Source organism: Hordeum vulgare, chromosome 1H, assembly GCF_904849725.1.
Source record: "Hordeum vulgare subsp. vulgare chromosome 1H, MorexV3_pseudomolecules_assembly, whole genome shotgun sequence".
Classification (NCBI taxonomy): Eukaryota; Viridiplantae; Streptophyta; class Magnoliopsida; order Poales; family Poaceae; genus Hordeum; species Hordeum vulgare.
The window spans coordinates 75361196-75433284 of record NC_058518.1 but is presented as its reverse complement, the minus strand read 5'-3'; positions in this window follow the sequence as shown (position 1 = coordinate 75433284).

Here is a 72089-nt window from a genome sequence, read left to right as displayed (position 1 = left end):
TTTTCTGCCACAGATTTAGAGCAAGATGTCGTCTCAGGAATCTATGGGGGGAGAACAACCTCCCTCAAGTTTATCGAGAGGTAAGTGCTGGTCTGAAGAGGATGGAGGTCATGGAGGCTAAGGAAAGGCTACCTAAGGAAACCAAGGGCAAAACTAAAGAGAAGAATCAGGCAGGGGACGAAGTGCAATCTATGCTCAGCAAGGAAGAAGTTGAAGAAGTGTATTTCCTCCAACCGTACCTCCACCTACTGTCTCCATCCTTGATTGAAGTCTTGAGGTTTTGTGAAACAACTCGTGCTCGCAATACTTATCTCATTCGTGAAGTTGTTTTGCTGGAGAAACATATCACATATCTCCAAGGTATAAATCAAAGATTGATGGCCCTCTTGGAATCAAAGATTGCAACAACTCCACCACCATCACCTCCAAAGGAAGACAACTGAGCATGGGTATGGGCAATCGCCTTGGCTTATGCCAAGCTTGGGGGAGTTGCCCCGGTATTGTATCACCATCACATCTTTTACCTTTACCTTTGTTTTAGTTTGTTCCTTTTCAGTTTTCTCTTTCTCTAGTAGAATAAAGGTCTTAGTGTTTCAGGCTTGAGTTTTGTTTTGTGTCACCCCCAATGTATTCGAGCTCGTGAGCCATATAATAAAGAGTGTCTTAGTTAAGGGCTTTGCCTCATGCCATGATCAAGAGAATGAGAAAAGAACAAAGGCATGACAGATCATGCAATGATCTTATGGGAAGTGATGGCTTCACATATAAAAAGAATGATGATTGAAACTTGTTGAGGGTAGACAGACGTAGACCTTGGTCATTGTTGTAATTAATAGGAAGTGATAAAGGAGAGGTTCACATATAAATATATCATCTTTGACACCATCTATGATTGTGTACACTCACTAAACTATTGCATGCTTAGAAGTAGATGTTGGACAAGGAAGACAACATAATGAATTGTGTTTGCTTGGTTCCGAACAATGTTATATGACTAGAGATCCCTTAGCATGTGATGATTGCTTCCATCTCATATTAGCCAAAACTCCCGCACCAAGTAGAGATACTACTTGTGCATCCATAAACCTTCAACCCAGTTTTTCCATGAGTGTCCACCATAGCTACCTATGGATTGAATAATATCCCTCAAGTAAGTTGTCATCGGTGCAAGCAATAAAAATTGCTCTCTAATATGTATGATCTATTAGTGTGTGGAAAATAAGCTTTGTACGAACCTGTGATGAGGAAGACATAAAAGCGACAGACTTCATAATAAAGTTCTTTATCACAGGAGGCAGTATAAAGTGACGTTCCTCCGCACTAAGAGGACACGCATCCAAACCTCAAAAGCACATGACAACCTCTGCTTCCCTCTGCGAAGGGCCTATATTGTACCTTTACTTTTTTCCCTTCAAAGAGTCATGGTGATCTTCACCAATTCCTTGTTTCGCCTTTATCTTGGCTAACGTCATATGCTAGGGAAAGATCTATATTCATATGTTAACTTGGAGGTAAGTATTCATGAATTATTATTGTTGACATTAACCTTGAGGTAAGCAGTTGGGAGGCGAAACTATAAGCCCCTATCTTTCTCTGTGTCCAGCTGAAACTTTGATCTCATGAGTACCATGTGAGTTGTAGCAATTGTAGAGAACGAAAGGATGATTGAGTATGTGGATTTGCTTTACAAGCTCTTATTTGACTCTCTGTGACGTTGTGTGTCACATACCTGACACCTTAAGCAAGTTAGTCTTGTGCTCATGTCTTGTTTGCATTGCATCTAAGAAATTTTCAACAAGAACAAAGAAAGAGGTGAAGGAAAAACTCAAACCCTAGCCACTTCTTTAAATAAAGGAAATCTCAAACTAGTTAAAATCAACGAACCCAAAATGGCCTCAAGAAAAGTTCAAACTTTCTGATAAATCATGAAAGTAAATGAGCAATGAAGAAAACCATTTTCTTGACACTTTAAGCATTTTAAATAAATGCAAAAGCTACTGGTTTCAAGTTTTAAATTTGAAATCAGAAACTTCAAACTTTCAAAAATGTTGAAAACTTTAGGAATGGTTGGAAATATTCCAACAAATATTCTAGGGTGCTTAACATAGTTTTTACAATTTATTTGGGAGCTGAAATAAATAGCAAGTCATTGAAATAGTCAAAACAGAAACAAATAAAAAAAAAGTGGAAAACCCTTACCTGTCGCTCACCTCAGCCCGGCCTAGCAACTCCTGTCGTCTTCCTCCCCGCCAGTGGGCAGCAGGAGGTGGCCGCCGCGTACTCCGGCGCGGCCACGCACCTGTGCGCCTGCCTGGCCGCCGCTTCACGCTGGCAAGCTCGGGGATAAGCTCCCCGAGCCCGTGCCTATCCATTCCCAGCACCAGTTCCCCCCTCCTCTCGGATCTCTCCTCCCTCCTTCTGCCGCCATTGGAGCCCGAGCAGAGCTCGAGCTCGCCGTCGATTTAGCCGACCCTTTTTCCTCCTGAGCCACGCAGTAGGTCCGCCGCATCTCCCTGAAGCTTCCTAGCCCCGAGCCCAACGCCGAGATGAAGTGAAACGACGAGCAGCTGTCGTCTTCTTCCTCGGGTCACCGAAGATCGTCGCCGGCGTTCTCGCTCTCCAGGCCATCCCTGAGCAAACTAGCGCCACCACTGCACTCCTCGTGAGCTTGCGCGTCTTTCCCCTAAGATCTCCCCGTCGATCCCCTCCTCTAGGCCTAGTTCCACCGGAGCCCGACAAGACCCGCCGCTGCAGCTCGTCCTTCTGAGGGCACCAGCAGCTTCATGCCGTCGCGTAGATGCTGTAGGAGCTAAGAACCGCGCGTAGTTCCCTCTGTATCAAAGACCTCGATGACGCCCAAACCTTGGCTGCCGCCAAGCTCGTCGTCGGCGTCATCTCTGGCCAGATCAGCCCCGACTAAGTGCAGAAATGGAACCGCGGGAGAAGTGTCGTTCTTTTGGTGCTCTGTGCGCAGCGTTTGGGCCTCTGTGCGCCGTTTCCGAGCCCCCCCGACGTTCTGGTGCTCGCCGGAGGCTCCCCGCCGGCGAGGATGACCTCGCCGCCGGTGGATCTCAGCTGGCCTGAGCCACTGACGTGTGGGGCCAGCCTCTGGACAGTTTAGAAATAATAAAAATAAATCAGATGAGTTAATAAGTCACTGACATGTGGGTCCAGTAAGATTAATCAGCTAATTAAGTTTAATCTTAATCTAAAACTGACCAGAGACACTGACCAGTGGGTCCCACTGGTCAGGTTTGACTTTCAACGGCCAGTTGGACCTGCTGATGTCATGCTGATGCAGTAAAAGTATTTCCAGTATAAAAATAATTCCAGAAATGTTTAAAACTTCAAAAATTCATAGAAATTAATCTATAACTCCAATGAAAATAATTTATATATGAAAAAGTATCAGAAAAATTCAAGGAATCTGAATATGTATTTTCAATCATGTTTGAAAAAGTTACAGAACCCAAACATGTAGATTAATGAATACGTCAATTCTTATAAATACTTTATAAATGGAATATGAAAAGTATTTAAATTTCTTTTTGTTTGACATGATCAAACATTGTTCTAATAACAAACCAGCAACTTAACATGACATCCCATGCATGTTAACATCAAGTTGATCTGAGCATCAGGTCGAATCAATTAAATCGGTATCCGAGAATACCTCGTTTGAATTGATATTTGAATGTGATTCAAATCAACTTCAAACCTAATACATGTTGATTATAATAGTTTATCACCTTGCATTCTCATGCCATGCTCATGCATCATCTTGTTTGCATATGATTGTTATTGATTGTTGCCATTCATTTCGGTAGGCTCCGCACCCCCGGATTCCACCGAATATCCGTCTGACGGATATTGTCCCTCCTCTGAGCAACAAGGCAAGCAACCGTTTTGATCATCCTGATAAATCCCATGTTCTTGCTCCTGCACTTGTTTATTGCGTTAGGATCAAATGCTTCAACTGCTTTTGCCACGTTAGTTGAACCCACTTCCTTTGCATGACCTAACCTTGTCACAGTAAATAGCAGAACCTTGCAACCTAGCATACCTGGTAGTTGCTTGAGCTATGTTGTGCCTTATCCTGCTATGCATGCTATGCTTAGAGTTGTGTAAGGTCTGTCATCTGGGAGATGAACAGAATTGTGAGAACGTGTTCGGTAAGCAAAGGTACTGGTGAAAGGCTGTGTAGGAGTACATGGCAGGTTGTTTCATTGGAACCGTCCTTAGGAACTGAGTTCCGTGTATGTAATCCAAGACTAGATACTACCACATGCTGGGCCCTGAAATATGACCCCGCTCGACCTATTAATCGCTTAGTACTCGGTCCAGGAGTTGCAAGTAGTTTCTAGTGTTTGTAGTAATGCTGGAGGCCGTGCATGGTGCTGACCTGACAGGAGGGCCGTGATGCGGTAGGCAGTGGCATGGTGTACCAAGTGGCACCCGGATGGTGGGCTTGGGAACCCTGCGCACATCGTTTGAGGCCGTGGCGGAAACCTCCTACTCTCAGATAGGCGATAAACCTGGACTAGGTACTAGTGTGGTTAAAAGTCGTGGCCGACTCCCTCGCTGGGCTTCCGCTTGAAGATTGCCGAGGTGCATGACGTGCACATGGCGATAAGTGGCGAGAGTTTGTGTGACTAAGTACACCCCTGCAGGGTTATGATTTATTCGAATAGCCCCGTCCGCGGATATGGACTAGTTGGAGACATATGTTGTTCATGGATAACTTCAATGGCTACTCATAAAATTGTCAAGATAAGCGTGAGTGTCGTGGACGGCATTTCCGTATGGAGACAGAATGATTCCACGATGGTGTATTGTTGTGGTGTTAGTGGACTCGTGTGCGAGAAATCAAGTTGTCAAAATTATTTAAAAATGCAAGTTGTCTAGCCACGAGTCAAATGCTCGCTTTCCGCATGAAACCCCACAATACCTTCTTGATACTTTGCATGAGTAGATAGTTATCCTAAAGTCTTGCTGAGTACCTTCGTACTCATGTTTGCTTAATAAATGTTGCAGAGGTTGCTAATGACCCTAATGGAGGGTTCTTCGTAGACATCGACGACGACGAGTAGCTGGTGTCCCAGCTACGATCTGGCCCTACGTTGGGTCTGTAGTATAGTCAGGCCATGTGCCCTTTTAGTTGCACCTGTCTGTACTCAGACAGTTTAAACTCTTCCGCTGGCTTGTAACTGAATGACTGCTATTATGGGTCGTGAGACCCTTAATGTGTAATACTATGTGTGTGGCTCTTCCGAGCCTCTTAAATAAAGCTTGTATGTTTATGGTTATGTTGTGATGCCATCGATGTATCTATACATATCGGTATGCCATGCGTACGTGTGTCGTACTTGATATGTATGGGGTTCGATTACCTAGTCGTGAATTTTAGTAGCACTCCTTACAAGGAAATGCCCCTTTGTGATCCAACGAGCCTTGGTAGTTCGCTACTGCTCCGGACACATTGGTTGACCGGCATGTGCCCTTCTTAGCTGCCGTGTCTGTCCCCTTTGGGGAAATGTCACGCGATGTAATGGAGTCCCTGTAGCTTGCTACGACTCGTCTACACTCGCTGGTGACCGACACCTGCTTTGTTGGGTCATGTATGCCGGTCCTTGTGCGGTACTGCCACTTTGGTTTGTGACTAGACTTGTCGATCCGGGTTCTTTGACATTGGAATGCTAGCGACACTATTGCATACGTGAGTCAAAAGATGCAAACGATCCCTGCTAAGGTAAGGTTGCAGTCGTGGAGTTAACCGTGCGTGAGACCGCAAAGAGATGCGATGTGTTACAGGCTGGATTCCTATGACTTAGGATCGGGGTCTCGACAGCGTTGGTATCAGAGCCTGACTAACTGTAGGATTACTAAGCCAAACTGGTCTAAGTTGAGTCTAGAATTGCTCTAGTTATATATAAGAGAATTGTTTGTGGAAGGGAACGTAAGACTCTTGTTCTCTTCTCAAGTTATTCTATTCTGCTCATCCTCGTCTTTTCTGCGGGAATTAAGGACTAGGTTACTCATCTTCTTCTAGGCTCGTGTTTCTGATCGGTAGATTATAGGACTACGGGTCAAGAGATATTGGGTTTCTTTCATTCCTAGGAAAAAGGAAGTAAGTTTGATGATCAGAGAGTTGAACTTGATAGTTGAGTGGTTACGCTATTCCATTTTGGGTTGTCTCAAAATTTGTTTTGAGCATTTACAGCCGTTATGCTGCCCAATGTTTCATTCAGAGCTCTAATGCTTTTGCATTACTCCCTATTTAGAGATGCCTGGCCGTCCTTCTTGTCAGGTGGTACGTCTGACCAGGTGCATTGATGTGCCGGGTCATACGGCCATGCTGGTCAGGATGATGTCGGTGTGCGGTTACCGCTGGTACCCCGAGTACACAGTGGAGGAACAATACCGAGACTTCAACCAGAGCCAGTACATCTGCACTGTTAGGGTATTTCCAGACTACCCTGGAGCTGAGGAGCCAATCCATTGGTCCTATGGGTTGGGAGTCACTGTTGACATGGCGGTACAAGATGCTGCCTATTCAATGTTGACCATTATGAGAGCGAGACATGCACTGCTGCAGAATTCAGAGTTCTGCTATGTTCCGGCCTCTCAGCCTGGTGAAGAGGGATACCTCAGTGGAGTCTATTTTGATTCTTCTATGGAGGATCCACTACTGCAGTCCACTGTTGAGATGCTAGAGAACAGAGACAGGGATGCTCGTGCTCTCCGCATGGAGCTTTATGCTACCCGTGCCCGTCTGTGGACGGCTTTGACGCAGCTGGCACCGGTAGTCCAGACAGGGTACGGAGATATGGAGATGCTGAACCCTGTTAGGACCCATCTTCCGGCCCACGTTGACTGGCCAGCTATAGGAGGAGTCACACCTCTTCGGGGACCCCTCTTACCACCAGTCAGGGGACCAAGGCCACATCCGTGTCCTTATGGATCCCAGGGATCTCAGGCTAGAGTGTTTCCTGATCCGCAGGTTGAGCTTCCAGGTCATGGAGGTAATCTCTATGAGATGTTCTATGCGGATGCCTGAGCTGTGAGCGGAAGGATAGTATGGTAGTAGCCGTACGTTCACAGTCCTGCGTGACTTGTGAAGTATGCATGTGATGTGAAATGAATTCCGGAGGCCTAGATAAATAATGTATAGGAAGCTTGTAAGCCTCTGATGAGTAGTTTCATAATTTCAGTAGTTTGCTCTTTGGTTAAGGTTGTACTGAACTATGTAAGGGTGTGTATGAACCATGGTGTATATATAGCAGTTGCTTGTTACCATGCTGTTCGGATATTCATTTCCGCATTCCGTGTGTTCAGTACATTCTTAATCCATAGCTGGTATTGATATGATATTGGTCTAAGCTGTGAGTTTGTTTGTCAGGATGGTGTTCACCAGGTTGAACCGTGCCCTTGGTCATGAGCAAGGCGAGGGTAGTCAAGCGTCGCAGGAAGACCTGCCTCACCCGCCCTCTCTGGCGGAAGTGATGCTTGAGGCAGAGAGAAACAAAAGGGAGACCAACCGACTGTTAGAGCGTATTGAGCAGAATATTGCTCGTCAGCCTAGGAATGCTGCAATGTCCCTCAATGACTTTGTGAAGCTGAATCCTCCAAAGTTTCATCATTCCGTCAATCCCCTCGACGCTGATGACTGGCTGTGCAGCATCTCACACAAGATTCGCTCTGCGAATGTGTCTGAGGCCGACAAGGTGACCTTTGCGGCGTATTTCCTGGAAGGACCCACCAATCTGTGGTGGGAGAATTTTGAAGCAATGCGTCCCGCTGAACCAGTAGCCACATGGGCAGACTTCAGTGCAGCTTTTCGTCTGCACCATATTCCAGAGGGCCTAATGGACAGAAAGAGAGAGGAGTTCTGTGCCTTCACTTAGGGCAAGTTGACCGTGGATGCCTATAGCCGCGAGTTCGGTAACCTCGCCCGCTATGCAACAGAGGAGGTGTCTACTGACGCCAAGAAGCAAGCAAGATTCCGTAAGGGTCTGAGCCCTGAGCTCCGTCGTGATCTGCGCCTCCATGAGTGTGCAAGTTTTCAAGACCTGGTCAACAAGGCGATCAGTGCCGAGACTGGTCATACTGACTTTGAAGCCACAAAGAAGCACTCCCGTGACTTTGGCTCGTCTTCTGGTTCCGCGTTTCCCAAACACAGGCTGTCGGTTCCGAACAGTTCTCTGCCGCCAAGATACACTCCGAGGCCATCCTACGTGGCGCCTCAGACGAATCAGGCCAACCCTCCAGCAAAAACCTATGGTGGTCCAGCTAGCAATGCTGCACCACGTGCCAACCAAGTGATATGCTACAAGTGTGGAGAACCAGGGCACTATTCCCGTGAGTGTCCTCAAAATGTGGGTGCCAAGCAACCCAGAAAGTCCGTCGGGCAAGCCAAGTCGGGCAAAGCTTACTATGTGAAGCCAACTCCTGCACGTGGCCGTGTGAACTATGTGTCAGCAGAAGAAGCTGCAGAGGATCCCGACGTCATGCTGGGTACGCTTCTTGTTAATCATCACCCAGCGTCCGTTCTCTTTGACACTGGGTCTTCTCATTCCTTCATTTCAGAAAGTTATGCACAGTTGCATAACATGTCTTTTTGTGATACGCCAATTCCATTGGTTGTCCAAACTCCTGGTAGTAAATGGAAAACCTCTAGGATAACCTATGACAATGAAATTCTAGTAGACACGCTAGTTTTTCTAGCCTCATTGATAGCATTGAAATCTTCGGATACTAATATCATCTTGGGCATGGACTGGATGTCAGCTCACTATGCCAAGATTGATACTCATTCTAGAAATGTCCAGCTTACCCATCCCTCGGGTGAGATAGTAAATGTCTCTACTCGAGTTGCCAAATGCCAACTCTATTCCTTGAATGCCAATCCTCTTCCGGAACTTTAAGACATTCCGGTAGTCCGTGACTTCCCGGATGTTTTTCCAGAGGAACTGCCAGGAATTCCACCTGACAGAGATGTAGAGTTCGTGATAGATCTTGTTCCGGGAACTGTCCCAATAGCCAGAAGACCTTATAAGATGGCACCCCTGGAGCTAGCCGAACTTAAGAAGCAATTAGATGAGGCCTTGAACAAAGGTTTCATTCGTCCTAGCTCTTCTCCTTGGGCTTGCCCCGTCCTCTTCGTCAAGAAGAAAGACGGAACGGATCGGATGGTTGTAGATTACCGACCAGTTAATCTGGTCACCATAAAGAACAAGTATCCGCTCCCCAGGATCAACGATCTGTACGATCAGCTCGCTGGATCCTCAGTCTTCTCCAAAATGGATTTGAGGTTGGGATACCATCAAATCAAGATCAAGAACGGGGACATTCCAAAAACGGCTTTTGTTACTCGTTATGGCCAATACGAGTACACCGTCATGTCCTTCGGTTTAACCAATGCCCCAGCCACCTTCTCTCGTTTGATGAATTCAATCTTCATGGAGTATTTGGATAAATTCGTCATGGTATACCTCGATGATATTCTCATCTACTCGAAGAATGAACAAGAACATGCCGAGCATCTAAGGCTCGTATTGATGAAACTTCGAGAGCATCGCCTTTATGCCAAGTTTTCAAAATGTGAATTCTGGTTACCAGAAGTGACCTATCTGGGTCACGTAATCTCTGGTAAGGGTATTGCTGTCAATCCTGAGAGAGTTCAAGCTATCCTTGATTGGACTCAACCTGAATCGGTTAAGCAAGTTAGGAGTTTTCTTGGTCTAGCGAGCTATTGTCGCCGCTTTGTCGAGAATTTCTCCAAGGTTGCAAAGCCTCTAACTGAACTCCTCAAGAAGGATAAAAAGTTCGAGTGGACACCACAGTGTGAGCATAGTTTTCAGGAACTGAAAAGACGCCTGACTACCGCACCTGTGTTGCTACCACCAGATTTTTCTAAGGACTTTGTTATCTATTGCGACGCCTCGCGACAAGGAGTAGGTTGCATTTTCATGCAAGATCGTCATGTGATCGCATACGCATCTCGTCAGTTGCGTCCACATGAGGATAATTATCCCACACATGACCTTGAGCTTGCAGCTGTGGTCCATGCACTAAAAACCTGGCGACATTACCTTCTGGGTAATCGTTGTGAAATATTCACTGATCACCAAAGTCTGAAATATATCTTCACCCAGCCGGATTTGAATCTCAGGCAAAGACGATGGGTTGAGTTGATCTCAGATTATGACTTAGGGATAACTTACACCCCGGGAAAGGCCAATGTTATGGCCGATGCACTAAGTCGTAAATCTTATTGTAACAATTTGATGCTACAACAAGGTCAACCACATCTCCATGAGGACTTTCGGAGGTTGAATCTTCATATTGTTCCTCAAGGATTCCTTTCTACCCTGGTGGCGAAGCCTACTCTTAAGGATCAAATTATAGCTGGCCAAAAGCGTGACAAGGGTATATCACGGATCAAGGAGAATATTTTTAGCGGAAACGCTAAAGAATTTTCCATGAACGATCAAGGTGTTGTGTTCTTCCAGAATCGTCTAGTGGTTCCTAAGAACCCACATCTAAGGCAGTTAATCCTTAAGGAGGCTCATGATTCTCCTCTCACCATTCATCCCGGTAGTACTAAGATGTATCAGGACCTACGCCAGAGGTTCTGGTGGACTAGGATGAAGAGAGAAATTGCTGAGTTCGTTGCTAACTGCGATGTTTGTCGTCGAGTTAAGGCAGAACATCAAAGGCCTGCTGGCACCCTTCAACCTCTAGCTATTCCTGAATGGAAATGGGATAAAGTTAGCATTGATTTCATTACCGGATTTCCCAAGACCAAGAAAGGAAATAATGCTATCTTTGTGGTCATTGACCGTCTTTCCAAAGTGGCTCATTTTCTTCCTGTTCGTGAGAGTATAACAGCTAGCCAGCTAGCAGAGTTATATATCTCCCGAATAGTGTCTCTTCATGGTGTTCCCCTGGAGATTAACTCGGACCGTGGGAGTATCTTTACTTCTCGCTTCTGGGAAAGTTTTCAGAATGCCATGGGGACCCACTTATCTTTTAGCACTGCTTTCCATCCCCAATCAAGTGGTCAAGTAGAAAGAGTGAATCAAATCCTAGAAGATTGCTCCGAGCTTGTGTTATATCGTTCGGTATGAATTGGGAGAAGTGCCTTCCATTCGCCGAATTCTCTTATAACAATAGCTATCAATCAAGCTTGGGCAAAGCTCCTTTTGAAGTTCTCTATGGACGAAGATGTCGAACACCTCTTAATTTGTCAGAAACCAGGGAGAGGCAACTCTTTGGCCCGGATATGATTCAGGATGCAGAAGAGCAGGTTCACATCATTCGTGAAAAGTTGAAAACAGCCCAGTCTCGTCAAAAGAGCCAATATCATCGTCATCATAAGGCTGTGACCTTTGAAGTTGATGAGAAGGCTTACCTTCGGGTTACACCTTTGAAGGGTACCCATCGATTCGGTATCAAGGGCAAGTTGGCTCCTCGTTACATTGGTCCTTTTCGCATTCTTGCCAAAGGAGGAGAAGTTGCCTACCAGTTGGAACTTCCTCCGCATCTTTCCAAGGTTCATGATGTCTTCCACGTCTCGCAACTCAGGCGTTGCTTTTCGGATCCTATCCGTGAAGTGGACCACGAAACGCTTGATCTCCAAGATAACCTTTCATACCGAGAATACCCCGTGCGTATTCTTGATCAAGTTGAGCGTACCACTCGACGTCGAAACCTCAAGTTTCTTAAAGTTCAATGGTCAAATCATTCTGGAAAGGAGGCAACTTGGGAAAGAGAGGATCGTCTCCGACTTGAGTATCCTGCGTTATTCCCGACGACTTCTAAATCTCGGGACGAGATTCCTTTGAGTGGGGGTGAGTTGTCACATCCCTGACACCTTAAGCAAGTTAGTCTTGTGCTCATGTCTTCTTTGCATTGCATCTAAGAAATTTTCAACAAGAACAAAGAAAGAGGTGAAGGAAAACCTCAAACCCTAGCTACTTCTTTAAATAAAGGAAATCTCAAACTAGTTAAAATCAATGAACCCAAAATGGCCTCAAGAAAAGTTCAAACTTTCTGATAAATCATGAAAGTAAATGAGCAATGAAGAAAACCATTTTCTTGACACTTTAAGCATTTTAAATAAATGCAAAAAGCTACTGGTTTCAAGTTTTAAATTTGAAATCAGAAACTTTCAACTTTCAAAAATGTTGAAAACTTTAGGAATGGTTGGAAATATTCCAACAAATATTCTAGGGTGCTTAACATAGTTTTTACAATTTATTTGGGAGCTGAAATAAATAGCAAGTTATTGAAATAGTCAAAACAGAAACAAATCAAAAAAAAAAATGGAAAACCCTTACCTGTCGCTCACCTCAGCCCGGTCCAGCAACTCCTGTCGTCTTCCTCCCCGCCAGTGGGCAGCAGGAGGTGGCCGCCGCGTACTCCGGCTCGGCCATGCACGTGTGCACCTGCCTGGCCGCCGCTTCGCGCTGGCAAGCTCGGGGATAAGCTCCCCGAGCCCGTGGCTATCCATTCCAGCGCCAGTTCCCCCCTCCTCTCGGATCTCTCCTCCCTCCTTCTGCCGCCATTGGAGCCCGAGCAGAGCTCGAGCTCGCCGTCGATTTAGCCGACCCTTTTTCCTCCTGAGCCACACAGTAGGTCCACCGCATCTCCCTGAAGCTTCCTAGCCCCGAGCCCGACGCCGAGATGCAGTGAAACGACGAGCAGCTGTCGTCTTCTTCCTCGGGTCACCGAAGATCGTCGCCGGCGTTCTCCCTCTCCAAGCCGTCCCCGAGCAAACTAGCGCCACCACTGCACTCCTCGTGAGCTTGCGCGTCTTTCCCCTAAGATCTCCCCGTCGATCCCCTCCTCTAGGCCTAGTTCCACCGGAGCCCGACAAGATCCGCTGTTGCATCTCGTCGCTGGTAGCCCTCCGGTGATCAGCTCGTCCTTCTGAGGGCACCAACAGCTTCAGGCCGTCGCGTAGATGCTGTAGGAGCTAAGAACCGTGCGTAGTTCCCTCTGTATCAAAGACCTCGATGACGCCCAAACCTTGGCTGCCGCGAAGCTCGTCGTCGGCGTCATCTCCGGCCAGATCAGCCCCGACTAAGTGCAGAAATGGAACTGCGGGAGAAGTGTCGTTCTTCTGGTGCTCTCCGCGCAGCGTTTGGGCCTCTGTGCGCCGTTTCCGAGCCCCCCCGACGTTCTGGTGCTCGCCGGAGGCTCCCCGCCGGCAAGGATGACCTCGCCGCCGGTGGATCTCAGCTGGCCTGAGCCACTGACGTGTGGGGCCAGCCTCTGGACAGTTTAGAAATAATAAAAATAAATCAGATAAGTTAATAAGTCACTGACATGTGGGTCGAGTAAGATTAATCAGCTAATTAAGTTTAATCTTAATCTAAAACTGACCAGAGACACTGACCAGTGGGTCCCACTGGTCAGGTTTGACTTTCAACGGCCAGTTGGACCTGCTGATGTCATGCTGATGCAGTAAAAGTATTTCCAGTATAAAAATAATTCCAGAAATGTTTAAAACTTAAAAAATTCATAGAAATTAATGTGTAACTCCAATGAAAATAATTTATATATGAAAAAGTATCAGAAAAATTCAAGGAATCTGAATATGCTATTTTCAATCATGTTTGAAAAAGTTACAGAACCCAAACATGTAGATTAATGAATAAGTCAATTCTTATAAATACTTTATAAATGGAATATGAAAAGTATTTAAATTTCTTTTTGTTTGACATGATCAAACATTGTTCTAATAACAAACCAGCAACTTAACATGACATCCCATGCATGTTAACATCAAGTTGATATGAGCATCAGGTCGAATCAATTAAATCGGTATCCGAGAATACCTCGTTTGAATTGATATTTGAATGTGATTCAAATCAACTTCAAACCTAATACATGTTGATTATAATAGTTTATCACCTTGCATTCTCATGCCATGCTCATGCATCATCTTGTTTGCATGTGATTGTTATTGATTGTTGCCATTCATTTCGGTAGGCTCCGCACCCTCGGATTCCACCGAATATCCGTCTGACGGATATTGTCCCTCCTCTGAGCAACAAGGCAAGCAACCGTTTTGATCATCCTGATAAATCCCATGTTCTTGCTCCTGCACTTGTTTATTGCATTAGGATCAAATGCTTCAACTGCTTTTGCCACGTTAGTTGAACCCACTTCCTTTGCATGACCTAACCTTGTCACAGTAAATAGCCGAACCTTCTAACCTAGCATACCTAGTAGTTGCTTGAGCTATGTTGTGCCTTATCCTTCTATGCATGCTATTCTTAGAGTTGTGTATGGTCTGTTATCTGGGAGATGAACAGAATTGTGAGAACGTGTTCGGTAAGCAAAGAGTTGTGTGTTGAACCTGATTTGGTAAAGGTACCGGTGAAAGGCTGTGTAGGAGTACATGGCGGGTTGTTTCATTGGAACCGTCCTTAGGAACTGAGTTCCGTGTATGTAATCCAAGACTAGATACTACCACATGCTGGGCCCTGAAATATGACCCCGCTCGGTCCAGGAGTTGCAAGTAGTTTCTGGTGTTTGTAGTAATGCTGGAGGTCGTGCATGGTGCTGACCTGAGAGGTGGGCCGTGATGCGGTAGGCAGTGGCACGGTGTACCAAGTGGCACCCGGATGGTGGGCTTGGGAACCCTGCGCAAATTGTTTGAGGCCGTGGCGGAAACCTCGGCCGGACTTCCGTACCGGTTACTCTTAGATAGGCGATAAACCTGGACTAGGTACTAGTGTGGTTAACGGTCGTGGCCGACTCCCTCGCTGAGCTTCCGCTTGAAGGTTGCCGAGGGGCATGACGTGCACATGGCGATAAGTGGCGAGAGCGTGTGTGACGAAGTACACCCCTGCATGGTTATGATCTATTCGAATAGCCGCGTCTGCGGATATGGACTACTTGGAGACATATGTTGTTCATATATAACTTCAATGGCTACTCATAAAATTGTCAAGATAAGCATGAGTGTCGTGGACGGCATTTCCGTATGGAGACGGAATGATTCCACGATGGTGTATTGTTGTGGTGTTAGTGGACTCGTGTGCGAGAAATCAAGTTGTCAAAATTATTTAAAAATGCAAGTTGTCTAGCCACGAGTCAAATGCTGGCTTTCCGCATGAAACCCCACAATACCTTCTTGATACTTTGCATGAATAGATAGTTATCCTAAAGTCTTGCTGAGTACCTTCGTACTCATGTTTGCTTAATAAATGTTGCAGATGTTGCTAATGACCCTAATGGAGGGTTCTTCATAGACATCGACGACGACGAGTAGCTGGTGTCCCAGCTACGATCTGGCCCTACGTTGGGTCTGTAGTATAGTTAGGCCATGTGCCCTTTTAGTTGCACCTGTCTGTACTCAGACAGTTTAAACTCTTCCGCTGGCTTGTAACTGAATGACTGCTATTATGGGTCGTGAGACCCTTAATGTGTAATACTATGTGTGTGGCTCTTCCGAGCCTCTTAAATAAAGCTTGTATGTTTATGGTTATGTTGTGATGCCATCGATGTATCTATACATATCGGTATGCTATGCGTACGTGTGTCGTACTTGATATGTATGGGGTTCGATTACCTAGTCGTGAATTTTAGTAGCACTCCTTACAAGGAAATGCCCCTTTGTGATCCAACGAGCCTAGGTAGTTCGCTACTGCTCCGGACACGATTGTTGACCGGCATGTGTCCTTCTTAGCTGCTGTGTCTGTCCCCTTTGGGGAAATGTCACGCAATGTAATGGAGTCCTTGTAGCTTGCTACGACTCGTGTACACTCGCTGGTGACCGACACCTGCTTTGTTGGGTCATGTATGCCTGTCCTTGTGCGGTACTGCCACTTTGGTTTGTGACTAGACTTGTCGATCCGGGTTCTTTGACATTGGAATGCTAGCGACACTATTGCATACGTGAGTCAAAAGACGCAAACGGTCCCGGCTAAGGTAAGGCTGCAGCCGTGGAGATAACCGTGCGTGAGACCGCAAAGAGATGCGATGTGTTACAGGCTGGATTCCTATGACTTAGGATCGGGGTCCCGACATTGTGATAAATTGCAATTGCTTCAATGACTAAAGGCTATCGGTTGTTACTTCTTGGTAAGGTTCTTGATCCCTGCTTTACTTCGTGAAGGAATTATCACTTTAGCATGAGAGATTATATGTTGGTATTGCTGTTCTAATCATGATCATGATGCCTGCATGTTCGTATCTTGTTTTGTTGACACCTCTCTCCCTAAACATGTGGACATATTTATTGAGCTAGGCTTTCGCTTGAGGACAAGCGAGATCTAAGCTTGGGGGAGTTGATACGTCCATTTTGCATCATGTTTTCATGTTGATATTTATTGCTTCTTGGGCTGTTATTTCACTTCACGGTACAATACTTATGCCTTTTCTCTGTTATTTTGCAAGGTTTACATGAAGAGGGAGAATGCAGGCAGCTGGAATTCTGGCCTGAAAGTGGAGCAAGTTTGAGATACCTATTCTGCGCAACTCCGAACGCCGTAAAAATCAACGATGATTTTTTTCTGGATTTATAAAAAATACTGGGCCGAAGAAGTGCCAGAGGAGCGCAACCAGGGGGCCACAAGCCTGGTAGGCGCGGCCACCCCCTGGTCGCGCCTAGGGGGCTTGTGGGCTCCCTGCTGGCCCACTGGCCCCCTCTTCTGCTATATGAAGGGTTTCGTCCGGAAAGAAATCAGGAGGAACCAATCTAGAGCTCCAGCAGGACGATACTGCCGAGGAAACTTCCCTCCCGGAGGGGGAAATCATCGCCATCATCATCACCAACACTCCTCTCATCGAAGAGGACTCATCACCATGAACATCTTCATCAGCACCATCTCATCTCCAAACCCTAGTTCATCATTTGTAACCAATCTCCGTCTCGTGACTCCGGTTGGTACTTGTAAGGTTGCTAGTAGTGTTAATTACTCTTTGTTGTTGATGCTAGTTGGATTACTTGGTGGAAGAGTTTATGTTCAGATCCTTGATGCTACTCATTACCTCTCTGGTCATGAATATGATTATGCTTTGTGAGTAGTTACTTTTGTTCCTGAGGACATGGGATAAGTCATGCTAATAGTAGTCATGTGAATTTGGTATTCGTTCGATATTTTGATGTGTTGTATGTTGTTTTTCCTCTAGTGGTGTTATGTGAACATCGACTACATAACACTTCACCATTATTTGGGCCTAGAGGAAGGCATTGGGAACTAGTAAGTAGATGATGGGTTGCTAGAGTGACAGAAGCTTAAACCCTAGTTTATGCGTTGCTTCGTAAGGGGCTTATTTGGATCCACTAGTTTAATGCTATGGTTAGACTTTGTCTTAATTCTTCTTTCATAGTTGCGGATGCTTGCAAGAGGGGTTAATCATAAGTGGGATGCTTGTCCAATTAAGGGCAGTACCCAAGTGCCAGTCCACCAACATATCAAACTATCAAAGTAACGAACGCGAATCATATGAGCATGATGAAAACTAGCATGAAAGAAATTCCCGTGTGTCCTCGGGAGCGTTTTTCCTCCTATAAGACTTTGTCCAGGCTTGTCCCTTGCTACAAAAGGGTTGGTCCACTTTGCTACACCGTTGCTACTTTTGTTACTTGTTGCTTGCTGCGAATTATCTCACCACACAACTACTTGTTAACGATAATTTCAGTGCTTGCAGATTTTACCTTGCTGAAAACCACTTGTCAGATCCTTCTGCTCCTCGTTGGGTTCGACACTCTTACTTATCGAAAGGACTACGATAGAGCCCCTATACTTGTGGGTCATCATGGAGTTAGCCCAAGGAGCCCATGGCGCCACATAAGAAAATACCAAAAAGAAAAGAAAAAGAAAAGGGAAAAAGGGAGGTGGGAAGGAAGAGGAGGTCTCCTCCTTTCCAAACCTAATTGGAGGAGGAGTCCTCCTCCTCCCTTGGCCGGTGCACCCTTGAGGCCTTGTGCCTCAACGCTAGCCCTCCCCCTCCCTCCTATATATATTGGTGGTTTAGGGCTGATTTGAGACAAAACTTTGCCACATGCAACTCAAACCTATACCACGTAGTTTTACCTCTAGATCGGATTTTTGCGGAGCTCGGATGGAGCCCTGCAGGAGTAGATCATCACCACCACCGGAGCGCCGTCACGCTACCAGAGAACTCATCTACTTCTCCGTCTTGCTCGCTGGATCAAGAAGGCCGAGATCATCGTTGAGCTGTACGTGTGCTGAAGGTGGAGGTGTCGTCCGTTCAGCACTAGATCAGAATGGATCGTGGGACGGATCGTGGGATGGTTCGTGGGACGGTTCGAGGGACGTGAAAATGTTCCACTACATCAACCACATTTCTTAACGCTTCCTGTTGTGCGATCTACAAGGGTACGTAGATCCAAATCTCCACTCGTAGATGGACATCACCATGATAGGTCTTCGTGTGCGTAGGAAATTTTTTGTTTCCCATGCAACATTCCCCAACACACATCACCACATGAACATCAAGGTGGCAGAACACACAAGATCACACAACAAAGCATAAGGAAAAGAAGCAAGATATGCAGGACGCATGAGATGCACATGAAATGATAAAGCCACAACCTCAACTTCATAACATTGACTCAACATAGTTGCCACACATGGAAAAGATTACAAAAGGGGAAAGAAATCATTTGGGCTGTTACAACTCTCCCACACTACAAGAGGATCTCGACCCGAGATCTAGGACTCCAAGAACTCTGGAAATTTAAAACGGAGGTGATCCTCGCACTCCCAAGTGACCTCTTTGTCGAAATGATGTGACCACTTCACTTTGAGAAACTTGATTGACTTATTGCGGGTCTTGCGCTCAGTCACTTCAATAACTGCAACTGGATGCTCATGGTAGGATAAGTCGGGCTGGAGGTCGATATCCTGGAGATCAACTGTTCGCTCGGGAGTCTTGAAGCATCTCCGGAGCTGAGAGACATGAAACACGTCATGCACATTTGAGAAGTTGGAAGGAAGCTCTAACTGATATGCAAGATCGCCTCTCTTGCCAACAGTTCTGAAAGCACCAACAAAACGAGGAGCAAGCTTCCCTTTGATGCCGAAGCGCTGAGTGCCCTTCATGGGAGACACTTTGAGATACACGAAATCATCGAGCTGAAAAGTTATGTCATGATGCTTGCTATCGTGGTAACTCTTTTGACGAGACTGCGCTGCTTTGAGATTACCCCGAATGACACAACACATTTCTTCTGCTTCGCCAATCATGTCATTCCCAAGAATCTGGCGCTCACTAATCTCTAACCAATTGAGAGGGGTACGACACTTCCTGCCATAAAGAATCTCAAATGGAGCCTTGCGTGAGCTTGCCTGATAGCTGTTGTTGTATGAGAATTCGGAAAATGGTAGGCAGTCTCCCCACTTCATGCCAAACGAAATTACACAGGCTCTTACCATATCCTCGAGGACCTGATTGACTCTCTCTCCACTTGCCAACTTGTCTGAGGATGGAAGGCTGTACTGAAACGAATCTTAGTACCCATCGCAGACTGAAATGAATCCCAGAACTTGGAAGTAAAGATGCTTCCACAATCCGAAGATATCAGCATTGGAACACCATGCGATGAGACTATCCTTGACGTACACAACTCTGCAAGCTAAGCTGCCGAGATAGACTCATTGACTGGAAGGAAATGAACGACTTTGCTCAAATTGTCGATAACGATGAAGATGGCATCGTTGCCTTTCTTGGTCTTTGGAAACCCAGTGTCGAAATTCATCTCAACATGATCGAATTTCCACTCGGGAATGGGCAAGGGATGCAAAAGACCTGCTGGACGTTGATGCTTTGCTTTCACTCTGTGACAAACATCACATTCGTTCACGAACTGAGCAATTTCATTCTTCGTGCGAGTCCACCAGAAGGTATGCTTCAGATCATGATACATTTTGGAACTTCCTGGATGTATCGAGAGAAGGGAATTATGGGCTTCTTCCATGATAACCTTCCTGAGATCCCCTTTCGGAACGACAAGGCGATCCTCGAAGAACAAGGTATGTGTGTCATCAACACGGAAGCACTTATACTTGGGAATCCTCTTTGCCAAGCCAATCTTAACTTTCTTCACCATTGCATCAAGAAGTTGAGCTTGTCGGACTTGGTCTTCCAAGGTAGGAGAAATCTAGAGATTAGCAAGAAATCCCTCAGGTACTAACTGAAGGTTGAGCTTCCTGAAAGATTCACAAAGATCAGGCTGGAGAGGCTTCATAATGAGACTGTTGCGGTAAGCCTTTCTGCTCAAAGCATCTGCAATGACATTAGCTTTTCCTGCAGTGTAGTCAATGCTCGGATTGTAATCTTGGAGCATTTCCACCCAACGAGTTTGCCGAATATTGAGATTAGGCTGGGTGAATATGTATTTGAGACTCTTGTGATCGGTGTAGACCTCAACCTGTCTGCCCAACAAGAGGTGTGTCCAAGTCATCAGAGCATGTACCACTGTCGCCAACTCAAGATCATGAGTGGGGTAATTCTTCTCACTTGGCTTCAAATGCCTCGAGGTATAAGCTACCACTTTCTTCTCTTGCATTAGAACTGCACCAAGACCTTGAAGAGAGGCATCATAGAACACTTGATAAGACTTGGAATCATATGGAGGAGTCAAGACTAGAGTAGAACTGAGCTTCTCTTTGAGTATGTCGAAGGCCAACTGACACTCTGGAGACCAGACAAACTTCACACTCTTCTAATAAAGGCTAGAGAGAGGCTTAGCAATCTTGGAGAAATTTTCAATGAATCTTCTGCAATAGCTTGCAAGCCCGAGAAAGCTTCGAAGCCGCTTCACATTCTGAGGAGGTTCCCACTCAACAATGGCCTGCACCTTTGATGGATCAACTTTGATGCCCTCGGCAGAGATGATATGCCCAAGGTACACAACTTCCTTCAACCATAACTCATATTTGGAAAACTTAGCATAGAACTTATGCTCTCTTAGCTTATCAAGCACAAGCCGGAGATGTCCTTCATGCTCTTCCTCAGTTTCACAAAAGACCAGAATGCCATCAAGATACGATAAGACAAATTCATTCTTGAATGGAGAGAAGATATAATTCATCATCCGACAGAAGGTCAGTGAAGCATTGGCGAGACTGAAAGACATCACCGTGTACTCATACGAGCCAAAGCTTGTCCTGAAGGAAATCTTGGGAATGTCCTCTTCACGAATGCGAATCTGATGATAGCCCATCCTGAGATCAAGCTTCGAGAAGATCTTAGCCCCTTTCAATTGCTCAAAAAACTCATTGATGTTGGGAAGTGGATACTTGTTTCTGATCGTCTTCTTATTCAATGGGCGTTAATAGACACAGAGTCGGTACGTGCCATCCTTCTTCTTGACAAAAAGAACTCCACAACCCCAAGGAGGTGAGCTTGGTCTGATCAGACCCAGGCGCTCTTGCTCATCAAGCTGCTTCTTCAGCTCCTTCAGCTCTTCTGGACCCAGTTTATACGGCCGCTTGCATACTAGTTCATTACCCAGTTCAAGCTCAATTACGAACTCAACTTCCTGGTGCGGAGGCATTCCTGGCAGTTCTTCCAGAAAGACATCTTCATACTCGCAGACCACTCGGACTTGAGAAACTGGAGAGATCTCACCCTTCTCATTCAAGGAAAACAGACGGATCATGTCATCACGCGCCGTGAAGATAATCACGTCCTCCGAAGGATGAGTCAACTTGACTTCCTTTGCTTCACAATCAAGAAATGCCTTGTTCATAGCCAGCCAATCTATTCCAAGGATCAAATCAATATCAGACTTGCCAAGGATAATTGGAGAAGCCACGAAAGAATAACCACCCATCTTGAGAGAGACCTCCAGAACCACCATGTTTGCATGCATGAATAAACCCGGGGAAACCACTGACAAAGGTCTAGGCAACTGCTCATGATGCAAATGATGCTTTGTCGCAAACGGATAAGATATGAAAGAATGCGATGCACCAGAATCAAACAAGACCTTTGCAAGAAAATCATTAACTAAGAGATTACCCATTATCACATCCAAGGAGTTTTCTGCTTCTGCTGCATTCACCATATTGACTCTCGCAGACCTCGGATTGAACTTCACCATTGCATTGCCTGGAGGCTTCACTAGAGGAGGGGGCAGAAGGCGCTGCTGATTGGTGCATTTGTTGGAGTAGTGACCCTTCTGCCCACACTGGTGACAATTCACATCTGACAGCGGATGGAATTGCACTTGAGGATTCCGTTGCTTCTGGTGCTGAAACCTCTGCTCGAAAGTTGGGTTGGGTGGGTGGGAAGAACCACGACCACCTGACTGCTTGAACTGCTGAATCTGCTGAGGAGGAGGAGAGACCCAATATTTATGCTGCTTCTGGACCACCTGAGTTGAGGGCGAGGAACTGGGATCTCTGAAACGCTTCCTCGAATTCTCCAGTTTGAGAAAAGCTGCTTCAGCCCTGAGAGCCAAGTTGTAGAACTTATCGAACTCATCGGGATCGTGCAAGGCAAGGGCCAACTGCAAGTCTTCCTTCAGACCACCTCCGAACTGATAAATCTTGCTCTTCTGATCTGGGATGTCCTATATAGCATAGCGAGCCAACTCGTGGAACTCGACGGTGTACTTGTACACAGAAGACCCTCCTTGCTTCAAGCGTCTAAACTTCTCACGCATCTCTTCCACAAAGCTAGACGGGATATAGTGAGACCTGAAATCTTTGCAGAAATCGTCCCAGCTGATCATTCTGCCTCCCATGGAGTCCTTCAACTGTTGCCACCATACTGCCGCCTGTCCCTTGAGCTGAAATGTTGCAAACTTGATGAAGTCCTCTGGTCGAACATTACTGCACAAAGTGTTTGTTCATGTCACGAATCCAGTCCTCAGCGTCGAATGGCTGGTCACAAGACGTGAAGGACTTCGGCTGGTTCGCCAGGAATTGATTCAGATATGCAAACTGATGACTACCATGGTTGAAATTTCCTTGCTGTTGATTGTTCCTCTCTTGCAACAACTGAAGTAACATCTAGGTGTTAGCATTTGTTGCAGCCATCACCGCTTGCCATGCGGAGGAGGCGGAGGAGGCGGTGGCGGAGCATCATCACCCTCGTGACCCTGATTCTGGCGAGTTGATGGAGCCATCCTGAAGACGAACAATATGTTAGACCAGAGATTAACATTCAGGGTAAAGCTGAATCAATAGACAGAAATATCTGAACAATAATACTTAGCAATTGCATTCGAACAATAATTAGTAGGAATGTTTCCTCAAAGTGACCGTCGACAACATCTGATTAAAGGCCACTCGCAAACCAAGTATGAGCTGGGATTGCTCGGAACAAATGTATGACAGAGATTCCATCCGATATCTTCGTGGATATGATCGCACAGGCTCGAGCTTACAGTAGCCATCCTGTGCAAGGCAGTGCACACGACATACGAAGCGTCCCTGAGTTGTAGCAAGCTACAAGGACTCCTAAGACACAACGAGAACCGCTATAAGACGACCGTGAACAAATGGACCCGCTGAATGTCGAATTCCAACCTCACATCATCCATCTTTAGGAAGATTGTCCTATAAGTCACTACCTCATATCCCACCTACGAACTCCCAAAATTTCTGGTCATGCAATTTTGGCCATGGATACAAGGAGTAATATATCACTCAACTCCTATCTAACCCGTCTAGTGTATCACATCCGTCAACACATAAGTAGAATCTCGGAACTTCATCTATCACAGACCCTCGTAATCACAACGATACTAAGTGTGTCGATACATCCGAAACTATATACACTAGTAGTGAGGAAGCCGGACTCCTCTCATCACTACTAGTATTGAAGCAATTACGAACATCCTCCGTCCTGAGATACTAAAAAATCTGAATGATAGCGATGTGCTCAAGAATCCCGTGGAGCTCAACTCCCCGGAAGAAATCAAGTCAGACAGGAGGCACCAATACAGAACTCCGTCACATCGACATCATATAGATTCCAAAAATATATGCGTGATCCTAAAAATTTTTGAGCGAGAAGAGGAGTAGAATAAATATTTCCTAAGTCGTGAACCTCACCAGAGCATAGAAGAGGAGAAAAAGAAACCTACTCTTCGATATAACTAAGACTCAAAATAGTTTTGCTAGACTCGACTCAGCCAAGTTCAATCACACAAAGGCTCCTATGGTCGTAAGGCTCTGATACCAACTTGTAACGACTAAGATGCGACCCTTTCCTTATTTGGGGGCGAGGCCTCAAAAGGGAAAGGGGCACATCTATGCGTTTCGCAAGAGAGATAATCATAACACTACAATAACTGAAAGAGTGACAAGTAGGGCATACACTTGCCATCTTATAAGAACATAGTCATACAGTCATACAGTCACACTTATTCAGAACATGGAATGGTCCAGCTACGGACAAGATAAAAATAGATAAAGCTATGATATCCCGCATGCTGGCCCCACGATCATGACCATGGCCTCTAGTCCTCCGGATAAGTCACGTACAACCTCAACATTGTCCTCATCGAACTCCCACTTCAGCTCGGTGTCATCAAGAACTCCTGCATCAGGGGTACCTTTACCTGTGGGTGTTTGTAGTAAACCGTGAGCCACGAGGACTCAACAATCCTATGACCTTGGTATCGAATCTATCCAAGTTAATGGGTGAGGAAGGTTAAGTGTATGGGTTTGCAGCAACCTAAGCTTATATGGTGGCTACCTTACGATGATCAGAGTTAACATATAGTGGCGTGATACGTCTCCATCGTATCTATAATTTTTGATGGTTTCATGCTATTATCTTGTCAAACTTTGGATGTTTTGCATGCCTTATATATATTTTTGGACTAACTTATTAACTCAGTGCCAAGTGCGAGTTCCTGTTTTTTCCATGTTTTTGACCCCTTTTAGAGGATATTTTTAAACGGAGTCCAAACGGAAGAAAATCCCCGAAATTTTTTTTGGAACGAAAGAAGATCGGGGAGCTTGGGAGCCAAGGCAGGGGAGCCCCAGGGGTCCCACAAGCCCCCAACCCGCGGCCAGGGGGGCGCGCCATCCAGGCTTGTGGCCCCCCTGGACGCCCTTTGCCCTAGGTCTTTCGCATATATATTCCCATAAATTCCAGAAAAAATCAGGAGATCATCACAATCACTTTTCCGCCGCCGCAAGCTTTTGTTTCCGCAAGATCCCATCTGGGGCACATCCTGGTGCCCTCTCGGAGGGGGGATTCGGACACGGAGGGCTTCTCCATCAACACCATGAGCTCTCCGATGATGCGTGAGTAGTTCACCATAGACCTACGGGTCCATAGCTAGTAACTAGATGGCTTCTTCTCTCTCTTGGATCTTCAATACAAAGTTCTCCATGATCTTCATGGAGATCTATCCGATGTAATCTTCTTTTGCGGTGTGTTTGTCGAGATCCGATGAATTGTGGATTTATGATGATATTATTTATGAATCTTTTTTGAGTTTCTTCTGATCTCTCTTATGCATGATTTCATATCCTTGTAATTCTCTTCGAGTTGTGGGTTTTGTCTGGCCAACTAGATCTATGATTCTTGAAATGGGAGAAGTGCTTGGTTTTGGGTTCATACCGTGTGGTGACCTCACCCAGTGACAGAAGGGGTAGCGAGGCACGCATCGTGTTGTTGCCATCAAGGGTAGAAAGATGGGGTTTTCATCATTGGTTTGAGATTATCCCTCTACATCATGTCATCTTGCTTAAAGCGTTACTCTGTTCGTCATGAACTCAATACACTAGATGCATGCTGGATAGCGGTTGATGTCTAGAGTAATAGTAGTAGATGGAGAAAGTATCGGTCTACTTGTCTCGGACGTGATGCCTATATGTATGATCATTGCCTTAGATATCGTCATGACTTTGCGCGGTTCTATCAATTGCTCGACAGTAATTTGTTCACCCATCGTGATACTTGCTATTTTGAGAGAAGCCTCTAGTGAACACTATGGCCCCCAGGTTCTACTCCACACCATATTTTCAGCCTTACACTTTTTACTTCGTTGCACTTTCCGCCTTCAGATCTCACTTTGCAAACAATCTTGAAGGGATTGACAACCCCTTTAGCATTGGGTGCAAGCTTGTTTGTGTTTGCGTAGGTACTCTGGACTTGACGAGACCCTCCTTCTGGATCGATACCTTGGTTCTCAAACTGAGGGAAATACTTACTCCTCCTGTGCTGCATCACCCTTTCCTCTTCAAGGGAAAAACCAACGCAAGCCCAGCCTCTGTCAACGTGTCAATTTCTGGCGCTGTTGTCTGTGGGATAGCATGGCCTATGCAAGACGGTCGGTAACTAGATTGATCACTAAATGATCCTGAACTGCTACTTACGTCATCCATAACCCCACCATGTTCTCGATCAAAGAAGGAGCTCTGAAGGAGACATTCATGGTTACCCACTCAGTTGACAGTTTTATTAGAATTACTTTAAGTTGTCTAGAACCGGATGTTAACAAATATCCATGTTTGCCACATAACTGTGGGTATGGCTTTCGGAAAGATTAAACCCTGCAGGGGTGCTCCAACTATTCCATCACAAATAACGATAGACCGCATAGTAATCCTGTACCACGAAACTCATGATCTCGTCGGATTCCTTGGAGGAAAACCTCAACTCTGAGAAGACTCAAAGTCTCACCGGAATCCCAATGCGCAAGATAGCTCATAAAAGGTAAAACTAATCCAGAAAGGCCGCCCGTCGTGTCGACGAACCCGATAGGAGCCACGTATCTCGTTCTCAGGACACGACGGATGGGCAGGACGACCGGTTGGCTAAACCCTGGGTGACCAGGGGGCGCTGGACATCGCCCAGTTTGGACCAACACCCATGAGGAGCACTGGCCCGGGTTGTTGATTAATTCGTCAGGGTAGCTATTCCATATGCTTTTTATTAAGTTGTTAGCAAGTTGACACCAAAGTTGGGCCTGGCTGGAAAAGCTTTAATCTAAAACGAATTATCAAGGGGGTCCCCATTACAACCCCGAACGTGTTAGGAGCGCTCAGTTATGGAATAAAAACATCGGTAGCCAAAACTAAGGTGGCAACAACGGAACAAATCACCCCACAAAAGGCTTGGCCTCCTGCTATTTACCAAGTATATAGGTGCATTAATTGAATAATAGATAAACATAATGATATCAAATTGCCCATGTTATCACATGGACCAGCTGGCACCTGCAACTAGCAATGCTACCAATTAGTGGTTGAGCAAGCCTACTTAGCCAAACAATATTTGCTAGGAGGGGAGGTGTTTGAGGTTTCATGGCAGTGTTTGATGGCCTATATATCATGTGGTAGGCAGCGGAGATGTAACAAAAGATGCGTAACAGTAAGCATAACAAAGCTAGAAACGATGTCAAGGCCATGATCATCTTGCCTGTGATTTCTTCAGACTGGAACTGCTCTTGTTCTTCCTGCACGAACTCTCCGGACTCCTCGAAATTGTTTTTGGCCCCGGTAACTACCCAAAATAAACAACATCTAATAAACACCAACAATAAATGATGCAACAAACAACAATATGCATGCATGCACTGCTCCAAACAAGCACATAAAATGACTCTACATCGATGAATATATTACCAACTCATCACAAGGCGATTTTTTTCAGAGATGCCTAAAATCAGAAACTAACAACACCACTAGATTCATTGGGATTTTCTACCCCAAATCCATATATCACACTGCCACCTTTGCATACAGAAAAACACCATAAACAGTAAAAGAAATTCTACACCGGATTAATGCTAGCTCTGCCAAGAACAGGAGCTGTTCTTGCCCTGCCTTATCTGGTATATGCCAGATTAGGCAATTCCACTTCTGGAACTATTCCTCAAAAGGAAATTTCACAGCCACAAGTTAACCCTATTTGACCAATCCCCAAAATGGCAAGTCCTTAAGTGGACATATTATAGAAATGGAAATATGTCAATTTAGCTCGAGGAAAAATCACAAAACAAAATAAAAATAACAGGGAAATATTAGAAGGGGACCCACCTCGCAGTGGCTCCTCGTTGTATGACATGTGGGTCCAGAGGCCCATTGTCATACCCACACAGCCACACTAGATCCATACACACAGCCACACTTGATCCAGCACACCACAAGTTCAGAAAAAGAAATAGGCAGAGGGGGGTTCAAACACTGAACCTCAACCTCACACACGCACTGTGCTACCACTAGGTTAGCACTCTATTGCTGCTCTAACAGGGGAAACAAACCAGGTAAACTATACTGCTACCGAATCCACCACAGGGGTAAAAATGCACCAAAAACAAAAGGGGCACTAGGGGATTGGAACCCTCGATCTCCTAGTGGAGGCGCGGTGTTGCACCACTGGGCTAAGAAGGGGGAGTCTGAACCAATGGGAGTTCTCTCCTCATATGCCAAGGCCACATGCCTTGTTCTACCTCCAGCCGAACCTGTAGAGGAGAAGGTCTCTACGCCGGCGAGCGGGGAGGCGACAATGGCGGCGAGCAACTACCGACGGGCGAAGTGGGATGCTTGGGGAATCTATTCCCATGGCTAACGCGATGGGAGGTGGACCATGTCAGCGGTGCAATGAACTGAATTTCCGTGCCCAGCGAGATCCAACGTGTAAAGCGAGAAGAGAAGGATTTGCTGCACACACCAATTCTCATTGACATACATGCTATTTATACAAGTACAAGGGGGAGAAGATAAGCTGCGCTAACTACCCTAACTAACCCGAGCTAGAAGGAGGGGAAGTGGAGAGTGACGCAGCATATCTGGCGCATGCGATAATGATCGCGGACTGGGCTCGGTCGTGGGCGAGCGCAGGGGCGATACGCGCGCGCATGCACAGACGAAGGTGGTCGTTGGAGTGCTGTTTCAACACCCCCCCGCAGACGAAGTGGCATCGGAGACGCAGAGGCTGGAGCGGAAATCTTCGAAGACCGTCGCGGGCAGCCCCTTTGTCATGACGTCGGCGAATTGCTGTGAGGTGGGTACATGAAGAACGCGAACATCCCCGAGCGCGATCTTCTCCCGTACGAAGTGTATGTCGAGTTCGATATGTTTGGTCCGCCGATGATGGACCGGGTTGGCGGATAGGTACACGGCGGAGACGTTGTCACAATAGACAACGGTAGCACGGCGAACGGCACATTGGAGCTCGCCAAGGAGCTACCGGAGCCAAGAGCATTCGGCCACAGCATTGGCTACGGCACGATACTCGGCTTCGGCACTTGATCGGGACACCGTCAGTTGGCGCTTGGAGGACCAGGAGATGAGCGAGGAGCCGACGTAGATGCAGTAGCCGGAGGTAGAGCGTCGAGTGTCGGGGCAGCCGACCCAGTCCGCATCGGAGTAGGCGACGATGTCGAGCGAAGAAGGGGCGTGGATGGCGATCCCCATGGATGGAGTGCCGCGAATGTACTGCAAAACCCGCTTGACTAGAGCCCAGTGCATGTCCCGCGGCGCATGCATGTGCAAGTAGACCTATTGAACGTTGTAGGTCAGGTCGGGGCGAGTGAGCGTCAAGTATTGGAGCGCGCCGACGATGCTGCGGTAGAACGAGCCATCAGGAAGAGGGGACCCGTCGGTCGCCGAGGTTTTGGCCTTGGTGTCGACGGGAGTAGGAGCAGTCCGGCAGTTGTCCATCCCGGCACGTTCAAGGAGCTCGCGTGCATACTTCTGCTGACACAGGAAGAATCCATCGGGACGCCGTGTGACCTCGATGCCGAGGAAGTAGCGAAGAGAACCCAAATCCTTGAGCGCGAACTCGCTGCGAAGAAGACCGACGAGGTGACAAAGCAGACGTTCACTGGAGGCGGTGAGGACAATGTTGTTGACGTAGAGCAGAAGATACGCCATGTCACCACCGCGGTTGTAGACGAACAAGGAGGCGTCGGACCGGGTGGAGACAAAGCCGAGCCGGACGAGGTAGCCGGCGATCCTCTGGTACCACGCGCGCGGGGCCTGTTTGAGCCCGTAGAGCGAGCGTGAGAGGAGATAGACAACGTCAGGTTGATCGGCGTCGACGAAGCCAGCAGGTTGCTCACAGAGAACACGTTCGGCGAGGTGGCAATGGAGGAACGCATTGGAGACGTTGAGCTGGTGCACCGCCCAGCCACGCGAGACGGCCAGGTGCAGGACGCAGCGAATGGTGCCAGGTTTGACGACAGGCGCAAAGGTGTCCGTGAAGTCGACGCCGACACGCTGGTGGAACCCCCTGACGACCCAACGGGCTTTGTAGCGGTCGAGTGTGCCGTCGGCGCGAAGTTTGCGACGGAAGACCCAACGGCCACTGATCACATGGGCACCACGGGGTCGTGACACGAGATGCCAGATGTTGTTCCGTAGAAGAGCGTCAAACTCCTCGCGCATGGCGGCATGCCAACGAGGATCACACAGGGCGGCATGAACGGAGGTCGGCACGTCGTCAGTGGCGGAGGGAGTGGTCGATGCAGCGAGGACGTAGTCAGGCGCGGAGTACCGTTGACTGGGGCGACGGATACCCGCGCGAGCACGGGTGAGGACGTGAGCCCCCCCGGAGCGTCAGCAGGAGCGCCCGAGCCGGCAGGCGATGCGGGAGCTGCATGCCCCCACGGAGCTGTAGCGGGGACGTCTGAGGGTCTGGCGGCCGGTGGAGCCGCCACGTCGTCAGCGCGAAGCGGACGAGAGGACGGCGTCGAGGGGACGACTATGGAGGGGTTCGAGGATGACGCAGAGCGCCCACTGGGCGCGTGAGACGCGGCGGGCGTGTCGAGCGCAGGAGCAGGCGCTGGTGGAGGAGCACGGCGTGGCGGATGGCGCGGGTGCGGAGCGGGGACCGACAGGAGCACCGGAACGCGCAACGGCGACGGGGAGCTGACGGAAGACAACTGCTTAAGAGGGAAGACACTTTCATCAAAGTAAACGATCCGGGAGACGATTATGTGATTAGAAACGGGATCGTAGCAGCGATAACCCTTGGTGTTAGGAGGGTAGCCGAAGAAGACACATGGAATGGATCGCGGGGCCAATTTGTGGGGGGTGGTGGCGATGATGTTGGGGTAGCAGCGGCAGCCAAAAACACGCAGGGCATCATAGGAGGGAGGGTGACCGAAAAGAAGATGGTGGGGAGAGAAGTTGCCGCGGGGACGGCAGTGTCGAATATTTAGGAGGTGCGTGGAGGTGGCGAGTGCCTCGGGCCAGAAGCAAGGAGGGACGCCGGCGTAAAACAGGAGGGTGCCTACACCCTCGTTGAGGGTGCGAAGAGCCCGTTCGGCGCGGCTGTTCTGCTGCGATGTGTACGGGCAGGTGAGACGCAAAATGGAGCCATGAGCCGCAAGCAGGCGATGGACGCCAGCGTTATCGAACTCGCGGCCATTGTCGGTCTGGAGACCGAGCACAGCATGCCCGAACTGGGTACGAAAGAACGCGAGGAAGGAGGTAAGAACGGCGAGCACATCAGACTTGCGCCGGAGGGGGAACGTCGAAGCATAATGAGAAAAATTGTCGAGGAGCACCAAGTAATACTCAAAACCTGAATTACTCATTATTGGGGACGTCCATACATCACAGTCCAGAAGTTCAAAAGGAAATGTAGAGACGGTGGAAGAAGAAGAAAAGGGCAGGCGTGTGTGCTTGCCAAGGCGACAGGACGAGCAGGAGTGCTGGGCTGTCTCATTACAATGAAAAGGGAAATAACGAGCGAGCTGATGCAGTGCGGAGGCGCCGGGGTGGCCAAGGCACGCATGCCAGAGGTCGAGGCCGACGGTGAGCGCAATCGGAGCGGTAGTGGCTGGTGTTGGTGGATGCAGCGGGTAGAGATCACCCGGACTGTTACGTCGGAGGAGCACCGTCTTGGTCTACAGATCCTTGACAGAGAAACCGAAAGCGTCAAATTCGACAGTCACGGGGTGCTGCCGCGTGAGAGCACGGACAGAGATGAGATTAGTGATCAAATTAGGAGAAACTAAAACATCGTAGAGACGAATAGGGGAAGAAGAGGAGGAGGGAATGCAGAGGTCACCGCGGTGAGTGATGGGAAGAGAAGACCCATCACCAACGACGATGCAAGTGGCAGTGGGATAGGGACAAGCGGAAGTGAGAATACCGGGATTGGACGCCATGTGGGAGGAGGCGCCGGTGTCGATGAACCAATCCCCGTTTCCGGAATAGGCACTGGGGGAAGGAGCCTGGTGGAGAGCGGCGAGGAGGGTGGGGTCGTAGTTGCTGGTAGACGTGCCGGTCCAGGTGGGAGGGGGTGGAGTCGGCCAGGGCGACGGAGCAGGCCCGCCGGGGTGGGGCGCGGCCAGGAGCGCGTGATGACCCACAGGGTGTGCACCGAGGATGCCGGGACGAGGCGCCCGAGTGGGCGGCCTGGCCCAGGCATGGACGACCCCAGTCCAGGGGTTGACGCCACCGAACCAGGGCACCGGTGAGGTGGGCGCGACGGGGGGAGCCGGAGCACGAGGCCCGCCAGAGGACGGGCTGGCGTTCCGAGGGCGGCCGTCATTGCCGCGTTTCTTCTTGCTGGTGTTGCTCGGAGGAGAGGATGCCGGGACGGGAGCCGGAGGCGCGGCCGGCATCGGAGGGCGGAGGGTGCCAATGGCGAGGGCCGTTTGAGAACGTTGCATCGAGGCCTGCTGCATGCGATGTTCCTCAAGGCGAGGGTAGTTGACGGCCCGCGCGAAGGTAGTCTCGGTGAGGAGGTTGAGATTGTAGGCGGTGTTTGTGTAGTCGGGCCCGAGACCACGAATGAGGTTGGTCAGCATCGTGGCTTCAGAGATGGGGGCGCCAACGTCGCGCAGTTCGTCGGCGAGGACCTTGAGGCGCATGCAATAGTCGAACAACCGCATGCCCTCCTGCATGAGGCTGTAGAACTCCGTCGTTAGTAGAACTTGGCGCTACAGCTGGTTGCCCAGGAAGAGCTGGCAGATGAAGGTCCAGGCGCAGAGAGCCGTGTAGTTGTCGCGGATGACCTACGAGAGGATCTCGCGGCTCACCGTGCGGTAGAGCCACTTGACGATGGTGGCGTCAACCGACAGCCACTGCTCGTCGCCGATCATGGCGAGAGCGTCCACCGTGCCATCCACATGATCACGGATGCCGAACTCACGAAAGGTGAGGGAGAAGTAGGTGCGCCAGGTGGAGAACGACGGGGTGTGGAGGTCGAGGGTGATCGGAACATGGTCCTGGATGTGGAGAAGACGGAGAGAGTTGGGGTTGACAGGCTCAAAACCGAAGGGGTTGAGTTCACCGAAGGCGGCGGAGCGAGGCGAGGCCATGGCCGGTGAGGAGAAAAGCGAAAGCGAAGACGATCAAGGATGAGCGTCTGATACCATGTAAAGCGATAAAGAGAAGGATTTGCTGCACACACCGATTCTCATTGACATACATGCTATTTATACATGTACAAGTGGGAGAAGATAAGCTGCCTAACTACCCTAACTAACCCGAGCTAGAAGGAGGGGAAGTGGAGAGTGAGGCAGCATATCTAGCGCATGCGATAACGATCGCAGACTGGGCTCGGTCGTGGGCGAGCGCACGGGCGATACGCGTGCGCATGCACAGATGAAGGCGGTCGTTGGAGTGCTGTTTCAACACAACGCCGGCTTCAACGTGGCTCGCCGGCCCACACGCACGCCCACGTACATGCATGCATCGGGCGCGGCTGCGGCTATTGAACTGCTGCGCGGCCACTACCCGCAATTGCTGCTGCGCTACTCTACTGCAGCTACTGCCCTACTGCAGCTACTGCTCTGCTCCACTCTGAAGCTGCTACATCTAGCGCGACAGAACACTCGGGCGATGACGGCGAGGCTAAGCGCAAAGAGGAGGCTCTACGCACGGGGAAGAAGAAGGAGGAGGAGTTGGCGCTCACCTAGCACACGACGACGAGGAGGAATGACCCGACGAAGAGGAAGAAGAGGCGAGTCATCGAGGAAGACCCGCTGCTCTACTCCGGCGACGATGACATAGGGCCGACGCCAGGGAGGAAGATCCACCCTCCTAGCAACAAAAATTATACGGGGGAGGATCCAGCATCCTCGTCCCCATCTTGGTCTCCACGGAGGGGCTCTCGTCGACAAGGAGGATGGCGGTGATGACTGTGACCTTGCTCTATGAACTTTCTGAAGCTACAGGGACTTTCCCGAAGAGGGGGAAGAAGATGGAGAAGAAGGAGATTACGGCGGGGAGAGGGAGCCCTAGGAGAGGCACGGGGTTGCTCTTATGGACCTCGGGACAAGAGCCATCCCTTTGATCGAGGGAGAACTCCATCTGGTGGTGGCTATGGCATCCTACTGCTGACACACGCGAGGTAGGAGACGGTGGACGCGCCTACAAGCTGGCGAAGGGGTAAGCTGGGCCTCAAGGGGAAGGAAGGCTCGCCCAAGTTCCCTGTCTCTAGAAATAAAACAGGAAATGAGCCCCATTCATATTAACTAAAACATCCCCACTCAATTAATCCCAACTCCAAATAAAGAGGTTTTTAAAACAAAATAGAAATACCTCCTAAGTATAGAAATACAACCTATTTATTAGAATAGGTTTATCTATTTTTTTAGACCAAGCAAAAATAAATGCTTTTACAATAAAACTTAGGCTGTTTTTAAATAACAACAAGATGCCAAGGCTTGGAAAAATAAAAGAACCACACTAAGCCACTCACAAAAATAGAGAGGAGAGGTGGGACATTTGTTGATGGATTTTTAAAACAAATTGATAAACACAAGTAATCACCTATTGAAAGGAAATGTTTGAACCATGGTGCTTCAAAGGTTTTTGAATGGCTTTGATGCACACACTCACATGCACAAGATCATGAGCACACATCACCACATGAACATCAAGGTGTCACAACACACAAGATCACACAACAAAGCATAAGGAAAAGATGCAAGATATGCATGATGCATGAGATGCACATGAAATGATAAAGCCACAACCTCAACTCCATAACATTACCTCAACATAGTTGCCACACATGGAAAAGGTTACAAAAGGGGAAAGAAAGCACTTGGGCTGTTACATGGAGTCATGAGGAAATTATTTGCCTTGTGACTGAAAGGAAAAGCATTGGAATGGTATATGCTACTAGATGATTCTCACCTACGGGATTGGGAAGAGATTCAGTTTCTCTTTTACTCCAAGTTTTATCCTCTTCATGAAGTCCATATGAATCATGGTAACAGTGCTTTATGTGATACTTATATTGTTGAGTTTATTCATGATCCCACTGAAAATTATTATAAGAAGGGAACATATGCTTATAGATATTTCAATAATATCAAGTTCCCTCTCTTTATGTTGAAGGTTTTGAAGCTGCACTTGTTTTGCCTTCCTATGCTTACTGCTTTGTGCTTCAATTAATTATTCTATTGCAATATTCCTATGCATAGGGAGCATGTCAGACTTAAATGTGTTTGGTATTTGCTTCTTGATGCTCTGTTTTGTTCTACAATTCTTATTCCTATGAGAGCATCATTAAAATCTTAAGCATATCTTTATGGCTATAAAGAAAGAGCTCTAGGGAGACAACCCTTGTTATATTTACTTCGAGTTTTTACTTTCAGTTTTAGTGGTCTTGATGCTTGCCACTACTGTAGCAACATCATTGTATCTTTATTTTTAAGCTTTGTGCCAAGTTATAGCCTCCGATTGCAAGAAAGTTCAAAATTTGTGACATGTTGTCCAGAAACAGATTCTGTCTGCTTGACGGAAAAATTCGACAAAAATCACCAGATCATCTTTCTTATCTGAATTGTTTTGAGAACATGCTCTATATAATTGCCTTTCTGGCATCTGTTCTGAGTTTTTTGATTTGAGTTGCAGAAGTGCCCCGAATAAATTATTTACTACATGTTGTTCTAATTTTCATAGATTCTGCCATGTTTTGTGTTTCCATTGTTTTGCGAATCCTAAGATTGCTTTTTTATTTGCAAAAATCTTTTGGAAATCATGATAGGCAGCAGATTTTCATGAAAATATTTATTTCCAACAGGTAATGAATTATTTTATTAAGGGAACTAACCACTCTAATTAGGTTATGATGAGTTTCGTATGAAGGGAGTTTTCAAGTATGCGATGGGAGAGATGATGAAAGAAGATACAGTAGTGTGAAGTGCTTAAGCTTGGGGATGGCCCCATGCGCCCCAAAAAATATTCAAGGAGACTCAAGCGTCTAAGCTTGGGGATGCCCCCGCGCATTCCCTTCTCTATCAACAATAATCAGTTCCTCCATCTCCATGCTATATTTTTATCACTTCATATGATATGTGCTATGCTTGGAGTGTCTTGCTCTTTACTTTTTAGTTCTTTAAGTTTTGCTTGCTGTTCATAACAAGTCGGAACCTAACCTACCTTGTTTGAGATAGACACGCTCCATTCCACTCTAGAACACAACATAGGTTTTCATGCTTATCTTTTTGTGTGTTCTTCATCTTTTCGTAGCTACTGTCATGCTTAGCTCTTAGTTTTCCTGCTTATCTTTTTAAGAGGTATTATTTAGGTTGCTTCTGGAACTCTCTTGAGTTATCATGCTTATCTTGTTTAGAGAGTTGGCTCGTTGCACTGAGTTGTGTGTCTTGCATGATTAGGTAATTGAGGTTGCTATTTATGTATAGTAGTGACCTGCAATAGTTTTGAGGTATTGATTTGAGTAATGTTTGGACTATTGGTGCCAAGAGCTTGAGCCTATTAGTGATAGGTTTCGTATTTTGGGAAATCCATGTGTTTTTCAAAAACTAAAAGTTAGTTGAGAACTCTAGCTACTAAATTGGTCGGTAACCTCTGGAGGAGTTGGAATATATAGAGTACCCTCATGTTACCATGAGTCGAGGATGCGCACGGATAACCAAACCCCCAAACACTCCTCCTCGGGGGTACTTGTCTCTTTGTGAATTTCCAAACTAGATAGAGAGTTATCGTGTCGGGGGGATAACCCCGGGGTAGGCTCATCAAGCCTGTTCCTTCATTTCTGGCCGAAAGGACATGAACGTATACAGATTCCCATGGCCCAAGTCTTCTGGCCGGCTAGGTAGCGCCTACCGGCTAGAGGACGAGGCGGCCATCCCTCTGGCCAGCACACAACCCCCGCTGGCTAGAGTCGAGGCGGCTACCTCTTCTGAGAAGGCCTGGTCCCGCCAGCCCGGCTAGGAATGAGGCGGCCGCACACATGCCGGCTAGCCAAGCAGGCTAGACGGCCGAAGATCACAAGTCACATCAGATCGTAGGTCAGGATAAGACCTTACAATTAAAGGTAGCTACGCGTCAGCAAAGGTACTGGATCGGGGCGCCCGGCAGGTACGAGCGTCGGTGGCCACGCCGCTGACCTACCCCGGCTCTGATCCATCACCTAGCATAGTGTCGGATCGTCACACTCCCACTTCATTACTGCACCCGGTGTGGGGAACAGTGGAGGCGGCCGTACTACCTGCCCATGACGAATCTCGCGGGGCGACGCTTGACATACAACACGTGCTCGGCTTCAACCTTACGCAAGAGCTTCATTGGCCAGCCGGCGGGTCCCACTGCCAATCAAGACCATGCAGCCGGCGGCCCCCTCAAGCGACAAGACAAGACTCTGTGGGCCCCTGGCCAGCCGGCGAGGCTGCCAGCCGGGTCCCACACTTGTACCCTTTATCCATATTGTAGGCTGGCGGGTTCGTCTATAAAACCACCCGGTCGCCCTCCATGCAGGGGGGCCGATCATTCGACAGTCATACAACACTACACGCTCACCAACCACACAGAGAGAGGTAGAGACGAGCCGGCAGCTAACCTCTTCCTCCTCCCACACAGCTCCAGGAGCAACCTTGTACTCTGTTCATACACATCAAACACTCCGGCAGGATTAGGGGTATTATCTCTACGGAGAGCCCTGAACCTGGGTACATCGTGCGTCCCATGCGTGTACCAACCTCGTTCCCAGCGTCCACCTTTGTCCCTTCGGTTCTCACCGACTTTAGCCTACCTATGGAATATGTTGTGAGTATTCACCGACATATCGATAATAAGTGTATTAGTTCTTCGGACTAATGTGAGTATTTGATTGTTGGCACTTCCACCATCCATATTTTGCTAGCCTCTTCGGTATCGTGCATTGCCCTTTCTCACATTGAGAGTTGGTGCAAACTCCGCTGGTGCATCCAAACCAATGACATGATACGCTCTGTCATACATAATCCTCAGTATATCTTTCCTCAAAACAGCCACCATACCTACCAATTAAGGAATTTCCATAGCCTTTCCGAGATACATTGCCATGCAACATCCACCATCTCATGACTTGATCTTCATGTCATACATGCTTTTGCTTGATCATAGAGCCGCATGCTAGTTGGGCCTTGCCCTTATTACTGCTACATGACGCGCTAGTATCATTGCATATCCTGCTACATTGCACTCTTCATTGCAAGGGTAAGATATTTCTCAACATCTTCATTGCACTCTGTACATGGGTAAGATATTTCTCAACATCGTCACCAAAAGCTGCAGTCAGTCCCAAAATTGGGTATTAACTCAGACAAACAACGGGCAAACTGTTTTTAAAAGGAAGGGCGAAAGTCAACATATTCATATTTGTACCTTGGATCAAAAATTACCGGTACACAACTTGTTAAGAATGACTCCTCAAAATATTTGATCCACTTCTTCTCCATCTCTTTCACCATGGAAATAATGGTAGGATTTTCACTCAAGACTTCTTTCTCCATTATTTGCTTCACATTCCGGACCTCGTAGAAGTAAAGGTGAGAGGTGGGATATATCCTACCCGAGATTTTCTTCGTGGCTGTGTAGAAAGAGCCCAAAAGATGGCAAATAGCTTCAGCCATCTACCATTCACTAGCTGAAGGAGCAAATTTATAATCTTTATCGGCTTCTTTCAAGGCTTAAAACTCTGTTGTGAATGGCAATGACGATTCAAGCATAAGTTACATTGAATTCCATCTTGTAGGCAAATCTACCGCACGATGGTCTTTACAAGCAAGTCCCACTTGCGCAATCATCTCATAAAATCGCTCCATTCTACCTTGCAAAATTTTGACATACTGCACTAATTAAATCGGTGAAACTCTGAACTCTGGAAGCAAATAAAGCAGCAGGGTGATGACGAGTTGATAGATATACTTCTCGCCCCCGTTGGTTACCCCAAGTGGAACATTGAGATGTAGTCAGCAGCAGATTTCCCTTACACGGGGACTGTAAGGTTTATCGAACCAGGAGGACTCCGAGGATCAACAAGTAGGTGTCCGCTGCTTTGGCATTAGCAGAAGATGTGGACCTGCACACACAACAAATAACTTTGCTCCCAACGAGTTGAGAGAGGTTGTCAATCTATCCGGCCTTGTAGTTTGGAAAGGATCAAAACACAAGCGGGAATAGCAATAGTGATTGCAACGAAAAAGTAAATAAAAGCAGTAAATGGTGGAGGTGTAAACAATGGTGGTAATATGGACCAGAGTCCCATGATGTTCACTAGTGATGTCTCTCTCCCAAAAGACGATAAACAATTATGCTGGGTAAACAAATTACAGCTGGGCAATTAACAGAATTATAAACGCACCGTAATGCTAATCATGCTGCTAGAAAGTTAGAGGCTCAAAAGTAATGGGCAGTACGCCAAGAAAAGTAGACCGTTTATCCATCATCATCTACTCTCTAATCATCCACCTTGAGATATCTATCCAGAAAATCTCACTGGTATTAATTTGCGAGCCCCACCCAAAGTGTAAACTCAAAGCAACGGACAACTGCATTAACGAACTTTGCGTAAGGTAAACAATCCTTGCAACCACGGTCACAAGCACCATTGTTTTCTCCCTGGTGGCAACAACACATCCCCTAGTCTCACGTTTCTGTCACTCAAGCTAGATATCAGGGGGCATGAACCTACAATCACGCATAACGCTCCCTCTTGGAGTTACAATCTACTACTTGGCCAAAGCAATCAAAAGCAACGGAGAACATGCATGAATTACTCAAGAACATAATATAAAAGAGAACCAAATATATAACTCATCACAATCTGAACATAATCTCATAATCCATCGGATCCCAGCAAACTCAGCATAGCAACAACGGGTAAATTACATAGGTGCCTTGATCATGTAGGGCAGCTCATACGGGCTAAGCATTGAAGCACAAGATTGGAGAGAAGACATTACATAGATACTGGTCATGGACTCATGGTCCAAGGAGGACTACTCATTGCACGTCTGGGAAGCGTCCATGGTGGTGGAGAAGCTCTCAAAGGTCAATCCTCCCTCCAGCAGGGTGCCGCAAAGAGGTCTTCTGGCGCTCCCGATCTCGAAAGCGCTACGGCGGCGGAACGGTGGAGAAATCCGCGATTCTGGATATATCTATAGTGTTTTCCGTTCGAGGGGTAAATATAGGACAAAGGAGGGAGTCAGGGGGTGGACCAGCCGCCCAGGCGACCTAGTGGCACAGCTAGGAGGGGTTCCGCGTCACTTGGCCGCCTGGGTGAGGCCTGCCTCCCCTCTGGCCCACCTTGGTGCTTCGAGAAGCTTCAGTTACGCCGATTTTTATATATTTTCCTCATGATTTTTGGGGCTTTGTAAATTAGGGTAAAGTCCCTGCAATTAAAGGACATCAGCAGACAGAAACTGGCACTGGGTGCACTGAGTTAGTAGGTTAGTATTTATATGTGTAAAAATGTATAGAAGTGTAGCAAAACATATAACAATGTCACCCAAAAGAACATGGAACAAACATAAATTATAGATATGTTTGGGACGTATTAACATCCCCAAGCTTAATTCCTGCTCGTTCTCGAGTAGGTAAATGATAACACAAATAATTTATGTGGTGACATGCTAACACACGTATAAGAACTTCAAAGTAAAGCAAGTAAGACATGCAATTCAAGTCAAGACAATAACAAGCAAGAGTTTGTATCTAGTATTCAAAATAGCAAAGTAAGAACATAAAGGTGCAAGAGCTCTTGCTGTCCGTGACTCTAAAGTTTCCAAATGGTGTTTGCGTGTAAGAAGTGGGAGATGTGTTTAGAACATTAAAATAGTTTATAGTTTAATTGAGAACTCAATCTACTAGAACTTCACACTTGGTCTCCTTCGGAATCTTATTTTGACTCACCTCAGACCACTAGTCAGGCACAAGTCAAAATGATCCTCTCCCTTTTGACTTCGAGCACTCATGCAGTGGATGAGCGCAAGCAAGATATGTTGGCACTTAGGCTGACAAAGATAATAATGATGGGGAAGGAAGATAAAAAAGGTGTGAAAGGCTCACATCAATGAGGACAATCATAGGCGAGAGAAATCCAAATGATAGATATGATGTGAGGAGTAGGGATTGCCATGCAACGGATGCACATATGAGCTAAGGTAATGACGGGGTAATAACCCCGGGGTAGGCTCATCGAGTCTACTCCTTTGCACTCTATATTGAAGGAAAAGCACAACTCCCTCTGGCCGGCTAAGAATTCCCTGACGGCTAGAGGCGAGACGATCAACTCATCTCGCCGGCTAGGAAGCCCTTGTCGGCTAGAGGCAAGACGGTCAACTCCCTCTGACCGGCTAGGAAGCCCCTGCCAGCTAGAGGCGAGACAACCGTTCCCAGGGCTGGCTAGCGAGGCTGGTCGCCGGCCAGGAGGCCCAACTCACATCAGATCGTAGGTCATGACGAGACCCTACGATCAAAGCTGTGTATTCGTCAGCACGAGTACAGGTTTGGAGCGCACGACAGTTACAGCATCGGCGGCCATGCCGCTGACCTACCCCGGCTCCGGTCCATCATCCTGCACAGTGTCGGCCCGTCAAACTCCCACTCCATTGCCACACTCGGCGTGGGAATAGTGGAGACGGCCGTACTGGATGCGCATGGTGAATCTCGCAAGACGACGCCGGACGTACAACATGTGTCCTGCGTCGGCCTTAAGTGAGAGTCTCATTGGCTAGCCGGCGGTTCCCATTGCCAGATGGGACCTTGCTGCTGGCGGGCCCCTCCTGCGACACGACAAGACCACTGTGGACCCGCTGGTCAGCCGGCAAGGCTGCTAGCTGGGTCCCACTCATGTACTTTTATCCTTATTGTAGGTCGGTGGGTTCGTCTATAAAAGCCCCCGACCTCCCTCCATGTAGAGGGTCGGTCAATCCTTCACACACACACTCATACAGGAGAGGTAGACGTGAGCCGGCTACTCCTTCTTCCTCCTCCGTAGAATAGCTCTAGGAGCACATTGTAACCTCATTGGTGCATTATACACTCCGGCGGGATTAGGAGTGTTATCTCTATGGAGAGCCCTGAACCTGGGTACATCATGCGTTCCAGGCTCGTACCAACCTCGCCCCCAACGCCCACTGGTGTCACTTCGGTTCCCACCATCTTTAGCCTACCCATGGCATATGTTGTGAGTAAACACCGACATTTGGCGCCCATCGTGGGGCCGTACGCGGCATTGGCCAAATTTACGCGTTGGGCGGGGCCCTTGACCTACACCGCCGGATGCTTTGCGTCCGGACTGATCAACATGCCCGTGGAGCCTGCCCTTGAGGAGGTTTCTATGATGTTGATCGACGTCCCAGTCCGTCTCACGGATTCTGATGGGGAGTCTGACGACGAGTCACTCCCCAGCATCATCATCGCCGTTTGTGCGAACCTTGGCGTTCTCTTCAGCAACTTGCGCCTCGATGATGGACCTCGCTACCCTGGCAAGGACATCGACATCGACGCATTATGCACCAGCTTTAGTAGGCTCTCCCTCGGGGAGATGCCAGCGCTTGATGAGTACCCCAGCGATGTGCTCGTCTTCAAAGATCCACCATAATCTGCGGGGTATCTTGCCCCGCATCACGTCGCCGTTGTCACTAACCTCATGGAGGTGGTGGTCATTGGCGCCGACACGAGCAAGACTCACGGCAAGGCGTTAGCAGATGCTGGTGATCCTGCTGTAGGATCAGCCAACACGCTTCATGCTACCCTTGCTGGCTTGAAGACGCCAATTGCCACCTCCACAAACCCCACCGACGCGCGGGTCTTGCCGGAGGAGGCTCGCAGGCAGATCCTGGAGGAGGGCATTGTCATTGCTATGGATAAACGTCGGATGGAGGCCGCACGGCGCGAGTATAACTCCGCTTACGGCTTCACTCCGGCTACTGATGGTCCTAGCCGGCTGGGTGCGGTGTGTGGCCGCGGCCGGGTCATTGCCGAAATCCTAGGAGACAAGCAACCCATCTACGACACCCCTGCGGCCAACTTGCGGGCTGCTCAGGCGGCCATGGCAGAAATGCAAAGTTTGGAGGGCCAGGAGCGCGTCCTTCCAGAGAAGCGGTTCAAGGATCTCCTTGACGCCGCAAATGAGCAGTAGACACTTCTCGACCCTTGTCAGGCACAATCGGAGTCTCGGGAGCCGATCCCGGAGCACGCCGTAACCCCAGCGGTCGTCATCACGTCGAGGGATCTTCCTTGCATCGCACTTCCGGCCGGAAGGGCGAGGGCAGCCAAGACAAGCGTTCTCTGCGCCAGAGCGAGCCGACTTCAAGCCGACGTCACAGAGATGGTGGCGACGAGGGGGATTCAGTGCATGAGGTTCCTCCTCCGAGGTATCGGGAGGGGGCCAACGCCACAAGCTACCAGGACACCCTTCCGATCACGGCCCTGATCGGCCCCCGCATCCCGCACAGCAACAACGATGCTCGCAGACGCCTCAACCTCCTAGCACAGTCGGCTCTCCTAGTAGAGGACGGCCCCATCGCTCCGGTGTGCTTAGGCCCTCGGATCCAAGGGGAGCCGTTTCCTAGAGGCTTCACTCCCCTCGGGACACCCCCAAGTACAACGGCACAGCCAAGCCAGAAGACTGACTGATCGACTACACCACCGCCGTTGGCGTTGCTCGGGGCAACAAGCGCGTAGCCGTCAGCTACGTGCCACTCATGCTGGCTGGCTCGGCTAGAACATGGCTCAACAGCCTTCCAGCTGGCAGCGTCAGATCCTGGGTTGACTTCGAGGAGGCATTCCTCTGCAACTTCACTGGCACCTACAAGCGCCCTGGCCAGCCTCGCGAGCTGGCCATGTGTGTCCAAAGGCCCGACGAACCCCTTCGCGACTACTTCACGCGTTGGACCGAGCTGTACAACTCCTGCGAAGGAGTGCACGAGGTACAAGCCATTCAATACTTCATTGACGGCTGCCGAGACGGCACTCTCATTAAGCACAAGCTCATCTGCTCCGAGCCCACCTCTCTAGCGGTGCTCATGGCCAAGGCGGACAAGTACGCCATGGCCGACTCCGTGATGCGGGCAAGGTCACGGCCTCAGACAAGATTGTCCCCACGCCCGCTACTCCCAAGCCGGCTAGCAACAACCGAGGCGGCCATAACAACAAGCGCAAGGCGGATCAACTTGATTCGTGCTCCACTAGCAAGCAGGTGGCTAGCATGGAGGAAGACGTGCCGGCTACTCAAGCCGGCTCTCAATAGCAGCGGACCGGCAAGAACAACTAGCAGCCCAAGCTCACCTTCGAGCAAATGCTCGACGCACCATGCAAGATACTGTTGGGGAACGTTGCATGGGAAACAAAAATTTTCCTACGCACACGAAGATCTATCATGGTGATGTCCATCTACGAGAGGATATTAGATCTATGTACCCTTGTAGATCGCTAAGGGAAAAGCATTAAGAAACACGGTTGATGTAGTGGTACAGCTTCGTGATTCAAATCACCGTCGTCCCATGATCCGTCCCACGACCCGTTCCGATCTAGTGCCGAACAGACGTCACCTCTGCGTTCAACACACGTACAGGTCGATGACGATCTCGACCTTCTTGATCCAGCAAGAGAGACGGAGAAGTAGATGAGTTCTCCGGCAGCATGACAGTGCTCCGGTGGTGGTGATGATCTACACCTGCAGGGCTCCGCAGAAATCCGATCTAGAGGCATAACTATGTGGAATAGGCTTGAGTTGCACGTGGCAAACTTGTGTCTCGAAAAGCCCTAAACCACCAATATATGTAGGAGGACGGGAGGGGAAAGCCTTGGGGCACAAGGGCCCCAAGGGTGCATCGGCCGAAGGTGGAGCAGGACTCCTCGTCAAATTCGGTTTGGCAAGGAGGAGTCCTCTTCCTTCCCACCTCCCTCTTTCCTTTTTTTTCTTCTTTCCTTTGGTATTTTTACTTGTGGCGCCATAGCCCTATTGGGCTGGCTCCAGTAGCCCACTAAGGCCTTGGTGCGCCACCCTAAGGCCGTGGGCTCACTCCTGGGTGGGTGGACCCCTCCCGGTAAACACCCGGAACCTATTCGTCACTCCCGGTACACTGCCGGAAATGCCCGAAACTTTCCGGTGACCAAATGAAACCATCCTATACATCAATCTTATTTATCCGGACCATTTTGGAAACCCTCGTGGCGTCCGTGATCTCATCTGGGACTCCGAACAACATTCGGTAACCACACATATAACTCAACATACTAAAACATCATCGAACCTTAAGTGTGCAGACCCTGCGGGTTCGAGAACTATGCAGACATGACCCGAGACACTCCTCAGTCAATATCCAATAGCGGGACCTGGATGCCCATATTGGATCCTACATATTCTCTGAAGATCTTATCGGTTGAACCTAAGTGTCAAGGATTCATATAATCCCGTATGTCATTCCCTTTGTCCTTTGGTATGTTACTTGCTCGTCGGTATCCGCATACCTATTTCAATCTCGTTACCGGCAAGTCTTTTTACTCAATCCGTAATACAAGATCCCATGACTTACACTTAGTCACATTGCTTGTGTGATGTTGTATTATCGAGTGGGCCCTGAGATACCTCTCTGTCACACGAAGTGACAAATCCCAATCTTGATCCATACTAACTCAATGGACACCATGGGAGATACCTATAGAGCACCTTTATAGTCACCCAGTTACGATGCGACATTTGATACACACAAGGTATTCCTCCGGTGCCAGTGAGTTATATGATCTCATGGTCATAGGAATGAATACTTGACACCGAGAAAACAATAGCAACAAAATGACACGATCACATGCTACGTTCATAATTTGGGTCTAGTCCATCACATGATTCTCCTAATGATGTGATCCAGTTATCAAGTGACAACACTTGCACATAGTCACAGAACCTTGACTATCCTTGTTCAACTTGCTAGCCAACTAGAGGCTTGCTAGGGACATTGTTTTGCCTATGTATCCACACATGTATCTATGTTTTCATTCAATACAATTATAGCATGGATAATAAACGATTATCTTGAAACAGGAAATATAATAATAACTATTTTATCATTGCCTCTAGGGCATATTTACAACAGTCTCCCACTTGCACTAGAGTCAGTAATCTAGTCCTCACATCGCGATGCGATTTGCATTGTAATAAATCTGACACCCTTACAGTTCTGGTGTTGATCATGTTTTGCCCGTGGAAGAGGTTTAGTGAGTGGATCTCCTACATTCAGATCTATGTGCACTTTGCAAATATTTACGTCCTCTCCTTAGACGTATTCGCGGATGAGGTTGAAGTATCGTTTGATATTCCTGGTCTTCTTGTGAAACCTTGGTTCCTTTGCTAAAGCAATGGCACAGTGTTGTCACAGAACAGAGTTACTGGAATTAGTGCGCTCGGCACAACTCCAAGATCCGTCATGAACTGCTTCATCCAGACACCCTCCTTAGCTGCCTTCGAGGCAGCCATGTACTCCGCTTCACATGTAGAATCTGCTATGACGCTTTGCTTGGAACTGCACCAGCTTAGCACACCCCCATTAAGAATAAATATCTATCCGGTTTGCGACTTAGAGTCATCTGGATCGGTGTCAAAGCTTGCGTCGACGTAACCCTTTATGACGAGCTCTTCATCACCTCCATAAACGAGAAACATTTCCTTAGTCCTTTTCAGGTACTTCAGAATATTCTTGACCGCCGTCCAGTGATCCACTCCTAGATTACTTTGAAACCTGCCTACCATACTTATGGCCAAGCTGACGTCTGGTCTACTGCACAACATTTCATACATAATAGAACCTATGGCTGAAGCATAGGGGATGGAACACATTTGTTCTCTATCTTCCACAGTTGCTGGGAACTGAGTCTTACTCAATTTTATACCTTGTAACACTGGCAAGCACCTCTTCTTGGGCTGTTCCATTTTGAACTTCTTCAAAACTTTATCAAGGTATGTGCTTTGTGAAAGTCCTATCAGGCGTATCGATCTATCCCTATAGATCTTAATGCCTAGAATGTAAGCAACTTCTCCTAGGTCCTTCATAGAGAAACTTCTATTGAAGTAATACTTTATGCTCTCCAAAAAACTCCACGTTGTTTGCAATTAGCAATATGTCATTACTACTACAACAAAAGACCTTCCAACGGCGCCAGAAACACGTGCTGACAGGAGACTATTCTTGTCTTGATACTCCTCAGCAACGGCACCAGGAATCATTCTGCTATGGCTATGCCTTTAGGGACTTCCTTGGCAAATATGCAAAGGAATCCCCCATGGCCTTGGAGCCTTGTGTTGTTGTTCCCTCAAAGCGGAAAGGGTGATGTAGCACAGCGGCGGTCAGTATTTCCCTTAGTTTTGAGAACCAAGGTATCGATCCAGTGAAGGATTATCACAAGTACTTGCACAAACACAAAGAGCTTGCACCCAACGCTATGAAGGGGTTGTCAATTCCTCATAGATTGTTTGCCAAGTGAGAACTGAAAGCAACAAAGTAACAAAGCAAAGTAAACGCAAAAGTGGAAACGATAGGTGTGAATAGACCCGGGGGACGTAGTGTTCACTAGTGGCTTCTCTCATGAAAGCAAGTAGACGGTGGGTGAACAAATTACTGTCGAGAAATTGATAGAACGGCGCAAAGTCGTGATGTCATCTATGGCAATGATTATATCTATAGGCATCACGTCCAAAACAAGTAGACCGATACTTTCTGCATCTACTTTATTACTGCACATGTGGACCGCTATCCAGCAGGCATCTAGTGTATTAAGTCCAACAGAACAGAGTAACGCCTTAAGCAAGATGACATGATGTAGATGGACAATCTCATATTTACGATAAAATCCCATCTTGTTACCTTTGATGGCAACAACACGATGCGTGCGTTGCTGCCCCTTCTGTCACTGGGAAAGGTCACCACACGGTATGAACCCAAAACCAAGCACTTCTCCCATTGCAAGAATCATAGATGTAGTTGGCCAAACAAAACCCAAGACTCGGAGAGACTTACAAGGATATCAAATCATGCATATAAGAAATCAGCAAAGACTCAAATATATATCATAGATAATCTGATCACAAATACACAATTCATCGGATCTTGACAAACACACCGCCAAAGAGGATGACATCAGATAGATATCCATGAAGATCATGGAGAACTTTGTATTGAAGATCCAACAGAGAGAAGAAGCCATCTAGCTACTAACTACGGACCCGTAGGTCTGAAGTGAACTACTCACGAGTCATTGGACGGGCGATTATGTTGATGTAGAAGCCCTCCAACTCCAAAGTCCCCTCCGGCAGGGCACTGGGAAGGGTCTCCAGATGAGATCTCGCCGAAACGGAAGCTTGCGGCGGCGGAAAAAGAGTTTTTGTGGATTCCCCTATTTTTTCTGTATGTTAGGGAATATATAGGCGCATGAGCTAGGTCAGGGGGGCGCCAGGGAGGCCACAAGCCTGGTAGCCGCCGCCCCCTGGTGGCGGCTACAGGGCTTGTGGGCCCCCTATAGCTCTCCTGCCTTGGCCCTCAAGCCCCCTGATCTTCTTCCGTTCTGGAAAAATTTATTTTGGGGATTTTATTGCATTTGGACTCCGTTCCAAAATCAGAGCCAAAAACACAGAAAAAACAGGAACTGGCACTTGGCACTGAATTAATAAGTTAGTCCCAAAAAAGATATAAAAGATACATAAAACATCCAAAGATGACAAGATAACAACATGAAACCATCAAAAATTATAGATACGTTTGAGACGTATCAGTCATCCATATATAATATTAGAAACGCCACTGAGCTCCCACTCACTTTCTTGTAAATACAAGATTCTCCAACCACTTGTATAAACCCAAATGCTTTCATCACCTCATCAAAGCGCTTATTCCAACTCTGAGATGCTTGCACCAGTCCATAAATAGATCGCTGAATCTTGCATACTTTGTTAGCATTCTTTGGATCAACAAAACCTTCGGGTTGCATCATATACAACTCTTCCTTAAGAAAACCATTAAGGAACACCATTTTGACATCCATCTGCCAGATTTCATAATCAAAAAATGTAGCTATTGCTAACATGATTCGGACGGACTTAAGCATCGCTACCGGTGAGAACGTCTCAACGTAGTCAACTCCTTGAACTTGTGAAAAACCCTTTGCCACAAGTCGAGCTTTATAAACGGTCACATTACCGTCGGTGTCCGTCTTCTTCTTAAAGATCCATTTTTTCTGAATAGCCTTGCGGCCTTCAGGTAATACTTCAAAATTCCACACTTTGTTTTCATACATAGATCCTATCTCAGACTTCATATCCTCCAGCCATTTGTTGGAATCCGGGCCCACCATTGCTTCTTCATAATTCGCAGGTTCATTGTTGTCTAACAACATGATTGATAAGACAGGATTATCGTACCACTCACGAGTAGTACGTGATCTTGTCGACATGCGAGGTCTGATAGGAACTTGATCCGAAGTTTCATAATCATCATCATTGACTTCCTCCTCAACCGGCTACGATTCGAAAGGGGTTTCGCCTTGCCCTGCGCCACCATCAAGAGGGATTAGAGGTTTGAAAACCTCATCAAGTTCTATCTTCCTCCCACTCAATTCTTTCGAGAGAAACTCCTTCTCAAGAAAATCTCCGTTTTAGCAACAAACACATTGACCTCGGATTTGATATAGAAGGTGTACCCAGCTGTCTCGTTTGGGTAACCTATGAAGACACACTTTTCCGCTTTGGGTTCCAGCTTTTCAGGTTGAAGCTTTTTGACATAAGCATCACATCCCCAAACTTCAAGAAACGACAACTTCGGTCTTTTGCCATACCACAGTTCATATGGTGTCGTCTCAACGGATTTTGATGGTGTCCTATTTAAAGTGAATGCATCTGTCTCTAATGCATACCCCCAAAATGATAACGGCAAATCGGTAAGATACTTTATAGATTGCACCATTTCTAACAAGGTACGATTACGACGTTCGGACACACCATTACGCTGTGGTGTTCCAGGCGGTGTCAACTGTGAAACAATTCCACATTGTCTTAAGTGAGCACCAAACTCGAAACTCAGATATTCACCCCCACGATCAGAATGTAGGAACTTGATCTTCTTGTTACGATGATTTTCAACTTCACTCTGAAATTACTTGAACTTCTCAAACGTTTCAGACTTGTTCTTCATCAAGTAGATATATCCATACCTACTCAAATCATCAGTGAAGGTGAGAAAATAACAATATTGGCCGCGCGCCTCCACACTCATCGGACCGCACACATCGGTATGTATGATCTCCAACAAGTCACTTGCACACTGCATTGTTCTAGAGAACGGAGTCTTAGTCATCTTGCCCATGAGGCATGGTTCACACGTGTCAAGTGATTCAAAATCAAGTGACTCCAAAAGCCCATCGGAATGGAGTTTCTTCATGCGCTTTACACCAATATGACCTAAGCGGCAGTGCCACAAAAACATGGCTCTATCATTGTTAACTCTACATCTTTTGGTCTCAATGTTATGTATATGTGTATCATCGTTATCAAGATTCGATATGAACAATCCTCTCACATTGGGTGCATGACCATAAAAGATATTACTCATATAAATAGAACAACCATTGTTCTTTGACTTAAACGAGTAACCGTTTCGCAATAAACAAGATCCAGATATAATGTTCATGCTTAACGCAGGCACTAAATAAGAATTATTTAAGTTCATAACTAATCCTGATGGTAACTGAAGTGAGACTATGACGACGGCAATTGCATCAACCTTGGAACCATTTCCCACGGGCATCGTCACTTCATCCTTCGCCAGCCTTCGTTTATTCCGTAGTTCCTGCTTCGAGTTGCAAATAAGAGCAACGGAACCGGTATCGAATACCGAGGCACTACTACGAAAGTTTGTTAAGTACACATCAATAACATGTATATTAAATATACCTGATTTTTTCCTTGGCCGCCTTCTTATCAGCCAAATACTTGGGGCAGTTGCGCTTCCAGTGACCCAGTCCCTTGCAATAGTTACACTTTGTTTCAGGCTTAGGTCCAGCCTTGCGTTTCTTCGTCAGATTGGCAACATGCTTGCCGCTCTTCTTGGAGTTGCCCTTCTTGCCTTTGTCGTTTCTCTTGAAACTGGTGGTCTTATTGACCATCAACACTTGATGCTCTTTCTGGAGTTCTGACTCTGTGACTTTCAGCATCGCGAATAACTTGCCGGATGACTTGTTCATCCCTTGCATGTTATAGTTCAACACAAAGCTCTTATATCTAGGTGGCAGTGATTGAAGAATTCTGTCAGTGATACCCTCTCGCGGGAGTTCAATCCCCAGCTCAGCTAGACGGTTTGAGTACCCAGACATTTTGAGCACATGTTCACTGACAAACGAATTCTCCTCCATCTTGCAAGCATAGAATTTATAGGAGGTCTCATAGCTCTCGATCTGGGCGTTCTTCTGAAAGATAAACTTCAACTCCTGGAACATTTCATATGCTCCATGATGCTCAAAGCGACGTTGAAGTCCCGGCTCTAAGCCATACAAGATTGCACATTGAACTACTGAGTAGTCCTCCTTACGCGTTAACCATGCGTTCAAAACATCTTGGCTAGACGTAGCGGGTGGTTCATCTCCTAGCGCAGCATTAAGGAGCTTTAGATTATGAGCCCACTCTACAAAGTTGCTTCCATCATCTTACAACTTAGCTTTCTCTAGGAACGTATTAAAATTCAGGGTGACTGTTGCGTGAGCCATTGATCTACAACACAAATATTGCAAAGTGGACTTAGACTATGTTTAAGATAATTAGAGTTTAACTAATAAACTCCCACTCAAAAAGTACATCTCTCTAGTCATTTGCGTGGTACATGATCCAAATTTACTAACTCAAGCCCGATCATCACGTGAGTTGAGAATAGTTTCAGTGGTAAGCATCTCTATGCTAATCATATCAACTATACGATTCATGCTAGAGCTTTCGGTCTCATGTGTTCCGAGGCCATGTCTGAACATGCTAGGCTCGTCAAGTTTAACCCGAGTGTTCCGCGTTTGCAACTATTTTGCACTCGTTGTATGTGAGCGTTGAGTCTATCACACCCGATCATCACGTGGTGTCTCGAAACGACGAACTGTCTCAATGGTGCATAGTCGGGGAGAATACAATTTCATCTTGAAGTTTTAGTGAGAGATCACATTATCATGCTACCGTCGACGTTCTAAGCAAAATAAGATGCATAAAAGGATTAACATCACATGCAATTCATAAGTGACATGATATGGCCATCATCTTGTGCTTCTTGATCTCCATCACCAAAGCACCGGCATGATCTTCTTGTCACCGGCGCCACACCATGATCCCCATCAACGTGGCGCCATCGAGGTTGTCGTGCTATCTATGCTATTACTACTAAAGCTACGACCTAGCAATATAGTAAACGCATCTGAAAACACAAATGTTAGTTTAAAGACAACCCTATGGCTCCTGCCGGTTGCCGTAGCATCGACGTGCAAGTCGATATTAACTATTACAACATGATCATCTCATAAATCCAATATATCACATCACGTCATTGGTTATATCATATTACAAGCATACCCTCCAAAAACAAGTTAGACGTCCTCTAATTTGTTGTTGCATGTTTTACGTGGCTGCTATGGGTATCTAGTATGATCGCATCTTACTTACGCAAAAACCACAACGGAGATGTGCAAATTACTATTTAACCTCTCTTCAAGGACCGCCTCGGTCAAAACCAATTCAACTAAAGTTGAAGAAACCGACACCCGCCAGTCATCTTTATGCAACGAGGTTGCATGTCTATCGATGAAACCAATCTCTCGTAAGCGTACGAGTAATGTCGGTCCGGGCCGTTTCAATCCAACAATACCGTCAAATTGAGAAAATACTATGGAGGGCCGAAAATCAAACATGAACATCCACAAAACCTTTTGTGTTCTACTCGAGATAACATCTACGCATGAACGTAGCTCATGATGCCACTGTTGGGAAAGTTGCATGGGAAACAAAAAATTTCCTACACACACGAAGACCTATCATGGTGATGTCCATCTACGAGATGAGATTAGATCTACGTACCCTTGTAGATCGCTAAGCGGGAAGAATTAAGAAACGCAGTTGATGTAGTGGTATAGCTTCGTGATTCAAATCACCGTCGTCCAATGATCCGTCCCATGATCAGTTCCGATCTAGTGCCGGACGGACGTCACCTCCACGTTCAGCACACGTACAGCTCGATGACGATCTCGACCTTCTTGATCTAGCAATAGAGACGGAGAAGTAGATGAGTTCTCCGGCAGCGTGACGGTGCTCCGGTGGTGGTGATGATCTACTCCTGCACGGCTCTGCCCGAGCTCGGCAGAAATCCGATCTAGAGGCAAACTATGTGGAATAGGCCTGAGTTGCACGTGGCAAAGTTGTGTCTCAAAAAGCCCTAAACCACCAATATATATAGGTGGAGGAGGACTCCTCCTCCAATTCGGTTTGGGAAGGAGGAGTCCTCCTCTTCCTTCCCACCTCCCTCTTTCCTTTTTTTTTTCTTTCCTTTGGTATTTTTACTTGTGGTGCCATAGGCCTCTTGGGCTGGCTCCACCAGCCCACTAAGGACTTGGTGCACCACCCTAAGGCCATGGGCTCACTCCCGGGTGGGTAGGCCCCTCCCGGTAAACAACCGGAACCCATTCATCACTCCCGGTACACTGCGGGAAATGCCCGAAACTTTTCGGTGACCAAACGAAACCATCCTATATATCAATCTTCGTTTCCAAACCGTTCCGCAAACCCTCGTGACGTCAGTGATCTCATCCGGGACTCCGAACAACATTCGGTAACCACAGATATAACTCAACTATACTAAAACATCATGGAACCTTAAGTGTGCAGACCCTATGGGTTCGAGAACTATGCAGACATGACCCGAGACACTCCTCGGTCAATATCCAATAGCGGGACCTGGATGCCCATGTTGGATCCTACATATTCTCCGAAGATCTTATCGGTTGAACCTCAGTGTCAAGGATTCATATAATCCCGTATGTCATTCCCTTTGTCCTTCGCTATGTTACTTGCTCGAGATTCGATCGTCGGTATCCGCATACCTATTTCAATCTCGTTACTGGCAAGTCTCTTTACTTGTTTCGTAATACAAGATCCCGTGACTTACACTTAGTCACATTGCTTGCAAGCCTTGTGTGGGATGTTGTATTACCGAGTGGGCCCTGAGATACCTCTCCGTCACACGGAGTGACAAATCCCAGTCTTGATCCATACTAACTAACGGACACCTTCGGAGATACCTATAGAGCACCTTTATAGTCACCCAGTTACAATGCAACATTTGATACACACAAGGTATTCCTCCGGTGCCAGTGAGTTATATGATCTCATGGTCATAGGAATAAATACTTGACATGCAGAAAACAATAGCAACAAAATGACACGTTCACATGCTACGTTCATAATTTGGGTCTAGTCCATCACATGATTCTCCTAATGATGTGATCGAGTTATCAAGTGACAACACTTGCACATAGTGAGAAAACCTTGACTATCCTTGATCAACTCGCTAGCCAACTAGAGGCTTGCTAGGGACATTGTTTTGTCTATGTATCCACACATGTATCTATGTTTTCATTCAATACAATTATAGTGTGGATAATAAACAATTATCCTGAAAATGGAAATATAATAATAACTATTTTATCATTGCCTCTAGGGCATATTTCCAACATATGCATACTAGGGCGAAGCCGATCACTCATACCCTCCGACAGTGCAGCTATGCACAACGACTTTCGCGAGGAGAGGGTTTGTCGGTTCCCGTAGGGGCAGCTGCTGCGCCTCGTGCTCCGGGTCCACCACCATCGCCCCACAACGACGGTCGTCTCCACGACGATTACCCCCATCGAGACAGAGCTTATGTCGTCTTCACCATCGAGGGTGGTGACAAGCACAGCCAGCGACAACGCCGGTGTGAGGTGAACACCACGGTCCCCCCGGTTCCCCAATTCATGCATTGGTCTGAAAAGCCAATTACATGGAGCCGGGCTGACCATCCTGCGGTGATGCCAAATCCTGGCTCATACGCGCTCGTCCTCGACCCCACTTTCGCCTCCAAGACGCTCACCTGCCGGTTCTCCTGGGTGTTAGTCGACGGCAGCAGTAGCATCATCATCCTCTACCGCACCACCTTGCTCAAGCTTGGGCTAAAGGAGAAGGACCTCCAGCCAACCAGTAGTCTCTTCCACGGCATTGTGCCGGGAAAGTCCTGCTCGCTGATACGTCTCCAACGTATCTATAATTTTTGATGGTTCCATGCTATTATCTTGTCAAACTTTGGATGTTTTGTATGCCTTTTATATCTTTTTTGGGACTAACTTATTAACTCAGTGCCAAGTGCCATTTCCTGTATTTCTGTGTTTTTAACCCTTTTCAGAGGAGGATTTTAAACGGTGTCCGAACGGAATAAAACTTCCGAAAAGATTTTTTTCAGAACAGAAGATACGCACGATACTTGAGAACCAAGGCAGGGGCCACTAGGGGACCCCACAAGCCCCCTAGGCATGGCCAGGGGGGCACCTAGCAGGCTTGTGGGCCCCCCTGTGGCTCGTCTGCCCTACCTCTTCCGCCTATAAATTCACAAAAATTCCAAAACTGCGGGAGAGATCAACGAAAATACTTTTCCGCCGCCGCAAGCTTCTGTCTCTGCAAGATCCCATCTGGGGCATGTTCTGGTGCCCTGCCGGAGGGGGGATTCTGATACAGAGGGCTTCTTCATCAACACCATGACCTCTTCGATGATGCGTGAGTAGTTCACCATAGACCTTCGAGTCCGTAGCTAGTTGCTAGATGGCTTCTTCTCTCTCTTGGATCTTCAATACAAAGTTCTCCATGATCTTCATGGAGATCTATTCGATGTAATCTTCTTTTGCGGTGTGTTTGTCGAGATCCGATGAATTGTGGATTTATGATCAGATTATCTATGAATCTTATTTGAGTTTCTTCTGATCTCTTATATGCATGATTTCATATCCTTGTAATTCTCTTCGAGTTGTGGGTTTTGTTTGGCCAACTTGATCTATGATTCTTGCACTGGGAGAAGTGCTTGGTTTTGGGTTCATACCGTGCGGTGACCTCACCCAGTGACAGAAGGGGTAGCGAAGCATGCATCATGTTGTTGCCATCAAGGGTAAAAAGATGGGGTTTTCATCATTGGTTTGAGTTTATCCCTCTACATCATGTCATCTTGCTTAAGGCGTTACTCTGTTCATCATGAACTCAATACACTAGATGCATGCTGGATAGCGGTTGATGTGTGGAGTAATAGTAGTAGATGCATAAAGTATCGGTCTACTTGTCTCGAACGTGATGCCTATATGTATAATCATTGCCTTCGATATCGTCATGACTTTGCACGGTTCTATCAATTGCTCGACAGTAATTTGTTCACCCACCGTATTATTTGCTATTTTGAGAGAAGCCTCTAGTGAACACTATGGCCCTCGGGTCTACTTCACACCATATTTTAAGCCTTACAATTTTACTTCGCTACACTTTCCGCCTTCAGATCTCAGTTTGCAATCAATCTTGAAGGGATTGACAACCCCTTTATGGCATTGGGTGCAAGCTCTTTTGTGTTTGCGCAGGTATTCTGGACTTGGCGCGATTCTCCTATTGGATTGATACCTTGGTTCTCAAACTAAGAGCAATACTTACTGCTCCTGTGCTGCATCGTCCTTTCCTCTTCAAGGGAAAAACCAACGCAAGCTCAAGAGGCAACAGAAGGATTTCTGTTGCGTAGCAGAAGAATTTCTGGCGCCGTTGCCGGGGAGGATCAAGTCAAGAACTCATCCAAGTAAGTGTCGCAAACTCATCTCTTGCATTTACTTTTTTGCCTCTTGTTTTCCTCTCCCCCACTTCTGAAAAACAAAAATTTACAAAAATATTTGCCCTTTTCTTCGTTTGCCTTTTTCGTTTGCCCTTTCCTCTTCAAGGGAAAAAACCAACGAAGCTCAAGAGGAAGTAGAAGGATTTCTCTTGCCGTAGTACTCGCCGATCGGCTAAATCCAGCTGGATGTCCTTTTCGGTGACAAGGCGCACTTCCGCCGAGAGCCAATATGGTTCGAGGTGGTGGATCTCAAGAGCCCATACCATGCGCTGTTGGGTAGGCCGGCTCTGGCCAAATTCATGGCCATCCCCCACTACGCCTACCTCAAGATGAAGATGCCGGGTCCAAAGGGCATCATCACCATTGCTGGCGACTACAAGAAGTCGCTCGAGTGGGCACAAGACAGCAGTCGTCTAGCTGACGCCATGGTGATTGCTAAGGAGAAAAGGCAGATCGACCGGCTTGTGGCTCAGGCTACCGAGCAGCCGGCGATCCCTACTCCACCATCCCAGTTGGTCGGTGAAGGCTCATTCAAGCCGGCTAAAGAGACCAAGCAGGTGCCACTCGACCCTGCGAACCCCAAGCAGTGCGTCACCATCGGTGCTAATCTCATCACCAAATAGGAAGGCGAGCTCGTCGACTTCCTCCGTGAGAATCGAGACCTCTTTGCATGGTTTCCAAAAGACATGCCAGGGGTTCTGAGGAAGTGCGCCGAGCACAAGCTTCATGTGCGGCCGGATGCTAAGCCGGTGAAACAACCCTTGCACCTCTTCGCCGAGGGGAAGCGCTGCACAATTGGAGAAGAGATCGCCCGGATGCTCGCAGCCGGCTTCATAATGGAGGTTTCCACCCGGACTGGTTGGCCAATCCAGTCCTAGTGCTGAAGAAGAACAATAGATGGCGAATGTGTATCGACTACACGAGCCTGAATAAGGCGTGCCCGAAAGACCCTTTCGCCCTACCCAGGATAGATCAAGTGATCGACTCCACAACCGGCTGCGAACTGCTGTCCTTTCTAGATGATTATTCAGGCTACCATCAAATCAAGCTGGATCCAACTGATCGCATGAAGACCTCCTTCATCAGCCCTTCGGGGCCTACTACTACACCACCATGACGTTCAGTCTGAAGAATGCTGGTGCTACGTTTCAGCACTGCATGCAGCAATGCCTCCTACCGCAGATCGACAGAAACATCCACGTCTATGTGGATGACATCGTTGTCAAGACCAAGCAGCACTTCAGTCTTCTTGAAGACTTGCGGGAGACGTTCGCCAACCTACGCGAGTACAAGATCCGGCTCAACCCGAAGAAATGCGTCTTCGGGGTTCCAGGCGGCAAGCTCTTGGGGTTCTTGGTGTCCGCTCATGGCATCGAAGCGAACCCTGAGAAGATCGGAACCATCGAGCGGATGGTGAAGCCGGCTTGAATCCTTGACGTCCAGAAGTTCGCAGGCTGCCTGGCGTCCCTTAGCCGGTTCGTCAGACGGTTGGGCGAGAAGGCACTTCCACTCAATCAGATAATGAATAAAACAACCAAGTTCGAGTGGAATGACTAGGTGGACAAAGCCTTCCGCGACCTCAAGCGCGTCATCTCAAGCCTGTCAATCTTGGTGGCATCGGCTGAAAGGGAACCCATTCTCATATACATTGCATCGACCACTCGCATGTTTAGTGTGGGTTTTGTAGTTGCACGCAAGGAGGAGGGCAACGTACTGTTATTGCAACACCCTATCTATTACCTCAGTGAGGTCTTGTCCTCCTCCAAGCAAAACTACCCCCACTATCAAAAGATGTGTTATGGTGTTTACCTTGCCGCAAAGAAGTTGACGCAATATTTCCAAGAGCATGCCATCACTGTGGTGAGCACGGCTCCACTTTCAAAAATCATGGGCAACCGTCATGTTACAGGCCGGATTGCCAAGTGGTCCATGTCCATGGCCGACCACGACATCTGCTATGAGCCACGCACTGCCATCAAATCCCAGGTGGTGGTCGACTTCATCGTCGATTGGGCGAAAACCCAATTCATGTCGCCGCCTCCTAACTCCACTCATTGGCGGATGCACTTCGACAGCTTGAAGATGCGAACTGGTCTAGGAGCCGGCATCGTCTTGACGTCTCCGAAAGGAGACCACCTCAAGTATGTTCTCTAGATACACTTCGCCGCCTCCAACAACGTCGCCGAGTACGAAGCACTCGCTCATGGCCTCCGGCTCGCCAGAGAGATTGGCATCCGGCGGATCCTTTTCTTCCGCGACTCAAATCTCGTGGTGCACCAAGTCTCGGCGAATGGGACACCAGGGACGCCAACATGGCGAGCTATCGCTTCCTCTTCCAATAGCTCAGCGGCTCTTTCGAGGGCTGTGAGTTTCATCATGTCCCCAGGGCGGACAATGAGGCGGCTGATACCTTAGCCAAGATCGCCTCTACAAGGCAGGTGATTCTAGTCGATGTTTCCCTCGAGTAATTGCACAAGCCCTCCATCAAGCCGTCTCCAGAGTCGGCGTCGATTTTTGTGCCGGCCGACCCTTCAGTACCAATGACGTCGGCTACGCCAGTTTCGCCGGCTACATCTACTGTGTCGGCTACACTGGCTGTGCCGACTCCAACTGTTGTGCCGGCTACAACTACCTCGCTGGCTACGACTGCTTCGCCGGCTACAACAACAATTCCGGCTATGCCAAGCCTCAAATCCTGTCGGCTCGACACCTAGTGGGTGGCCGTCATGGAGGTAGACGGCGTGCGAGTTGCCAAAGCGGCATCACAGACAGAAAGTCTTGAGCCTGTGGCTGCTTCAACAAGCGCGAGGGCTGCAAAAGCCCTCGATACTCAGGTCGAGACGGAGCCAGCCCTTGTGTTCGCTCCGTCGTGGGCTCAACCCATCTTGGCCTTCCTTCTTCGCGAAGAACTTCCTCAAGATGAGGCGGAGGCAAGGCATATTCAGCGTCGATCAACAGCATACGCCGTCATCAACCGCGAGCTGGTTCGGCGTAGTGTGAGTGGTGTATTCCAGCGCTGCGTCGAGTCAGAAAAGGGGCAGGAGATCCTCAGAGACGTACATCAGGGCGAGTGTGGGCATCATGCCGCCTCCGCCATGTATTCTATTGGCCCACGGCCCGCGAGGAGGCCGTGGACATGGTCAAGAAATGTGAAGGCTGCCAACGCTTCAACACGTAGAGACACATGCCAGCTTCAGCCCTCAAAACCACCCCCTTGGCATGGTTGTTTGCCATTTGGGGGTTGGATATGGTGGGGCCATTCAAGACCACTCGAGGCAGAATGATGCACCTCTTGGTGGATGTTGACAAATTTACCAAGTGGATCAAGGCTAGGACCATAAAGAAGCTTGACGGCCCCACGGCCGTCAGGTTCATCAAGGACATCGCTATCCGCTAGGCGTCCCCCACAGCATCATCACCGACAACGGCACCAACTTCTCCAAGGGTGCTTTGTCACTCTACTGCTCCAATGAGGGCATCCGACTCGACTTGGCATCGGTGGCCCACCCACAATCCAACGGCCATGTGGAAAGGGCCAATGGCCTGATCCTGGCTGGCATCAAGCCTAGGTTGGTGGCGCCACTTGTCAAGTCAGCCAGCTGCTGTATTGAGGAGCTGTCGGCTGTGTTGTGGAGCCTCCACACCATGCCGAGTCGATCAACCGGCTTCACGCCATTCTTTCTGGTATGCGAGTCCGAGGCAATCATCCCCACGGATGTCGAGTTCGACTCGCCTGGGGTCACCTTATACACACAGACAAAAGCAAAGGAGGCAAGAGAAGACGGTGTCGATCTGCTCGAGGAGGCACGGGATCTAGCCTTGAGCCGGACGGCCATATACCAACAGAAGCTGAGGTACTACCACATCAAGAAGATCAATCCTCTCTCCTTCAGGGAGAGGGACTTGATGCTGAGAAGAATCCAGCGAACAGCCGGCCGACACAAGCGCTCTTCCCCATGGGAAGGACCTTTCATCATCAGCCGGGCATTGCATAACAATGCATACTATCTGATCGATGCCCAGAAGCCAAGGAAGCGCAACAGAGACGACTCCGGCCAGGAAACGGAGCTTCCATGGAACGCGGCATTGCTTCACCCGTTTTATTGCTAGAATGCAAGAGAGAAAAAAGAAAAGAGTATGTACGTATGTATCTTCCTCCCTTTTCAGGATTTTCAATGGATGCAATGGGTGTTTCAAGCCGATGCTTGGGACACACCTCTTTCGGATTCATGGCAAGAGTCTTATACTCATTTGTGAGTCCCCTGGTCTGGCTCCACAGGCTCGGGGTCTCGCTAGCCGGCCTGAATGATTTCCTTAGTTGTAGATGAGCATATAGTGTACGCCGGGTCGAAACCTTGCCGTCTTGCACAAGCTACAGACCGGCTCCCGGCTGTCCGGCTAACGAGGCGGTGGCAGGGAAGGCTGGCTTTATGAGAAGTTCAACTACAAAAAAGGGTTGCCGGCTCGGGTCGGTTTGATCACTTTCGATCTTATTTTCTAGTCGGCCTCTGTTGGCTCGTTTTTTGAATCTTAAAGTTTTGATGGCTTCGAAAAATCTAAGTCCGATATTCTTAAAGGCAGAAGCCTCGTACCAGTCACACACCGGCTCCCGGCTGTCAGGCTGGCGAGGTGGATACTGGAGAGAATAAAGGAGTTGGAGAAAAAGGAGTCAAACAGGAATCAAAAGATCAAAATACGAGTCAACAAGCACAGTGCTCACAAATTTAATGCAGAATGATATAGCATATATTACATTCAAAAGCATTCAAAAGGCCCACGACCGAAGTTCATTACAATAAAACACCCCCAGTGGGTGGAACTGTTGGACTGATGATAAAATGCATACTACGAAAAATAAAAAGGACAGGCTAAGGGGCGGCAGCTCCATCTGTGGCCTCGGCTGCAGCTCCTGAAGTGGTGGCTTCACCATTGCCGGCTACGCCTGAGGCGGATGCACCGTCTCCACCTTGAGAGACTTCGACACCGTCCTTCACGGTCGAATCCGCGTCGGCCTCGCTGCTGGAGTCGACAGCCTCCTCCTCAAGGGCCGCCTTGGCAGAACTGCCATCGGCGTCATAAGGGTGAAGATGGAACAAGTCCTCAGGGACCGCGTTGCCATCTTCATCGCGCTCCAAGTTGAGCTCGTCCCAGGCGGCAAAAGAAGCAATGCCACTGACCCTCACCTACAGCTGGTCCTCCATGGCCTGCAACTCCACCTCCGAGCCGGCGCGCTGCGCGGCGAGCTTGCCCAAGTCCAAGTTCCGATAGAAGGACTTGGGCAAGCGAAGCGCCAGGTATGCACCAGCGTGCGCCTGAGGCGCGCCAGGCATCGAGGTGGGTGCTGCTGGCTTCAAGCCAGCGGGACATCCCGCTCATTGACGCTGGCTCCATGGCGTCGGTTGATGCTGGCTACGCCTATAGGGATTTCCTTGGCAAGTATGCAAAGAATTCCCCCGTGGCCTTGGAGCCTTGCGTTGGTGTTCCCTTGAAGAGGAAAGGGTGATGTAGCACAGCGGCGGTAAGTATTTCCCTCAGTTTGAGAACCAAGGTATCAATCTAGTAGGAGGATCGCGTCAAGTCACAAGTACCTGCACAAACACAAAGAGCTTGCACCCAACGCTATGAAGGGGTTGTCAATCCTTATAGATTGTTTGCAAAGTGACAACTTAAAGCAAAAAGTAAACAAAGCAAAGTAAAAGTAAAAGAGGAGATGATAATTGTGAATAGACCCGGGGCCCGTAGTGTTCACTAGTGGCTTCTCTCATGAAAGGAAGTAGACGGTGGGTGAATGAATTACTGTCGAGCAATTGATAGAACCGCGCAAAGTCATGACATTATCTATGGCAATGATCATACATATAGGCATCACGTCCAAAACAAGTAGACCGATACTTTCTACATCTACTACTATTACTCCACACGTCGACCGCTATCCAGCATGCATCTAGTGTATTGAGTTCATAAGAACAGAGTAACGCCTTATGCAAGATGACATGATGTAGATGGGCAATCGCAAATCTATGATGAAAGCCCATCTTGTTACCCTTGATGGCAACAACATGATGCGTGCCTTGCTGCCCCTTCTGTCATTGTGATTACATCAGATAGATATCCATGAAGATCATGGAGAACTTTGTATTGGAGATCCAAGAGAGAGAAGAAGCTATCTAGCTACTAACTACGGACCCATAGGTCTGAAGTGGACTACTCATGAGTCATTGGAGAGGCAATGATGTTGATGTAGAAGCCCTCCAGCTCCAAAGTCCCCTCCGGCAGAGCACCAGGAAGGGTCTCCAGATCAGATCTCGCGGAAACGGAAGCTTGCGGCGGCGGAAAAGTGGTTTCGTGGACGCCCTTTCTTTTTCCCGGATTTTAGGGAATATATAGGCCAAAGAGCTAGGGCAGGGGGGCTCTAGGGGGGCCACAAGCCTGGTAGCCGCGGGCCCCCTGGCCGCGGCTACATGGCTTGTGGGCTCCCTGTGGGCCTCCTACCTTGGCCCTCAAGTCCCCCGATCTTCTTCTGTTCTAGAAAAATTCATTTCGGGGATTTTATTTCGTTTGGACTCCGTTCCAAAATTAGATCTGAAAAGAGTCAAAAACACAGAAAAAACAGGAACTGGCACTTGGCACTGAATTAATAAGTTAGTCCCAAAAAGATATAAAAGGTATATAAAACATCCAAAGTTGACAAGATAACAGCATGAAACCGTCAAAAATTATAGATACGTTTGAGACGTATCAAGCATCCCCAAGCTTAACTCCTGCTCGTCCTCGAGTAGGGATGTGATAAAGAATGGATTTTTGATGCTTTCATGCTACCTAGCATAGATGTCCTTAGTAACTCCTCTTATGTGACATGAATGTTCAGATCCGTTCGATTCAAAACAATAGTTTGCTATTGACGTGGAGACAATAATACTTCAAGCAAACTAGCAAGGTAATCATGAACTTCCAAAATAACAAGGCCAAAAGAAAGTTATCCCTACAAAATCATATAGTCTGGCTATGCTCTATCATCCTTGCACAACGAATTTAAATCATGCACAACCTCGGTATTGGCCAAGTAATTGTTTTCACGCCTTTACTTTCTCAAACTTTTTCAACTCTCACGCAATACATGAGCGTGAGCCATGGTTTTAGCACTATAAGTGGAACGGAGTGTGGTGGAGGTTGCAAGGCAAACAAGGAGAAGATGGTCACATTGACTAGGCATATCAATGAGCTATGGAGATGCTCATCAATAGATATCAATGTGAATGAGTAGGGATTGCCATACAAATGATGCACTAGAGCTAAGAGTATGTGAAAGCTCTTAAAGAAAACTAGTGGGTGTGCATCCAACTTGCTTGCTCATGAAGACCTAAGGCAATTTTGAGGAAGCCCATCATTGGAATATACAAGCCAAGTTATATAATGAAAATTTCCCACTAGCTATATTGTGGTGACAAAACGAGAGACTCTCAATCATGAAGATCATGGTGCTTAATATGAATCACAAGTGTGGAAAGGAGATAGTAGCATTGTCCCTTCTCTCTTTTTCTCTCATTTTTTTTGGTGGGCTCTTTGTCCTCTTTCTTTTTTCTTTTTTTTGTGGGCATCTTTGGCCTCTTTTTTTAAATGGGCTTCGCTGGCCTCTTTTATTTCCTCACATGGGACAATGCTCCATCAATGATGATGATCAAACTTACAACTCAAAACTTAGAGCAATGATGACTCTATATGGAATGCCTTCGGTAGTGTACCGTGACAATGATCTAGCATGGCATAGACATCAATGGAAACATCATGCTAGCTATCTTATGATCATGCAATGGCAATGTAGAAGCTGTGGCACATGTCATGGTGGTAATTTCATGGCAATATATCTCGGAATGGCTTTGAAAAGCCATAGTAGGTAGGTATGGTGGCTGTTTTGAGGGAGGCTAATGGTGGGTTTTATGCACCATCGAAAGTTGCTCGGCACTAAAGAAGATAGTGATGGTGGAAGGTGAAAGTGCATCTAAACCATGGACTCAACATTAGTCATGAAGAACTCATATACTTGTTGCAAAAGTTTTAGTAGTAATCGAAACAAAGCATTCAACGCATACTCCTAGGGGAAGGGTTGGTAGGTATAAACCATCGCGTGATCCCGACCGCTACAGAAAGGATGACAATCAATAAACTGATCATGCTCAGACTTAATCGCATAGAGGTTCACCATACGTGCATGCTAAGGGAATCAGTAACTTAAACACAAGTATTTCTAGATCCACAACACCTTACTAGTATAACTTCAATATTACCACAACCACAACTCAAAACTAATTGAGATGAATCAAACTTCTCTAACTACTCAATACACATAAAGGTGGAAGTTTTCATATCCCTTTGGATAACTACCCCTTTTGAGACTACTTTCATAGCATAGATCAACTACCACGCCATGCACTAACGTGCTCCAAAAGATAGAAGTGAAGCACATAGAGCAAAATCAACTAGCTCAAAAGATATAATTGAAACACATGTGAGCTGAATTGCCTAACCAAAGGATATAAGTGAACCTCGACAAAATGACGGTGAGTGCATGTATCTCTCTCTAGGTGTGCAGCAAGGAAGATTGTGAGACAACAAAAATAAAAGACTCCTACGATACAAGACGCTCCAAGCAAAACACATAACATGTGGTGAATAAAAATATAGCCCCAAGTAACGTTACCGATGGATTGAAGACGAAAGAGGGGATGCCTTCCCGGGGCATCCCCAAGCTTAGGATTTTTCGGCATCCTTGAATCAACTTGGGGTGCCTTGGGCATCCCCAAGCTTGAGCTCTTGCCACTCTTTATCTCTTTGTCCATAAGAACTTTACCCAAAACATGAAAACTTCACAACACGAAACTTCAACAGAAACTCATGATATAATTAGTATAAGAAAGCAAATCACCACTTCCTTAGGTACTGTAGCAAACTTAAATTCTACTTATGTTGATGTTGGGTTACTGTATTTTCAATCTTCCATGGCTAATACCCCCCGATACTATCCATAGTTTCATCAAAATAAGCAACCAACTCAACAAAAACAGAATCTGTTAACAGCAGACCAGTCCGTAGCAATCTGTATACTTCGTATACTTCTGGTACTTCAAACATTCTCAAACATTACGACAGTCTGAAGAATTTGCATAGAAATCTATAGCAAAAAGAATCAACTCAAAAGCTCTCACAGAAGAAAAATGAAAATTCTTTTTGTGAGCAGAAAGTTTCTGTTTTGTCCAGCATGATCAAACGGTTATCCCCAAGACTAATCATAACGGTTTCACATGGCACAAACGCAAAAGAAACACAAAAAACACAATCATAACAGAATTATGAAAGTGTGCAAAACACAAAACAGAAAGAAAAAGGATAGATTCGTTGGGTTGCCTCGCAACAAGCGCTATTGTTTAACGCCCTTAGCTAGGCATAAGGATTTTAATGATGCTCACATAAAAGATAGCAATCGGACACGAAGAGAGCATCATGAAAAATGTGAAAATCACACCTAAGTCTAACATACTTCCTATGCATAGGCAGTTTATAGGAAAACATATTGTCAAGACAACAAATAGTTGCCATATGCAAGGAAGAAGAAAGAGACAATAGCAATCTCCACATAACGAGAGGTAATTTGGTAACATGAATGTTTCTACCACAATATTTTCCTCTCTCATAGCAATTACATGTGGGATAATATTAAAATTCAACAAAATAGCTATCACAAAGGATATTTGTTTCATGATCCACATGCATGCAAAGTTGACGCTCTTCAAAAATAGTGGGATTATCATCAACTAAGGTCATGACTTCTCCAAACCCACTTTCAATATTATTGCAAATATCATTGCAACAAGTAGTGGACATAGCAAAACTAGCATCCCCAAGCTTAGGGTTTTGCATATTTTTAGCATGATTTTCATTAATAGAATTTGTAATGAAATCATTGCAATCATGGTTTTCATTCAAGGAGCCCTCGTGAATCATTTCATAAATTTCTTCATCACGATTTTCAGATTCACGCATCTCAAGCAAAAATCCAAAGAGAAAGTCAAGTGCACTCAACTCACTAGCAATTGGTTCCACATAAGTGGATCTCTTAAAGAGATTAGCAAGTGGGTGAGGATCCATATCACTAGATTTTCAGCAAGCAAAGATGCAAGCATATTGAAGGCACATAGCACACATGCAAAGGAAATGCAAGCGAAAGAAAAGGGCGAATGAAAAAGGCAAATTGTGAAGTGGGGGAGAGGAAAACAAGAGGCAACTGGCAAACAAAGTAAATGCAAGAGATGAGTTTGCGACACCTACTTGGATGAGTTCATGACTTGATCTTCCTCCCCGGCAACGGCGCCAGAAATCATTCTGCTGCAGGCTACGCCCACTACACCACAACACTACATTCTTAACACACAAGTTGGTCGGTATAACAGCTTCCACCAACAGACAGTCTGTTGGGAAAAAGTATTGCCGACCGATGAGGTCTGTTGGGGAAAAACCAGACGGGAAAGCCCATTGCCGACCGACAAAGTTTTGCCGACCAACGGACCGACAATAGTAGGAAGAATTGCCGACCGACAGTCCATGGGCTATGTCAAGGATCTTTCCCGACCGACGGCCTGTTGGCCCTTTAAGTAACATTTCCCGACCAATGTGTCATTGAATTTTTTTTCCCGACCGACTGTTTGTTCTCCATGTATGAACCTTCCCCAACTGATGGTGGCTTCTTTGCCGACCGACTTGCCGTCAACCCTATCATAAACATTTCCCAACCAACAGTCTGATGATGTTTCGTTTTGTCAACCAAAAATTCAGCAGAGGCTGATGATATATATTATTTGAACTTACTTAATGCCAACCAACAATTCAGCAGAGGCTGATGATATATATTATTTTGGCCTTACTTAAACAATATCAACCACGTTAGATATCTAACTCACCATACAGTATGCATGTACTCCGAAATATTAAAACAGATGCAAACATATCAGTTTCGGCATCTAAGAAATTAAAAATATATATGTGGCGTTATACCTATGTGCATCCATCCAACTTCTATCCATGGTAGCTAGCTTCACACTTGGTAACAAGAATCCTAAAAACCAACCTAGTTACACACTACCAAAATTAGTGTCAAACATAAGGAGGCATCTCTACATATTCATGGCATCCACACATATGGACGGCATCTGGACTTGAGTGGGGCAGAGGAACTCACTTGAGTGAATGCAGTAAGCACGTTAGTGGATGATCTCTTCAAGATGAGCTCCCATGGTGCAACCTCCTGAAGAAAAAATTGCATAAGAACCGAAGCCTAAGCAAAACCTTCAATTTATGTTCATGGGCAACATCCATTTGGTTATGCTAGGAATACACTAAGATAACAACTTCAGTAAATGTTGGAGTCGACATTTGTTATTAAACTCATCAATTTTTCACTAGCAAATATTCTGCTAGGTAAAATCAAATACCACAAGCTGATTGCTAAGTACCAAATATTCTGCTACTAGATCTTCTTCCTCCGCTCAGTAGTACGAGTAGTGGTTCTCTATGCTACCTGCAAGAAAACAAGATAGTTTAAGTAAGGTCACAGAGAGGAGCTGTACCTCAACTAAATGTGAGAAAGTTTGAAAACTATGCATCTATTAAAAATAATAGTGATTAAGTACTTCAGAGCTATCACCCCCTTAATTTTATTGAATTGCAATTTACTGATTCTAACTTTCCCCTCACCTCATCAAGTTTTTTAGGCTCCTCATATAAGTTACTAAGATTGTGTTATAGATGACGAGAGGCTTCAATAAAATAGCACAAACAGGTACATGATGAAAACTTACAACAACTAAACTTGAGAGCTGCAAGGCAAATAATAGAACCCATCCCACGAACTCCTAAAAATTTGTGCTAAAAAGAACCACAAAGTGTATGATAGTACACAGTCCTTATCATAAATAGGTTCCCTGGATTTACAATAGTATGTGCGCAACTAATCCTAATAAGCAAACTAATCTATACCTAACCTGGCAACCCAAACCTAATAGTATGTCCACAACTAATCCTAACCTAGCAAAATACTACAGGCAATGCAAGGCAGTAGCGACAGGGGAGGCACGGGGCAGTGATAGAGACCGGGGCGACCCAGGGCAGTGGGGGTGGCGGGGGATGGCACGGGCCGGTGCGGGGGCCGGCGCTGGGTGGCGTAACAGCTGCTGGACAGCGCGGGGTGTAGCAGCTGCAGGACGGCGCGGCGAGGGGAGGAGCTGGGCGGCACGGCGAGGAGCTGGGCGGCGCGGGCGGTGGGGGACGGTGCAGGCGGCGGGGCTGGTGAGGCATGCACGGGAGATTTTTGTGTTGGAGAAGATAAGGAAGGGGAAAAGATAAGGCAGGGGAAAAAATAGGGGAAAAAGACCGTGAGTTGGGCTGAATTGGCTCTAAAATTTGGTGATTCCCGCGTTAGGCCCATTTAGTGTCCGACTGTTGGTCGGGATTATTTGCCGACCGATGATCCGATGGGCATAAGACCTTTCCCGACCGACCGCTCGACAGGAAAGTTTCTGGTATTACCGACCGACTGTTTGTTATTGTTAGTTAGATTTCCCGACCGACTGTTTGTCATAAGTTTTCCTGACAAACAGTCGGTCGGTGATACTGACTTTTCCCAACACCCGTTCGTAGGGAATGCAGTGTCGGGGTGTAGTGGCCTATAGGGATTTCCTTGGCAAGTATGCAAAGGATTCCCCCGCGGCCTTGGAGCCTTGCGTTGGTGTTCCCTTGAAGAGGAAAGGGTGATGTAGCACATCGGCGGTAAGTATTTCCCTCAGTTTGAGAACCAAGGTATCAATCCAATAGGAGGATCGCGTCAAGTCACAAGTACATGCACAATCACAAAGAGCTTGCACCCAACGCTATGAAGGGGTTGTCAATCCCTTATAGATTGTTTGCGAAGTGAGAACTGACAGCAAAAAGTAAACAAAGCAAAGTAAAAGTAAAAGCGGAGATGATAATTGTGAATAGACCCGGGGGCCGTAGTGTTCACTAGTGGCTTCTCTCATGAAAGCAAGTAGACGGTGGGTGAACGAATTACTGTCGAGCAATTGATAGAACCGCGCAAAGTCATCACGTTATCTATGGCAATGATCATACATATAGGCATCACGTCCAAAGCAAGTAGACCGATACTTTCTGCATCTACTACTATTAATCCACACGTCGACCGCTATCCAGCATGCATCTAGTGTATTGAGTTCATAAGAAAAGAGTAACGCCTTAAGCAAGATGACATGATGTAGACGGACAATCTCAAATCTATGATGAAAGCCCATCTTGTTACCCTTGATGGCAACAACATGATGCGTGCCTTGCTGCCCCTTCTGTCACTGGGGAAGGTCACCGCACGGTATGAACCCAAAACCAAGCACTTCTCCCATTGCAAGAATCATAGATCTAGTTGTCCAAACAAAACCGAAGACTCGGAGAGACTTACAAGGATATCAAATCATGCATACAAGAAATCAGCAAAGACTCAAATATAATTCATATATAATCTGATCACAAATCCACAATTCATCGGATCTCGACAAACACACCGCCAAAGAGGATTACATCGGATAGATCTCCATGAAGATCATGGAGAACTTTGTATTGAAGATCCAAGAGAGAGAAGAAGCCATCTAGCTACTAACTACGGACCCGTAGGTCTAAAGTGGACTACTCACGAGTCATTGGAGAGGCAATGATGTTGATGTAGTAGCCCTCGAGCTCCAAAGTCCCCTCCGGCAGGGCACCGGGAAGGGTCTCCAGATGAGATCTCGTGGAAATGGAAGCTTGCGGCGGCGGAAAATTGGTTTCGTGGATGCCCTTTCTTTTTCTGGGATTTCAGGGAATATATAGGCCAAAGAGCTAGGACAGGGGAGCTCCAGGGGGTCACTAACCTGGTAGCCGCGGGCCCCCCTGGCCGCAGCTACAGGGCTTGTGGGCTCCCTGTGGGCCTCCTGCCTTGGCCCTCAAGTCCCCCGATCTTCTTTTGTTCTGGAAAAATTCATTTCGGGGATTTTATTCCGTTTGGACACCGTTCCAAAATCAGATCTGAAAAGAGTCAAAAACACACAAAAAACAGGAACTGACACTTGGCACTGAATTAATAAGTTAGTCCCAAAAAAGAAATTAAAGGTATATAAAACATCCAAAGTTGACAAGATAACAACATGAAACCGTCAAAAATTATAGATACGTTTGAGACGTATCATCGGGCCATAGCGCCCTTATCATCGACGAGCCCGCGCTCTGGAGCCGCTCCAGGGAGTTGGTCAATACGAGCAGGCGGGCCCTGATGCCAACGACAATCTCCTCCATGGATCAGGTGGCGTCGGCATACACCTCCTCACCAGCAGCGCGACGCTCCTCGCGGATGGTCTCCACAGCCATTTCAGCCGCTTCCCGTGTCCCAGGAAAGATTCCTGGGGTATGGGAAGTGGTGCGAAGAGGAATAAGAGGGGAGGCCAACAAAAAAGAAAGATCAAGACAAGATAAAGAAAAGCTTACGGTTGAAATGGATGTCGGTCTCGCGGGTCTCTTCCAAGGCCTCGCGCTCCCGTACCGCGCTCTCTTGAGTCACGCGGGAGAGCTCGCCTCGGAGGGCCTCGGCCGCCTCCATCGCCTTAGCCAGCTACGCCTGCCTTTGGGTTAGGGCCCCCTCCTTCTCCTTCAGGGCAGCGTCCTCAGCTTCATCTCCTTGATATGAGCCGTATTAAGGCGCTCCATGTCGGCAGCGTGGGAGGTGTCCTTCTCCTGAAGGGTTGCCCGCAGCTGCTCCAGTTCGGCCTGAAGGTATGCCTCACGATCCTTCTTCTCCGCCTGGAGAAGACCCAGCTGCTTGTCTGCCTCACGCAAGGCGTCTCGCTCCGAGACGGCAGCGTCCAGCCGGCCCTGAGGATCGTCGACTTGGCCTTCAGCCGCCTGGATCTGGGCCCGCAGCACGTTATACGCCTGCACTTGGGCGTCATGAATCTCCTACGAACAA